General features: G+C 38.3%; 1 non-coding gene and 1 pseudogene across 1 annotated transcript; one reads left to right on the top strand and one right to left on the bottom strand.

Moving 5' to 3' along the window:
* Positions 1 to 47,254: 47,254 nt before the first annotated feature.
* On the bottom strand, positions 47,255 to 47,348 carry LOC147497306 (small nucleolar RNA R71; annotated as a pseudogene).
* Positions 47,349 to 65,953: 18,605 nt separating this feature from the next.
* Positions 65,954 to 66,057, top strand: LOC147497305 (small nucleolar RNA R71). Its single transcript, XR_015197206.1, has one exon. It is a non-coding gene; the product is annotated as a small nucleolar RNA R71 (small nucleolar RNA).
* The last annotated feature ends 6,032 nt before the right edge of the window (positions 66,058 to 72,089 follow it).

Below are 72,089 nucleotides of genomic sequence, written 5' to 3'. Positions count from 1 at the left end.
TTTGGGGAATAAGTGTTTAGTTTTCCATTCTTGATCACTTAAATTCCTATTCTTACCCCACCTCGCTCTCCTTTGAAGAGTAGCTAGATTTCTCCTTCTTTGTTGTTTTGATGTTGTTTTTTATATATTTAGTAGATAGGATGTTACGTTGTTAACATTCCGTAGTTAATTTTGACTTTTGTAGTGAAATGTTGTTTGAATGACAATATTAATATAATGTTGTTATTTTCATTGTCGTAATTAGTTAATGTTGATCCCACCTTCCCAAACTGTTTGGGGGTGGTGTTATCTATTCGGCATGATTTTATATAAACTTCATTCATTCTACACTCCTGAACCCACACTTCACCTAACTTCCATCACTCACCTTTCACTCCCGTTTTACGTCTCATTTTTCAATTTTCAGCAACTCCGAAGCTTTCAATTTCAGCGCTCTGTATATTTTGTTAAATTTTGCTCGAGGCGCCAGCGCCAAGGTGAGCGACCATACTCATCTATCTACTGGACCTAGAAGCGCCCAGCGCTACAAGTTAGAAGCGACCAGCTAAAACAACTGGAATTCTAAAATTTGGGCGACTCTTCGCCCCTATCTGGCAGCGCCAGCGCGGCTTCCGTGGACCAGAAAAAATTTCCAGTTTTCTCACGGGTAGTTTCGGATCATTCATAGCTATTCGGGCGTAATTTTGAGATGACATCTCCTATAATAATACGAGCAGTCTTTCAAAGATTTGTTCCAAAAGCACTACTTATGGTGCTTGGTTTGTGAGTGATCACACCGTAGGCTAGGAACGCTTATGGGTCTTGCTAGCAATTGTTCTTGGATTTGCCATGCCCATCTGAAATACAAGACCCATGATGTTATTGGGTAGATAATATGCATGTCGGGGAGTGGAGGTAAGTTTTAGTTTACGTTGAGTAATGCGCTTATGTCCCCGAGCAATTTCATTACATTAACCCCATAATGGGTGGAACTCTTATAGAGTTCGCGTCGGTTTTTGTATTTCTATATTAGGTATGTTCTAACCTTGTTTTGCAGGATGTTCCACAATTTCGCGTTTCCATGGTATTTTCCTACCCTCTTTATTTAAATGCTTTGAGGACAAAAAGCATGCTTTTGTTTGGGGGCATAGAAACACGTGTAATTAAGACATCTGCTAGGATATAAATATATAATATGCATTTGTTTTCTAGTGAAAATTTTCAAAATTTAAAAATATAAATAAATAAGTTATGCTATACACTTAGGAATATTGGTATTGTTTATTTCTCCATGCTTTTAACAATCTAGAAGTCTCACATAGGCTGTTTGCATCGGAATAATTGTTAGAAACTTAGGTTAATCGTGGGTAATAATCTTTGCATCTATCTATAAATATATTACATGAGTATCTATGATTGTTAGCGATAAGTTTCTGAAATCTAGGCTAGAGTACTTATTCTACAAATCCTGTGAGAATATAGCCTAAAAGCCTTATATGAAGCGAAACATTTGAGAAATGACACAAGGGAGAAGTAAAATCCGGATAGAGAAATCCACCGTCCACTTGCTTGATCACTAAACCATATCCTAAGTGAGAATTTAGGCGCTCTTTGGATCGATATAGCCAAAATTCAAACCTATGAATTATTTTCCGCTAGTCGCCACTCACGAGCCTTTTCATTAGCCCTTCCATAAACCACAATTCCTTTACCTGTTACAAAAAAAAAAAAAAAAAAAAAAAGAATAAATCGACCTACCCAATTTAGAATAAGTCACGAGAATAGAATGAGTGAAGAAAGAAGAAGAAAAAAAAAACACACGTGTAAAAAAAAAAAAATTGTTAGTTGCTTCAAAAATAAAGAAAAGAAGTTTCCATCCAAAGAAAAGAAAAATAGAAATAAAATAAAAACTCCAAAAAAAATAGAATAAAAGGGAGTCAAAAGCCAAAAAGAAAAAAAAAAAAAAAATATGGTGTAGGATGGAAACAAAGTATAGAAAAAGAAAATAACAAGGTTTTCTCTAAGTTACATATCTGAAGACTCTATTATCTCGGACTTGTCCTTTTGAATATCCATTTCCTTCCTTCTTAAACCATCTCCTAATCCCGTAACACCTAATAAAAAGACCTCTAGCTCGATTAGGAATAGGTTAGTGTGATAGTAAGTGGCGGATGTGTTTGATCGACCAGAACTTCCTTGTTGTCATTGAGATTGTAAGGTAAAGTGTGTGCACTTGTTTGAGTAAAGAAACTTGAGTGCAAAAATCAGTGTTGTTTCTTGACTATTATTGTGAGAACCTATTTAAGGGCTATTATTAGTTCTCGAGAAACAAACCCGCTAAACATTTGATAGTACTACTCATTGTATATATGTTTATTGTAGATGATTGATTATTATGCATATATTAACTTAGGGTTTTGACTTGGTTATTCTTATGTAATTGCTAGAGAGATGTATAGATAGTTGAGCATGAATAAAGGAAACAATAGTTTTATTTTCTTAGTGGATTGTAGTATAGATGAAGTTTGTGAGTACCTTCACTGGAAAACTCTCCGCGAGGCTATAACTTCGTCCACTAGGGGGAATTCCTAGTGGTTTAAGGCCTGTTGCATATGGTCAATGCAATCGCGCTCAGTAAAGCGAGAGTAGTTAGAACTCCATTTTTGGTCACTTATTCTAATTTCTCATATTTGCTTGAGGACAAGCAAAATCTTTGTTTTGAAGGGTGGTTTGATAAGAGCCCAAAACTGTAGTTTTAACCCCTTAATAATCATCTTGTTAGACCAATTATGTGAATAATAAGTAAGAGTTAACGATTCACGGCGTTTTATGCATTTCGGGCTTCAAAGTCCATTATGTGCGAGAAATGTACCACTTTAGCGAGATCTGAGGAGCAAAAGTCGTGAGAACTTCGAAAAGCCATCTTTGGACTCAGACCTCGGAATTGGGCATACCTTATGTCAAAACGACCGGCTCGGAAAGAGCTTTGTAATGGTCCAAGCCTTGACCCAATCAGAGGAGCAGAAGTGGACGAAAAGTCTGTGGAAGTCAACTGCAGCTGAAGAGGCCTTTTGAATTTAAAAAGAATTGGGTTTTGGGCACGATTCTCCGCCCAACCCATGGCTCAAGCCCATGCACGAATTTTGGATCTGAATGTATAAGAACAAAAGCTTAGTTCATTGTTAATGGTAGATAGTTAGGTTAGAAAATAAATTAGATTAGTTAGCCTCCATTAAACCTTAATTCTAGATCTAGTTTTCATTAGATTAATTAAGTTTAATTTCATTTCAATTCTTGTTTTAGATTAAACTCTCAAATTATTGTTCTTGATTGATTAGATAATAAAATAGTTATTTTGTCAATTTAGGTTTATAGATCTAAATTCCATTATTGTTTGCTATCATTTCATAGTTATTAATTAGATTTAGATTATTGTTTAGTGAAATCGCATAAAGTTAGAATCTTTTCATTATGTTTAGTTTAGATTCAATGGGAAATGTTAGTTTAATGAATCAAGGCTAAAACCTCCATTAGAGGGTTGATGAAAGCCTTGATGAAAACTTAGTTGTTAGTGTAGAATTGTTTGTAGATTCTATTCCACTCTAGAAAGTCGTGTTTAGCCATGAGAATGGGTGGGCGACTTCACATGCTAGTTAGTACTTTCGGTAGAAATGCCATGAACACTAGGGATTAGACTCGAAACTCTTTGCCGTAAGGCGTAAGAATCGAGATACAAGAATCTATACTAGGTTATTAAGTTGGGTTCGAGGTGGATTCAATTCCCCTCTAATCCTTTATCTAGATTCAAAACAAGCATATTTCCATAGTATTAAGTAGTTAAATTCAACGTAGACTCATTTTAGTTTCATCGTAGGATAACACCGCCCGTAAAGCTCTCATTGACTTAAGAGCGACTAGTTAGACTTAGAAAACAATCCATGCTAGGGGAACTAGGAGTGGAGCGAACTTCACTCCATTTAGTGCAATTCGCATTGAGAGTAGAAGATTTGATAATAGAAACGTAAAAGTATTAAGTTTAGTTTACTTACGTTTTGGATTCGTAGTTCATTTCGTAGGTAAACTACTCATTTTATATACTATCAATGAACGACTTGCAATATGCTGAATGATCAGCTTCCAAATGTGCGTTTTATTACCCTTACATTACTGAATTACAGCCCTTCTTACACTTAATGAAAAAATAACGCATAGCTTTTATTGTATTTTTCAGGTTACAGAGAAATTCAGACCACTTATCATAAAAGCTGCGTCTTATAGCACCAAAAGGAGTCTTAATCACGCTTATTATGAAGACTAGAAGCTGCTATGAAAAAGTGCTGAAAAAGTCAAAGTCAAAGGTCAAAGGTCAAAGACTCATAACCAAAGAGTTAGAAGTCAAAGTCCTCAACTCAGAAGACCAGAGATAGATGTTCTCAACTCAAAAGATGACTTTCTCTAAAACCTATCTTGATCAAGAAGAAAAGGAAAAAGCAAAAGCATAAAGTAAAGGGTAAGGTGTCTCAAATGTAATGGAGAAGGGCAAATCAGTCATTTGCATAAAGTAGGGGTATAATAACTAAAAGTTAGGAAGAGAGAATGCACCTAGACTTAATCTAGTGTCATGTAGGATTTAATTTTTAGTTTTTTTTTCATTTAAGTTATTTACTTTATTGTTCTTCATTTCAATCTTGTTATTTGCTTTTATATTTCAATCAATCAATCTTCTTTTTTGTTGTTATTTGTTCCAATCTTTCATTTCAATCATTTCTTTCAATGTTTGTGTTATTTCAATCATTTACAACTTAAGCTTTCAATGCTCTTCATAACTAGCAAACCAATACAAGTCTTAAACTAAGATTCTACCTTCCTTTCTTCAACTCCCAAACATTCAAACTCTAAACAACTTAGGGTGAACCATATCAAAATCTTTGAGATACTCCAAACTAGACTACTTCAAATGGCGCCGCCGTCATGGATTGAATGAACAAGAATGCTTGGTTAAGCATCTAAGGAGGGAAGCATCACTCTCACCTTTCCATTTTTTATTTTTCTAATTTTCGTTATTTTATTTTGCTGTTTTTCATTACTAACTTACTTTTTTGCTAATCAGGGTTCGGGATCAACATGCTGGAGAGGAGTTGAAGCTATAGCTGAAAACCGACACAACTTCACCAGAACCGGACGGGTAACTGCCCCCTTGCCGACAGGCGACCGCCCAGCCCCCCACACTCATGTCCAGTTTTTTTGGCAGTTCAATTGTTTTGCGATGTTTAGTTGAACTACAGACTCGGATTTTGTAATAGAGTAGTGTAAATCAGTGGAACTTATTTGTAATAGTTAGAGATATAAAGAAAAAAAAAATGGAAAAAATATAGAAAATATGAGTTTTGATTGATTATGTGGATGAACTTGGGTGAACACTTGGTTGAAGTTCTAAACTTACTAAGAGATTAGAGTTTTCATTGCCTTGAGAAGTTCAAGTGTGCGAGGCGAGTCGTGAATCATATGCTCGCACACTTTGAATCAAGTTAGTAATCAACACTCTAACTAAGTTTAGCTCTAGTTAATCTAGATAATCTATCTAAACTAGTTAATTGATAATCTGTAAAACAATAGTTTTACCTACTTGTTTTGACCAAATATGATCAAAACATTAAGTAGTGACGAAAGAGATGAAGAATATAGAAAAGTAGTGAAAAGGTGATGATGATTGAGTGAATGATGAGACTGTACCTTTCGGTTGCCTACGTACCCAAATTATCGATAGGATCAAGTCTCAAGAACGTAGTTCTGTATGAAAAATAGTTTGATATTTATATAGGTAGAGTAGAGACTCCTTGTAGCTCAAGTATTCTTGTAGCTTAATTAATTGTGATTGAATATAACTCTCAACTGATAATTATCTCTTTGATAAGAAACGAATCTAGACATAAATTAACGTACATTAGTGGCAAGCCATGTGGCTAAGGTTCAACCTTAGACACATGAGTTAATGGGCCTGTACATTGATCCATGGTATTGCAAATTGGGCTTTAGCCCTGTCGATTAAACGAATAAAATAGAGACCCCTACTAATGGACGTTTGCCACATAGGTGGGGGTCCAAACACCGCCCCCTCTTTGGCATGCGAACAAAGTTCATATGGCAAAGAAGAGAAGAAAAATCAAGAAAAAATGGAATAAGAAAATAGTGAGCGGAATGTATAACAAAATGTCGTGTGAACGTAAACGATAGGAAAATGGACAGCCGGGAAAAATTCGTGAATTATCAGGAATGAAATAATGTCAAACTAACGTATACGGGACACAATGTAGTTAAATAAAATATGGCTGAAAATGCACAGAAAAAAATAAAAGATGCACAGAAAAAAAATTGCAAAAGAAATTGATTGCCGAAAACTGTACCGAACGCATCACGTAACAATACGAAAGTTAATGCCGGCGACGCGTGCCAGCGGAATATCGATACTAGGATTAGACCGTTGAAATTAAACGTAGGGGCAGTTTAGTAATAATAGTAATAAAAGGAAGTTAAATACTAATTGGACTCAAAGTGTTCGGATTGTGGAGTAGATAAGAATTGAGATTAGAGATGAAGTTGGATTAGAAAAGAATCCCACCAACACAGGAAAACAGCTCGACAAAACCTTATATAAGTGCTGTGCCGCATATCCCAATCCAGGAAAAAACAGTGACTCTCATCAAACAGAACGTGGCCAAGGCTCCCCTGAGGCAAGTATTCGTAAACAAGTATCGTCACTCCGTTGTCGAAACACAAACCCAACAACCTGACGAGAGTTCTGATAAGCACCCAAAAGTGTATTATGAAACCCCATTGAGACATATAAATTTGGTTTATTATGTGTTTAATAATCATAAAATAAATATGTTTTCATACTTTTGCAGGTATTTGCAGTAAACATGGAAATATTGGTTAAACCTGCGATAAAGCACGAGGAACGACGTATATATGAATTCTTCCAAATCTGCACAGAAGTATCAAACTTCCAAAGCTCCTACCTCTTGAACCAGGACTCCAAATGCGACAAGAGAGCTGCTTAGACAATCAGGGCGATGAACTCTACGCATAGGCGGGAAGTTGTAAAATTGCCCAAATACCGGACCGCCACTGGACTGCACATGGACCCACTATACGGGGACACAAGATTGGATGAGTCATCAATCATGGAGCATGTCAAGACAAAAATAACAAATTATTGGTGCAGAGTTGACACCTTGCATATAATAAATTAGATTAGGTGTTAATAGTGAAAAAAAGATAAGGTGTCACTTTGTTTTAATGTGGTGGATAAAAATGAAGTAAATGTGGTTTGATGTTTCACGTGGGAGGAAATGGGATTTCTCTCAAATGGAGAAGAAAATGGACAAGGGTGGGGGACACTCCATTTACTCCCTTGACTTCTTTTCCTTACATGGTATTATTTTAGTTCCTTAGTGAAAATTAGTTTTTAGTTTTTAGTTTGGTAAAAAAGCTTATAATAGTTTTAATGGAAGAAACTTTAGTTTTCTTCTAGAAAATAAAAAGCAAGTGAGTTTAATTGGTTTTTCTTCTTCCTCTTTCTCTCTCTTTTGTTCTTCTAGTTTGTAATTTCTTGTCCCAAGGATCATGAGCTAACTTCCCTTTTGGGGAGTTAATCCAACTCATGTGAGGGAAAATATTTGTTGTTGGCTTGGTAGGTTGTTAGGAAGAACAACTAGACCTACATCCTATCCCAAAATGATAGTTGGTGTAGTGTCTAGTTTGGAATCAAGTAATGAGCTTAGAGATAAGTCATTGCTTGGTTCCACTTGCTAGCATGTATGAGCTCTTTAATGAGCCATGCATGTTAGGGATCAAGTTTTCTTCCATTAGGGCTTGTCTATGAGTCTAGGAAGAATCAATGAACCTTTTCAAATCAATAACTAAATGTTATTTTCACATGAGGAGGATTAGCTCTCCACCTTTTCTTTAGTACAATTGTATTTTGTATTAATTTGCATGATTTCAAATCTTAATGTTTTCCTTAATGTTTGTGTAGGAAAGAAACCTAGCATTAGTAATAGAACCTTACTCATTAGTTCCCTAAGAGTAACAACCAATTTGTAGTTGTCCTAGACTTTAGGTTGGTTCGAATCCTTACTTTAGCTTTACGAAAACGAAGATCGTGAGTAAGGAACTTTGAATTCGCTCTTTCATCAAATTAGAAATTCCAATCTCTAAAGACATAGAAAAGGCCAATATCAAGTTCTGTTGAATATTAGGGTTCTTTTATTCATTCATTCATAGTAATATTTACACTGAGAACACCTACATATATAGTGTAGGATCCTTAGAGTAGATCCTACAATATAGCACTTCCTATAATTACAAGTCTCGAGAATAGGAAAGACTTGCAGCCCAATATCGCAATACTCCCCCTGAAGTTGGTGCATAGATGTCACACATGCCCAACTTGCCCAAAAACTTGAAGAATACTTGACTTGAAACTGCTTTGGTGAGAATATGGGCCAACTAATCCTCTGATCGAATCGTAGGCAATTCCACAATGTTCTCATCCAACTTCTCCTTGATGAAGAATCTATCTACTTCCACATGCTTGGTACGATCATGTTGAACCGGATTATAAGCAATATCACGTGCTGCTTTATTGTCACAATATAATCAAATCGGCTGCTTAGGCGGATAGCCCAAATATCTCAAGATAAGGCTTAGCCATAGAACTTCACAAACTCCAAGTGCCATACCTCTATATTCAAACGCGACTTGAACGCAACAACATTCGATTTTTTTTCTCCATGTAACAAGATTACCACCTACGAAAGTGAAGTAACCTCAAGTAGATCACCTATTGTCGACTGCTCCAGCCCAATCAGCATCAGTATATGCATCCATGATTTGATGATCTCCATGTTTAGTGAACAAGAGTCCCTTTCCAAGAGCAGACTTCAAATATCGCAAAAGTCGCATAACTACATTCATATGTTGCTCACCAGGATTATGCATAAACTGGCTGACAATACTCAATGCATAAGCAAGTTCCAGTCGTGTATGTGCTAAGTACATCAGTCTCCCTACGAGTCTCTGGTATTGTCCTTTATCAACCGGTACCTGATTAGATTCAACACATAACTTCAATCCTTATTCCATTGGTGTATCAGCTGGTTGACATGCCGACATACCAGTTTCCTATAACAAATCTAAGGCATATTTTCTTTGAGACAGGAAGATCTCTTTATCAGATCTCGACACTTCGATCCCAAGAAAATATTTCAAGGAACCGAGGTCTTTCATTTCGAATTTGCTGGACAAGTAATTCTGTAAGGCCTGCCTTTCCTCAGGATCATTCCCTGTAACCACCATGTCATCTACATAGACAATAAGTGCAGTGATCTTACCATGTTGTTTCTTTAGAAATAAAGTGTGGTCTGAATTGCTCTGATAGTAACCGAAGGCTATCATAGATTTCGTGAACCTTCCGAACCAAGCTCTCGGAGATTGTTTCAATCCATACAATGATTTCTTCAATTTGCACACCTTCCGACTATGCATTTCTGCTATCATGCATTCTGGCGGGAGATCCATGTAAACTTCTTCTGATAACTCGCCATGTAGAAAGGCATTTTTCACATCAAACTGTTGCAATGGCCAATCCAAGTTCACATCAAGAGACAATAAGACTCGAACTGTGTTCATTTTAGCTACAGGTGCAAATGTCTCTGTATAATCGATCCCAAGGTCTGAGTGTACCCTTTTGCCACCAGTCTCGCTTTAAAGCGTTCAATTGTACCATCAACTTTGTACTTCACAGTATAAACCCACCGACATCCAACTGGTTTCTTGCCTGGTGGATGGTCAACAAGTTCCCAAGTGTTATTTCTCTGCAAGGATTTCATCTCCTCATTCATAGCGGCTTTCCACCTTGGGTCAGCTAAGGCTTTCTGCACATTGTTAGGAATAGATACAGTAGATAATTGATTTACAAATGACTGGTTTGATTCTGACAAACGATGGGTAGACACATAATGACTCATGGGATATTTAACTTTACTAGAGATTTTGGGTTCATATGTGGATTTAGGGATACCTCTGTTGTGACGTTGTGGTAGTTGTTTTATAGATGGTTCAGGAACATCCTCGGTAAGCGATTGGTTTGGTGTATCAGCTGCATGCGGTGTGAAGGAGTCAGACAGAGATGGATGTTCAACTTCAGTAGCTTGAACCTCATCAGCACTAGTTCCACTATTCAAATCTAATTCATTCACTTCTTCAGAGATGTGAGCCTCATAGTCTAGAGTCTGAACTTCCTTCTAATACTCCCCCTGACGTTCAGGCTCAGAGGAAAAATACATCGAATCTTCATGAAAAACTACATCCAATGTAATAAACATTTTTTGGGTTGGAGGATGATAGCATCGGTACCCCTTTTGACAAGTCGCATATCCTAGAAAGACACATCGCACTGCTCGAGGAGTTAACTTGTTGCGCTGATGTTTATGAAGGTGTACGAAGGCTACACAACCAAAGACTCGAGGTGGTAAGTTTGGGATAGCTGGAGCAACAACAGCTTCAGTTAGAGCTTGGGATGGTGTCTGGAAATCAATAGTGCTGGATGGTACTCGGTTGATCAAATATGCTGCAGAGGTAAAAGCTTCTCCCCAGTAAGATGAGGGCATATGGGCTTCTATCAACGATGCCCGGACAACCTCCAATAGGTGTCAATTTTTTCTCTCCCATTCTGTTGAGGTGTAGTGGAACAACTAGTTTGATGGATAGTTCCGTGGGCTTCCAAATATTGCTGAAACTCAGAACTTAAGTATTCACCTCCATTGTCACTACGGAGAACCTGAACTTGTGCATTGTACTGAGTACAAAACATTTTATGAAATTTTTGAAATAAGAAGTTCACCTCGCTTTTGGACTTCATCAAGCACACCCACGTCATCCTAGTACAGTCGTCAATGAAAGTAACAAACCATCTTGATCCACTCAAGCTAGGCACTTTGGATGGACCCCAAACATCAGAATGTATGACCATAAAAGGAACTGGACTTTAATTCAAAGTTAATGGAAATGAAGCACAATGGCTCTTTGCAAGTTCACAAACATTGCAACGGAAACTAGAAACATCAATTTTTTCAAATAAACTAGGAAATAATTTCTTCAGGTAACCAAAGGAAGCATGACCCAGACGTCGATGCCATAACCAGATGTCAGATTGCTTCTTCTTCCCCTCAGAGCTCTCCACTATTAAGGCTTGACACAACTTGTTTGAACTCGTTAACACCAAGTCTAAGTAATACAACTTCCCTCGCCTAACACTACAACCAATCGTTTGCCTCGTTTGGATGTCCTTAAACACACAAAATTCAGGCCAAAAAATTACAACACAATGTAAGGTAGTGGTTAGTTGGGAAACTGACAAGAGATTATAATCCAAAGATGGAACAACTAAAATAGAATCTAAGTTTAAAGTGTTGGTGAGAGGCAAGGATCCTTCCCCAATAATCGGGGCTGGAGTACCATTGGCAGTGGAAACAAACTTTTGGGAGGATGGTTTAAAAAATGAGACCTGTCTAGAATCAAATGTCATGTGGTCTGTGGCACCGGAATCAATTATCCACGCATTATTAGAAACAGATGCAGACGTATGTAAAACCTTACCACCATTACCTGCAGCTGCTATAAGAGAAGAGGGCTTTCCAGTGACATTCGCTTCCTCTGTCTTTGTTTCAACAATTGCAGCAGTGGAGATCCGCGTGGACTTCGGCTTCCGTGGATCACGGTTATGATCCCACCATTCTGGATACCCCACAAGTTCAAAACATCGACTTTTGGTGTGACCAGTTTGTTCACAATGAGTGCATTTGTAAGTGGACTTGTCGGCACCATTAGGATTGCTCACCTTGGTGCGGTCTTGTTGCTTTTGAGGAGGGCGGTTGCGGGCCACCATGGCTGAAGCTTCAGTATTTTCAGCCTCTCCATTCATTGTTGTGCGTCGAACAGACTCACGGCGATTCAGTGCATAACATTCTTCTAATTCAGGCATAGGCTCCGTCGCCAAAATTTAAATTTCGAATCTGTTCGAACTCACCATCCAATCCGGCAAGGAATATATGCACTCTTAGCCATTCAACCGCCTTTCGATATGCTGCAACATCATCGGGATGCTTCATAACCACCTTATCACGGTGATCCAACTCACGAAAAATTCCAGTTAACTCTCCATAATAAACAGAGAGAGTTTTTCCATTTTGTTTGGCCGTAAAGGCCTTTTGATTCAAGGTATAAACCTGCAATTCATCGCTTCCATCATAGAATGCCTTTGAGAGGGCATCCCATATCTCTCTAGCAGTGGGTAAGCGGATGTATTGCTTCATGATTTCAGGACTTATTGACATCAACAACCATCGCTTGACTTTTTGGTTTTCCGCATACTATTTGCCGTACCCTTCATCTGATTCTGCGGGCTGTGTGGTGTTGCCACGAATATACGAGAGTTTTTCACGTTCTGCGGTATGCATCTCAATGATTTGAGACCATAAATCGTAGTTTGATTCGGTGAGGGTGATTCCTGTATTGAATACTGACCCTTCGGATTGAACAATAATGGATTTGGTGTTTGATGATCCGGTGTCATTCGCTGCCATGACGAATTATATAGGAATTTTGGTGGGTTAGGATGTGCGGTGGTGGTGGTGGGATATTGGTAATCAAACCCTAGCAACACTGATTTGAGAGTGCGGCTAGGAGTTTTAGAACCTCGCTCTTGATACCATGTTGAATATTAGGGTTCTTTTATTCATTCATTCATAGTAATATTTACACTGAGAACACCTACATATATAGTGTAGGATCCTTAGAGTAGATCCTACAATATAGCACTTCCTATAATTACAAGTCTCTAGAATAGGAAAGACTTGCAGCCCAATATCGCAATAAGTTCTGCGTAGAAGTTCAGCAACCAACACGACCTTACTTCAGCATATACAACAACCAGGAGTTATTAGTGTTGAGCGCTGCATGTCCGTACCCTGAAGTCGTAGAAAGCTATAGCACAGCAACGTGTTCATGGTGCAAAACAAAAACAAGAGAGTCGGCCTCGTCAGCAGTATCGCCAACACTGCTGCTTTATAACTCTGTGATCCTTCGTCGCGTCGACCAACAGGTATGTCTCTCTCCATTAATTTTTGTTTAGATACAGACTTGCATTGGTGTGGATAAAACTAGAAAATTGCATGTGGAAGACATGAAACTCTGTGGAGAAAACGCTGTAGAAGATGGCGCCCATATTCGAAACTAAAATCAACAAACACGGTGTTTATTCGCTGTAGTGCTGTCGCCATGAAGCTTTGTGGAGATAAAGTCTTGGGGCGGTGTGTATAGAAAGAGAAAAGTGCATGTGGAGGAAGCTGCGGATGTGAAAAGAAAAAAACGAAAACTCTGTGGTGGCAAGAGATGATGGTGGCGCCAGTATTCAAAAACTGAAATTAACAAACATGATACGGTGCAGCGCCAGCAAAGGAAGGGCACCATATCTACTTTTCTTTAATTTGGCCCGGTGCATTCGGAACTGAAAGTAACAAACATGATACGGTGCAGCACCAGCAAATGAAGGTCACCATACCTGCGTTGCATTAATTTGGCCCGGTTCACCTTTGTGGAATTAGGGAACCCGGTTTTTGACCCTTTTTTTTTTTTTGTAGGTGAGAAACGACCGTATTATACGGGCGAAAGATAATTGAGAAGAAGAAAAAAAAAAACGATGACGATCGTAGACTTGGTGAGGTGGAAAGAAGGTAACAGATACAACGACTACACGAAGCCGCGGCGATGGTCACTTAAAGAACTACATAAAATATTAGTAATGTGAATTTTCGCCGCACAGAGAAACCCGCGGTATTACGAGAAAAATATATTCACAAAGACTCGACGGAGAAAGGTTTCGTGCATATGTCAATTAATGTCGTAGAAGAATTAAAGAAGCTGACAGAAGTTTCGTTGAGAAAAATCGAGTCAATGCCTTAGAAAAAATAATGAAGCTGTCGAAAAGTTTCAACTCGCTCGGAAAAATCGAGTCAATTCCTTAGAAAATTTCTCGTAGAAAGATCAGCACAATGCCTTAGAAAAAATAATGAAGCTGACGAAAATTTTCGCTCGGAAAATTTCTCATAGAAAGATCGGCACAATGCCTTAGAAAAAATAATAAAGCTGACGAAAAATTTTCACTCAGAAAATTTCTCATAGAAAGATCGGTACAATGCCTTAGAACTTAGAAAAAATAATGAAGCTGACGAAAATTTTTGCTCGGAAAATTTCTTATAGAAATATCGGTACAATGCCTTAGAAAAACTAATTAAGCTGACATATAGTTTCGCTTGAAATGGAAAGAGTTGTATGCGTTGTATAAGCAAAAAACTGATAAGGAACCATTGGATTTTCCCAAACCAATGATTATGTGATTGTGTGAACGTAATACCATAGAGCTAAAAATTCTTGTGATGAAAATAAAATATAAAGTATGTGTTAGCAATTGAATATTATTGTGATGTCAGATAACATACCTGCGGAAAACTGACAATGTTGTTGATTTATGTAGTTGAAATGAAATAGAATGAGATGCCCCCATGTAGAGAAAAATGTCCCCAAAGCTAACTTAACTCGGCAAAATTAGATTAAGCGAGTGTAAAAACGTTCAAACTTCGACTGACAAAGCGAAACGCGGTGACTTAGTCGGATATTGTCGTAGTGATAGTAACGAACTAAGCGAGCGTAAAAGCGTTCAAACTTAGACTGACGAAGCTAAACGTGGTAACTTCGACAAATTTTGTCATAGCGATAGTGATAAGAGCCCAAAACTGTAGTTTTAACCCCTTAACCATCATACTTTTAGACCAATTATGTGAGTAATAAGTAAGAGTTAATATTGATTACGTGTTTTTATGCATTTCAGGCTTCAAAGTCCATGATGTGCAGAAATGTGCCACTTTAGCAAGATAAAGGAGCAAAGGTCGGTTGCTAAGGAGTTCCGTGATTAAAGGCCAAGATTCAAGAAGACAAAGCCTTTGTAAAGCCCGGTCAAAAGCTGAAAAGTCGACGCGGGCAGAAACAGGACACAAAGTCAGCAGAACTTCTGAAGGCCGTATCTTTGAACTCAGACCTTGTAATTGGGCCTACCTTATGTCAAAACGACCGGCTCGGAAAGAGCTTTCCAATGGTCTAAGACTTAACCCAATCAGAGGAGCAAAAGTGGACGAAAAGTCTGTTGAAGCCAAATCCAGCTGAAGAGCCCTTCTTGGACTGAAAGAATTGGGTTTTGGGCCCGATTTTCCGGCCCAAAACATGGCTCCAACCCCATGCACAATTTTTGGATCTGAAAGTATAAAAAAGAGCTTGACTCTTTGTTAATGGTAGATAGTTAGACCTAGATTAAAAATTTGATTAGTTAACCTCCATTAATTAGTCTTAGAACTTAGTTTTAGAATTTCAATTAGTTAATTAATTAGTTTTTCATATCTTGTTTTAGATCTAGTTTCATGTTTAATTAATTACTTTAGAACAAAGTAGATTATTAATTTAGTATTTGAATCATTGTTTTATTATTCATTAGATTAATAAAATAGTGTTCTTGGTAATCTAGTTTCATTTTCCATTTACTTATTTAGTTCAATTCTTAGATTCAATTATTTGTCTTTATTAGATTGAAATAATCCTTGCATGATTAGATTTCCAATTGAGTTTAAATAAGCAAAGTTCAAATCTTTATATCATGTCTTGTTCGAATTTGATTGGGAATGATAGCGTGATGATTCTCGGCTAAACCTCCATTAGGGGTTCATGAAGCCTTGATGAAAGCTTAATTCGTGTTAATGTTGAATAGTCGTAATTTCCTTTCCACTCTAGAAATGATTAGTTCACCATGAGAATGGGTGTAATCGTTCACATGCTAGTTATGAATTGGTAGAAATTCCATGTGTAATTAGGGATTAGGAATAACCAGATTGTTCTGCGCAGCAGCTCAATTCGGATTACGACGATTCGTCGTTAGTGAGTTAAGTTGAGTTAAGGTGGAATCAACCCGCCCTAATTCCTTATCATAGAATCGACGTAGTATTCCCATAGTTGTTTAAATAGTCGACTAGTTGCATCTTGTGGGTAGTTGCATCGTAGTCTAGTTATCATTTCGTAAATCTCTCATTAGACTTAGAGTAGATTATATATACGTAGAGAACATTACCATGCGGAAGAACTAGGAGTGGAACGAATCATCTACTCCACTATATCTCAATAGGATTGAGAGTAGAAATCTTTGATAAATTAGGCACGTAATAAGTTTTAGTTTACTTACGTTTTGAGTTTTATCGTTCATTTCGTAGGTAAACTATCATTTTTATGTTTATCAAATGGCGCCGCTGCCATCTTAGTTTCACTTTCGCATTGTTTCCGTAGTATAAGTACTCTTCTTAAAGTCCCATTTCACCCACCTACCCTTGTTCGATTCTAACTGTGGTTGTCTTTTTCAGTATTAAACTTCCTCGAAAAAAAAAAAAAATTGCGCGGGCACTGCTGCTGAAAGGAACGCACTCCACGCTTTTTGTTATCTTGGAAGCCGAGCGACCAGCGCCCAGCGCTTAAAGCGACCAGCTGAAACATCTTGTAACTTCGAAGTTTACATCGAAGCTCGCCTGCCAAAGTGAGCACCACCCACTCGAGCTGAATTTTGCGGATTTCCACGGGTTTGATTCGAACCGTTTTTCAAGTTTTTCGGTGTTCTAACTTGTTATATACACCGAATACGCCGTAAACAAGACGCTATTCATAAAAGCGAAAACAAGGACCTTGAATCGGGTATTCCTTTCTTCCACACCTCGCATCTCCTATTAGAGGTTTATACTAGTATATCAGAATTGTTTGGAGTGTTGACGTGTTTAGCTAAGTTTGGTCTTAGCCTTGTATGAGATTAAGATCTGGTCTCACAAAAACACCGAACGTAATTACACGACAACGTCAACAAACAAGTCTATCTAGTATACCACCCACTACACCTCTAGCTACTATTTCACACACACCACCTGATATAATGTCTGAAGAAGGAGAGACTCTTATCTCTGACTTCTACAAAGCCTTGAGCGATAGCCCCAAATCTTGCATCATTCTAGCGGACCGATTAAATATTTCGAATCCCCAAATATTTTTAATTTGTTACCAAAACCTTATCAAAGACATCGTAGGATTGAACAAGTCCTAACAACATTCCACCATCCTACGATTAGTGCGGAACAAATTAAACCGGGGTATTCCCTTTCACCTTAGGCGATAAAGGCGTCTTAGTTAACTGCCCCTAAAGCGCTAATTACGTGGACTCGTGGGCTAAACTTGTTCGATTGTTTATGGAACATTTTTACCCACCCCTAAAGACGGATGAGATGCTTTCCAAGATTCATTTCTTTCCGACAAAATCCTCATGAATCATTTTCGAGGCTTGGAATTGTTTCACCGATCTCCTTATAGAGTGTCCACATCATAACCTAGCGAAAGACACGTTAGTTCATGCCTTTTTCAAAGGACTTCTACACCACCATAAAGAAGTCCTTGACATAATGAATGGGGGTAGTTTCTTAAGTAAAGGAGCCTCGGAGGCTTATAAATTTTTAGAGGATCAAACTAAGCGAAATAACAACTGGGGGTAATGACGATATCCACACCACGCTCCGCTAGTTCTTCTAATACAGTTAAGGCAACCGGTATGTTTGAAATTAAACACGATCCCAAGCTTAAAACTCTAATCGAATCACTCACTAAAGAGGTAGAGGCCATTTCTGTTCAACAAAAGCCTATCCCCGTCATGAATGTAAATTCAAATCCATGTAGTTTCTGTTGGAGTCCTGAACATCCCGACTCCCACTGTCCTATAGCCTATGAACAGGCTTGTTCCATTAATAGTGAACCTAACGCCCCTTGGAGACAAAATCCCAACTTTGGTTGGAGAAATAACCAACACGTCACACCTCCAGGGTACAATAATCAATATGTTAGGCTAACGCACAGTTTTATCCAACCTCCACCACGACAAGGACAGGGTTAGGGTAATTATAATAATTATAACAACCAAGTGCAACCTCGACAAGGTCAAGCACAAGGTCAAGGTAGTTATAATAATTATAATGCTAATAGAGGTATCGTTCCGGTAAATAATAACTATCAAAATCCGCCCATAAATAATTTACGCGAGATAGTTCCAGTCACACCACCCGTGACTACTACACCCACACAACCGGATCGTCTTGACACCTTCATACAAGTGAGCCAACAACTTTTCCGAACCATGGCTCAATCTAACCAACAACTTCTACAATCCGTTAATAATTTAAGCCAACAGTTGGCCCAAGATAAAGCCCAACCCAAAGGTGTGTTTCCAGGTCACGCAACACCTAATCCTAAAACAACAAACACAACCTTTGAGGTAACCGATAATACTAGTAATGAATATGAAAATGTAGGTGAGCTAAATGCCATCACCACTCTCCGTTATGGTAGAATGGTTGGTAACAAAGTAACTATGCCTATAGTTACCCCACCAGTAGCCCCTACACCTATTATTTTACTAGATACCGAAATAGAAACTGAAGAGCCTACCACTGTAGAGGTACCAGTTACAACACAACCTAAGAAACAGAAAGCCAAGGTTAAACATCAAGTCGAGCCATACGCTAAATATAGAGCGAAACCACAGTTCCCTCAGAAATTAGCCATGCTAACCAGGGATACTAACTTTGAGGAGATTAGGGACGTTTTCAAGAATCTAACTATAAACCTTCCCTTCCTCGAAGCTATTAAAAAGCTACCACACCATGCTAAGTTTCTTAAGGAGTTGTGTACTACTAGGCGTAAGACCAATATACCAAAAGACGCCTTTTTAATAGAACAATTTCCAACTCTATCTGAACATAATGGAATTGTTAAGTACAAGGACCCTAGTCGTCCTACTGTACAATGCACCTTAGGAGATTCTTATACGACGACCGCGTTATTAGACCTGGGGGCTAGTGTTAACTTACTCCCCGTTTTATTTGTATATACAAATAGGTCTAGACGCGAGATGCAACCCACTAAAATGACGCTGCAATTAGTCGATCGGTCTATTAAGTATCCTAAGGGTGTGGTCTAAAATGTGCTGGTAAAAGTTCAGGATTTCTACTATCCGGCTGATTTTGTCATCCTCGATAACACTACACCATAACAGGCTATTTGCAACGGTAAAAAAGCGTTGCTAATAATTTTCGCAACGCTTTTTAAGCGTTACAAATATGGCGTGGGTAAAGTGTTGGAAATATTTGCAACGCTTAAAAAGCGTTGCAAACAGAAATTTCCAACGCTTATTAAGCGTTGCAAATAGAACTTTCCAACGCTTATTAAGCGTTGCAAATAGAACTTTCCAACGCTTATTATAATTATTTCGTACACATATTTAAAACCTTTGCAACGGTTTTTTTATTTCACAAACGCTTTTTAAGCATTGGTAATTTGTTAAAATTTTTACCAACGGTTTGTAACCGTTGCAAAGTTATTAGTTAATTTAAAAAAAAATAATTTAAAATTCGTTTGTAACGGTTATAAACCGCTGCTGATGGGTTGCTAATAAAAAAAAAAATCTCATATTTTGTAGCAAGACCAGCTAAACCTACAATAAACAATGAATACAAGAATACAATAAACAATATATTATAGTTGCCAATTGAAATAACTGAGTCCACAACCATAGATGTTAAAAATTCTTTTCACCACCAATCAGATTTGAAGAGAGTGAGGTCTTTCCTATCCAAAAAAAAAAAAAAAAAAAAAAAAAAAAAAAAGAGTGTGGTAGCAGCACACTTTGCCAACAAACTCTTCTTTTCTTCCATACTTTTCTCCTCTATACTCGCAACAAGTTCCTTAATTTTGCTAATTGCCTGAAATACAAGTAGCAAACTCATGGCTTCTAGAACAATTTCTCATGAACATATCCATCCAATCAAACCAAAAAATCTAAATTCCTTACCAAATTAGAAGCAGCTCGAAAACTACGTATAAGACTTTGAGTGGACACCATCCTCAATGAAAAGTTTGGCCTCCTTTAAAAACTCTTCCGCAAAAAGAACTACTTTAGTGGTTCCATCACCCACCTGTAGACAATAAATCCGGTCATTAAAATTTCAAGTGAATTCCAAATTTATCCCTAAAACCTAACCAATACAATTATTAATGATACCCTCTCAACTTTTTCTGAGACAATGTCCTTGTTAATGGTCATTATCTTCTCTAAAGTATAAGCTGTTAAATGTTGTAGTAATGCAACCATCATAACCCACTCAAAGATAAATATAAACTTTAGCATAAAAATTTCACTCTTTTAGTCAACCAATCACTAAAATTAGTAAATTTGTTTTCTATTGTATACCTCAGATTCTTGAGACTTGGCAATATCGACAAGAATCTTAGCGGCCGAGATGAACAACATCAAGAAGTTTCATAATAGTAGCACCATCATTAGAAATAGTAGCATTGCCCTTGTCATCAGGAATCAATTTATCCATTCCTCAATAAGAAACATATACGCAAACCATATTCCCGTCATGAATGTCAACTCCAACCCATGTAATTTCTGTTTGAATCCTGAGCACCCTGACTCCTATTGTCCTCTCGCCTATGAACAACAACAATTAGAGCAAGATAATGTTTGCTCCATTAATAACTATCCTATTCCTAATGCCCCATGGAGACAACATCCCAACTTTAGTTGGCGAAACAATCAACAAGTTACACCTCCAGGGTTTAATAACCAAAATGTTAGGCAAGCAAACAACTATAATCAAGCTCCAACTAGGCAAAGACAGGGACAAGGTCAAGGAAATTATAATAATTATAACAACCAAGTGCAACCACGACAAGGTGTAGCACAAGGTCAAAGTAATTATAATAGTTATAATACCAATAGAGGTATCGTTCCGGTTAACAATAGTAACTATCAAAACCCACCCATAAATAATCAACGCGGAGATAGTTCCCCGGTCGCACCACCGTGACTACTACACCTACACAACCGGACCGTATCGACACCTTTATACAGGTTACCCAACAACTTTTCCAATCAATGACTCAATCAAATCAACAGATCTTACAATCCATAAATCAGGGCATACAACAATTAGCCCAAGAGAAAGCCCAACCAAAAGGCGTGTTTCCAGGACAACCTATACCAAACCCTAAAGCAACAAACACAGCCTTTGAGGTAAACGGTAATACTAGTACGGAAACGACAATAGTAGGTGACCTGAATGCTGATATATGCTTGGAGAACACTACTTAGAGATTTGAACTCTCTAAGTTTGATGTAAAAGCACTCAAAGTTCCTTACTCACGATCTTCGTTGAGTAGAGTTAGAATAAGGATTCGAACTACCTAAAGTATAGAACAACTACAAATTGGATGTTACAATAAGGGAACTAAGGAGTAAGGTTATAATACTAGGTTTCTTCCTAACAAACATTAAAGCAAAACATTTAAGTTTGAAATCATGCACTTAAACAAAATACGAATTACTAAAAAGAAAGGTGGAGAGTTAATCCTCCTCATGTGAAACTATCATTAGTTGTTTATTTGAAAAAGGTTTTGATTCTTCCTAGACTCATAGACAAGTCCCTAATGGAAAAATTAATAGAATTGATCCCTAGCATGCATGGCTCACTTAAGAGCTCATACATGCTAGTAAGTGAAACCAAACAATGACTTATCTCTAAGCTCATTGTTTGATTTCTAACTAGACACTACACCAACTATCATTTTGGGATAGGATGTAGTGTTAGTTGTTCATCCTAAAAACCTACCAAACTCACAACCAATGTTTTTCCCTCACATGAGTTGGATTAACTCCCCAAAAGGGAAGTTAGCTCATGATCCTTGGGACAAGGACTTATGAACTAATAAAAACTCCAAAGAGAAAGAGAGAGAGAGAGAAGAATTAACAACAACCAAACTCACTTCTATTATATCTCTAGAAGAACAAGTGTTCCTCCATTAAAACTATTACAAGCTTTTTGCAAAATAAAAACTAAAAAAACTCCCTTCTCATTTTCACTAAGGAACTAAAATAATGCCATGTGAGGAAAATAAGTCAAGGGAGTAAATGGAGTATCCCCCACCTTTGTCTAATTTCTTCTCCATTTGAGAGAAATCTCATTTCCTCCCACGTGAATTATCAAACCACATTGATTCATTTTTATCTACCACATTAAAACAAAGTGACACCTTGCCTTTTTCTCACTATTAACACCTAATCTAATTTATTACATGCAAGGTGTCAACTTTGCACCAATAATTTGTTATCTTTGTCTTGACATGCTCCATGATTGATGACTCATCAATCTTGTGGCCCAAGATAGTGGGTCCATGTGCATCGATGGCGATCCGGTATTTTGGGCGGTTTACAACTTCCCGCCTATCGCGTAGAGTTCATCGCATGCGATTGTGCGAGCAGCTCTCTTGTCGCATTAGTCCTGGTTCGAGAGGTAGGAGCTTTGGAAGTATGATGCTTCTAATGGATTTGAGAAAATTCATATATCGCCGTTCCTTCCTCGCTTTATTGCGGGGTTTAACCAATATTTCCATGTTTATTGCAAATACCGCAAAAGTATGAAAACATATTTATTTCATGATTATTAAACACATAATGAACCAAATTTATATGTCTCAATGGGGTTTCATAATACACTTTTGGATGCTTATCACACTACCCCAAACAAAGACTTTGCTTGTCCTCGAAGCAAAGAAGAGACACTAAAATAGATAAGTGGCCAAAAATGTGTAGTCCTAAACTAATTCTCGTTTAGCAGAGTGCGATTGCATTGACCATATGCAACAAGGCCTTAAAACCACTAGGAATTCCCTAGTGGGACGAGTTATAACCTCGTGAGAGTTTTCGAAAAAGATACTCACAAACTTCATTTATACTACAACGACTTCGATGGCGAAACTTGTTTCCTAAATTAATCTCGGATATCCATACATCTCCTTAGCAGGGGAACGAGGATTTATTTCTTTGAAACTCAAGTTAATATGTATTTAATAATTAAAACATCTACATATGATTATTCATGCAGTGAACTTTTCATTGAAATATACTAGCGGGGTTGTTTCGGATCCTTGGAGAGCATACCTAAATGGGTTCTCACGGTATGTGTTGAAACACATATTCACTCAAAATTTTTCCACTCGGGTTTTGTTAACTCCGATTAATGCGGTGGGCACACGTTTCCTTATCTCAATGACGGTCGAGGAGGAGCCGATGTCGATCAATCACGTCTACTACTTATTATCACACCACCCTACTCCTAATTGAGCTAGAGGTCTTTATTAGGTATTGTGGGGCTTAGGTGATAGTGTACAAGAAAAAATGGAAATGGATAATCAAAATTTACGTATGAAAGAATAGGGTCTTCATATATTTATACTAGAGAAATCCTTTTTCCTTTCCTTCTTCTAACTGAGTTTTTCCAACCTTGTTCTTAAGCCTCTGGATACTAAGAATATTTTTTTTTTTTTTTTTTTTTTTTTAAGGCTTAAGAACATGATTCTATTTTCCTCTTACGAAGCAAGTAACTGACTTAAATTTGGGACAAGTCTTTCTCTTTATTCTTTCCACATTTCATCCTATTTCTCATACTCATCACTTAGGTAGGTTCTTTTATTTGGTTTAATAGATGGGTAAGGAATTTTTGTGGTGAAAGTGAAAGGTTTGATGAAAGGTTCGATTAGGAGTGACTAGCGGTAATATTTGTAACAGTAAGAATTTTTAGCTATGTCGATCCAAAGAAGGCCTAAATTCTCGCCTTAGGGGTTGGGTGGTGATCAAGTAAGTAGATGCGTAATTTCCTCTAATCGGAAAAACTACTCCTCTGTGTCATCACACACAAATCACTCATATCAAGGCTTTTGGTTAGATTCTCACAGGGTTTATAGTTTAAGTAACTAACCGTTGTTTCCAGAAACTTACTGCTATGTACAATCAATGATACTCAGTACATGAATATTCATGAAAAGATGTATAAAACTATTAGCGTGCATTATTATCTAAAATTTCTTAAAAACAAATCCTAATTCGGATACTAATGTGAGATTTCTAGACAATTTTCATCATTGAAAAGGAAACAAGACTTTGTCACTAAGTACAATTATTAATATGAAAATAAAAACTATATATAGGCTACAAGATGCCTAATTCTTGCTATAGGTTTAAAGCACCCCCAAACAGAGAATGATGCTTAGTCCTCGAAGGATCAATAATTAAAGAGAAAAGTACACGAGGCGAACCGTGAGCAAAATTAGGGCTAGATTGCTTTGGAGAGGGTTGGAGATCATAATATATTATTGAAAAGAACAAGAAAATGTTCAATAGCACACTAAACATAGCACCGCGATATAATAAACCCACGGCATATGAAACATGAAAAACAATAGCACACCAAACAAAAGGTTTAGCTAGATATATGTACAATGGCAAACTCAAGTTTACCATCCAGCAGAGGCGTGAAGTGCGGCGTCCTCTTTAAGGAAATGCATTTCCTTAGCATCACATGCCAATAGATAATATCGCCAAATTTCTGCCCATTCTTTGTCTCCGGATTCTCTCAAATTGGTCTTCATCTTTTTAGTCCTTTGGGTAACATCGAACATGCCTCGGTGTCGGCGGGGACGCTTCCATTAATGAAACCCTCAATGAGCGAATGATTCTGTTTCTTTGGGCACATGGAATCCACCTTGACCCATCATGAAAAGTAGCTGCAAACCGTGGGAAATGTGTCTTCATGATTCGCAAGCCCCGGTGGTAAAAGTATATACTTATCCCGAAAAGTCGCGAGCTCGTTTGGTGGAGACAACACAACCTAAAATGTTAAATAATGCATGACCACTGAGCTAGTGCACTTGAATACAACATGGCGACCTTATTGGCGGAGAAAAATGCCAATCTCCCATAATGTTTAGAGTACAAATAACATGGCGGTCCCCATGTTCATGGTCATGCTTGCTAATGGAATGGTGATGTTAGCCATGGCACATGGCCATCTCCTTCTTGTTTGATCTCAAGACCATCACCATAAGAGTCGCCAAACGCTTGCCAGCCGAAAGGAACGGTAAGAATTATGAAAGATGTACTGCCAAGATGCAGCGGGTTAAGTGATATGGAAGGTCCAAAGTTAGAGCAAAGTTGTTGTTCGAAAAGATATGAGGTGTGTCACCAACTTCGGATTGTGAATCCGTCTAAAGTAGAAACCATGCGCATGGTTGAATCTTTGGTGTGTCATCCATATTAGCATAAAAGTATGCAGCCAAACTAGGAGAATAAGTTTGGTCGGGTTGAAGAATTAGGGAGGACCACCCAATGTTTGTGATGTAATCATGGAAGAGATGGCCATAGGCATTGGAATCCATCATAGGCTGAAAGGATTGCTTTCGGGGAATGATTTTGGGAGGGACCATGGATGATGAAGATGCTGTGATTGATGAAGATGCCATAGTGGATGAAGTAATAAACTAGGTGCGACAACCGGATGGAAAAATGAGTATGTAAGAAAATAGACCCCTCTGTAGCACATGTTAAAATTATATTAGTCACAATGGAAATGATGACAATCCTACTAAGCATTTCATACAAAATAAAACAAAAAGATAAGATAAAATACATAAGATGACGGAAAAACGTAATAACATATATGATTATATACTTATTGACTTAGTAATATCATGGATTCTGATATTGATCTAGGAGATGCATATTTTGCACGGCATTTAGGGTCTTCTATTTGTTGGCCGAAATTGCATCTGAATGTCCCCTTTATGTGAGAGAGAGCTGATTTGATTTTCCATTAGGAGCCGCGATTTTGCAAGGATTGAGAATGAGTTTCCAAGATCTCTTCCTTCAACATCATGAGTTGCTTGGACGATCTTGGAAATCTGAAAAGTTGTGATGATGATATTACCGACGTGTAGTTCCCTCCCTCAAACCCTCGATGAAGGAGTTTAATGCCGTCCATAGGATTAATAATATTCACCATGGCATTTTCATCAAATAAATGGTCAGAATTTGAGCTTGGGGTGTTCTGCTCATCTATCAGAGTATTAGGGGTCCAAAAACCAACAGAGTAGTCTGTTTGAAAGACCTTTATATATGCTCTTTGAAGGGGTGTCTCTGGAGAAATTACTGGATAACCCCAACGCATCATAATCTGCGTAACCAAAGTGGGTAGAGCTGCTGACCTTCTTGTTTTCTTGGTGATTACATTCCAGGGTGTTGGATCATACAAAAGTCATCTCTCTTGAGTTTGCAAAATCCAAAGTAGGTGAAGCTGAGGCTTTGTGACTTCAGATTGGTGTGATGTACCTAACACATTATGTCCCAACCAGTGGAGCACAACACGTTGATTCTGTTTCAAAGAGCGTTGAAGAACAATGTGATGTGTATTTTCGACGTCGCCATGAGATCACGGTAGCTCGTAAAAAGTTTTTGCGGAATCAAATGATGACTCTTGAAAAAGGGACCCGGTTATTTATTGGGATTTGAAGTATGTCGGAGATCATGTCCTTATTCAATTCCAAACGTTGTCCATAGGCATTGAAGTAGAATCTTCCATCTTCATAACCGCTAAATTGGTAGAACATCAAAACCAATTCTCGGGAATAACTAGCTGATGAATGATATAGAAGAGGCCCCGGCCGCGGCCGATTTGATGTCAAAATAAGGAGAAAACCGGCCCTCTTCGAAAGATTTCAGGTAGTCTTTCTCTGCCGTTATTTTTCTTGGTTGAGCCATTATTGAGGGAAGGATAGTGAAAATTGTATGAATAAGAATGGCTTAAAAAAAAGAGATTTATAGCCAATCTGGAGTCCAAGTGTAGTTAATGACCCATGTGATTATGAACAGCATCATAGGGGATCCACAGTAAGTCTTTGTCATGTCAGATATCCAAATATAATTAATGAGATTGTTGAATGTTTAGAAAATACGGAGGAAAGTTTCACAGGGTAGTTAAACTTACACGTAATTTCAGAATTGATGATCATAACTCAGTAATAGAATACAGATAGAATAATCGAGTCGCATCAGTGACAAGTGTTATGTGTACCTTGTAGCGTGCGTGATTTTCTCTGAACACCATGTGTATCCATTAATGATTTTGTTGAATTTTTGGATGGCCTTTCGTTGTTATGGTTTGCTTATTTATTTACTTATTATTATTATTATTATATATATATATATATATATATATATATATATATATATATATATTTTATTTATTTTTTTTATTGTTTTATTTTTTATAATTTTTATAATTTATTATTATTATTATATTATTATTATTATATATATATATATATATATATATATATATATATATATATATATATATATATATATATATATATATATATATATATATATATATTAGAACGAAAAGACAACTAATAGACACAACTAATTAAAACTTCTCCATTTAACACAACCCATACAAATGTGTGAGAATATTTAACACACCATACTAATATAAAAATGAAAATCAAAAAAAAAAAACGTTACATAGATCTAGTTATGCTGCATCGTGTTATGCATGAGTGACAAGAGAATGATGATAAACACTGTCATCACAATTAATGTGATAGCCCATTCAAGCGTTTGCTCCTTTTCCCATCGCTCTAGTTTATTCATTATTGTCAAGAAATTGAAAATTTGTGAAGAAGAAGTTGTGAAGATTGAGAGAAGGGAATGAGTGAAAGAGGAAAGGAGAGTTGTATTTATAACTTGATTTCGACCGTTAGACATCGACCGTTTGGATCGGTCCGTTGGGTTCGACCGTTGGGCTTGTGAGAGTAGGCCCAATGAATCAAGGAGCAAACTCATATTTTTGAAAGTACTATATTAAGATAACATAAATAATTTCTCATTTAAACCGTGCGGAGATACAAAATTATGAAAAATCAACCGATATATAATAATTTAGCACTAAAAATAAAAATGCAATGCATTAGGAAATAAATGACATAGTCATTTTTAAACCAAAGAAAATAAACACTCTTGGGAATCCTCGGGTTAGCGGAAAGATGAACCCGGGTTTCTACGCCTTGACCACGGCGAACTTCAGCCGAGTTATTTGAATCGGGGAATGTGGCCTATAGATGCGCGCAACCGATCTTGGAATTGCTTGCTGATTAGCCATCATCATTCTCTGGAATTGGCCTTGGCGATTTCTCATTTCTTCTTGGGAATTCATTATGGGAAGTAATCATCTCTTCTGGGCGAAGAAACATCCTGCGATACTAGAATTCATGTTCCTCAAGGCATCCATAGGAGTATTTATTCTGCGCGATGGTATCTTCGTTAAAACAAACTGGTGGTGAAGGCGGAGGAGGAGGTACGCGTTATCATGCTCAATGTCATCTCTAGCTACTGGGTCCCAATGGTCCAAAACACAAGTCTCAAAAATTCCAAAATTCTCGAAAGCCCTTGTTTCAATGAAAGGCGAAGCGACTAGAACCCTTAAGCATAAAAGGCGAAAGTAACAAGTACAAAGAGGAGTCGACCTATTTGACGATTCGTAAGAATATGGCCCGGGAAGTGGACCATACAGAAAGTGTGCTTCCTCTCCGTAGGATCCACAAAGCAAGCAAGAAAGTCTTGTTCACGTCGGGCGTCTTTGAAGTTCCAATGACGTTGTCGCCAACCATCGAAAGTGGCGGCTAATTGGTTACGTCCCGGCGAATCTTTGGTACACACGATTCGAGCGGTGTTGTACTCCCCCTCGGCGTGTCAAACATCAAATCCCTCGTGGTCGGATACTCGACAATAATGGTCGGGACTGCCTCGAGTTAATCGGAATGCATGCGGTATTCGAAATCAACTCCGGCGTGAGTTCACGTTCCATCCCATCCGCCCGTAATCCAAAATTAAGTCACCCCGAAACCTCCATTGTTATAAAATTTCAACACCAAATCTTGAATATTGAGCTGATTCGATGCAAAAGATATTCCCACTCTCTACTTTCAATTTCCTCATCGAAAAATGGGTGAAACATCCCGAATTATATAGATTTTTTGAAATTTCTCTCGACTGTAATTAGCCTTCGTGCTGCCATAAAAGGTTTAAATTGAATTTTGATAGTGCAAATAGTAAGAGGAGGTGGAGGAGGTGCTGTCGAGGAAGGGGGGTGGAGTTTGCCTTATCGAAAAGATACCTCCCTCCCGAGAACCTCCAATTTGTTTTAACAAGGAATGAATAGGCGATGGAAAAATTGCAAATCGGTTTATAAAGGTTAGGCACTAACTTATTTATACATGAATTTTCAAAAATCACTAGTTTTGAACACTATATAATCTCAAGCAATCTAAGATCATTTTAGTACTGAGAAACCCGTAAGAGTTGTTGAGCTGGCGTGGGTTAAATGGGTAGATTACCGCGTGGGGTGTTTTGAGGTGGATTGGTGCGAGAGATGAGAGGGCAAAGAAATACATGAAGAGATATATAGTGGAGGCCGAGATAGTTAGCGGGAATAGTTGGGATTAAAAATACGAAGAGATAGCAAGAGGAAGCGAGATACTTGGGATTAGAGCGGCCGGTTGTTATAAATGAGTTAGTGATATTCCTAAAGCTGAAATGTAAGCGGGGAGTTCGATTTTTTTGGACTTATTTTTGGGATTTGTTTTCTTTAATTTATTCGAGATATTTTGGTATAATAGCTATTATATCATTTTAGTCTCGGTGATATTTTGGTATACTCAGTTATTATATCATTTTAGTGTTGAGATATTTGGTTTAATATCAATTATATCAGTTCAATGTGAGATAAATTAAAATTTCCTATTATATAAGTTCTAGAATGGTGGCGATAAAATGAAATTTCCTATTATATCCGCTCCACAATGGTGAGATAAATGAAATTTCCTATTATATCAATTATCCACCAATGGTAAAATCCATATATTTTATCTCGGTTAAGTAAGAGGCGAGATAACGATTTATACTCGAAAGTTAGTACCTAAATTATAGGACATAATATCTCATTTACGGGACATATTATCTCTTATCGCCAGAACGGGGATAAAGGCGAATTTTAGAACCTAAATAAAAACCTTTTTTAGTAATGAAAGAGCACCAGCACCAAGGAGCATTCTACCAAAAGAAACCGCATGGGGAACCGAGAGAAGAATGACCCGATCCGTTAGATGCATCGATGACAAAAAAAGGGAGAAAATGTAAGACTCCCTTTGTTCAATCCGCCATAATGGGCAAGCGTATCTCCTTTTGATCTCGAATAATGAGAAAGCCTTACCCCGTGGTTACCAAAGAACCGGTTTAGTGTCTTCAATGGCAAGTCGGTTCGCCGGGATCACGTGTTTCGATATTGAAAGTAACCATAGGACAATATAAAGGTATGACCACGGCATGTGTCAAAGTTCAAAGCTTCCTATCCGGATCTACGCTTTACGCTTGGTACAATGGTGTTACCCGAAAGCGGTAGATTAGGTCCTCAAAGAAATGTTGGACAACCTTCATAGAAAGGTCTCATGCAACAAGCAAAGCCAGTGTTCGATGGTAATGTTGTTCAACATCAAGAAAAAGGACAGAAGAATCGAGGTCCTACATGCAATGATTCATGGAGATTTAATCCGTGATAGTCACGTGGATGAACAGACCGCATATAATAGCTTTCAAATAAGTGGTTGGATGAAAAAACGCCTTTATTCGGATCCTTTCTGGGAAGCCCACCCTTTTTAGAGGAGAGCCTCTATTGGTCGAGACTCATGCAAGAAGAGGGATGCCCGGCAGGATATCGAAGCAAAAAAAGCTAGTTGGACGAGCCCTCTTGTAAAGTAAAAGGAACTCTTTTTAAAACCGGGCGGAGGATCGTTATCGCATACCAAAGGGCTGAATCCCCATCTAGGGACGGATGCCCGTGAGGACGCATCAAAATGTAACCAAAAGAGGTGACGGAAAACCACGTAAGAAACCACGCAGGAAGGAGTCAAGAAGCTCTTCCCCGATGGAAAAAAACTTTGCCCCATGAACAAAATGCCAAATGAGGTTACGGACTAGTTCAAGAATTAGAGTTACCTCTAAATAGCTAGCTCCCGCTTAAACCCGCCCCCTGCACCGGCACCAAAATGACCTAATCGCAAGTTCCATAAAAAGTAAGGTCATAACACCGAGCCCGGCAGGAGTCCGAAAAATGAACTACATGATCCGACAAAGGGGGTATTCGGGCGCTTTGTACCACACGAATAGGCTAATGCAAAGACACTCTAGCGAGATCAAGACGCCGGGCCAGGATTCCCCAGAATCGGATTTCTTAATGACCACCTCCAAATAAATATGATTTCCAAAAGGTAAACAAACGGCTGTAGATCACTAAAAATGGTTGTCGCGATATCGACGCGACGCCAAGCAAATGAGGATAAGAATATATCAGCCGCTTGCAAAATTACACGATTCACCCTCCTTGAAGATGATATGTACAAGAAATCTTTTTGGGACCTCATTTCAGATGTCTCTCCCCAAACCTCGCCGAACATCTTGAGAGGTTCATAAGTTTTTAAAGCGTAACATTGGGAGCTCTCAAGATCGCGAATATGGTTTTGTTTTAATCATTAGCTCAAGATCATTAGGCTCTAATGTTCATAGTGGAAACCATGTCAGCGTAATGATAGTTCTCAATCCCAAGCGAGGATACTTTGGGCTTTACATGCAAAAGGATCTTTTCGCCCACAAATGTGAAAAAGGTCAAAGATATCGCTTATCCATACTTTCGGTATCGTAGAGCTACACCCATCACAGCTTATACCATTTGCACTGATGGGGATCGGACATTGTGAGATCTTTTACCACCCAATTCTAATGTCGATTCTTTACCGGTTGCAACAAATTACTTCACCAAGTGGATACCGAGTTTTTGTCTTCATTCCTCGAACCGACGCCGAAGTTCATTTGGAACAACATTGTCCAAGGTTCGCATACCCTAAGGTTATCATCTCGTGATAATGGGGTAATAGTTCAATCGAGAAATGGTGGTAAACTTCGTGAGGAGTTTCACATTACCAATATGTTCTCAACTTATAATCCATCCCGTTAACGGGTAGCTGGTCCTAAGCCCTCTATCAGGCCACCATTTTGGATAACATGGCCAGAAATTGGATGACACAAAAGATTATGGGTCGAGAACAACTTAAGGTCCCATGGGCATACCAACCACAATTCCAGACGATCAACTAGTGAGTCCCCATCTTTCAATCGACATACGAATCGGTGGCTCATACCTCCTAAACCGTAGCTCCCACTGGTTAGGACGCCGTGGGTACACGGACAACGAGGAGTTGTATGGAAATGGACCCTCCTAGATGAAAAATGAGAAGGTGTTGTGACTTCGGGCTTTAGTCGCTAACCAGCAGATTACTCGAATAGATCATATACCAAGAGAGTCCAGATCGATCTTTCAAATTTGGAGTTCTTACGTCAGGCGAGATCCCGAGCTCTAACGGCAAGCAGGCCCTAACTTGGAAGGACCATACATCATCATCAAGGTTGGGTCGAAATGGTTTTACTACTCACGCGACCGTTGAAGGGGACGTTCTTGTCAAACCATGGAACGCATAACACCTTCGCGTACTATCGTAGAAATTGTTATTCTATACTTCTTTATACATTGTTCACTCCTGCAAGTCCTCATTAAAGTTCTCGATTGCCATCGAATTTATTCCTTGCATCACTTCTTTATTTATGATCCACAATGGACTAAGCCTTTAGGGAATTACTTTCACCAATATTTGTTCAAAATATGTATGCCAATTGCTTTAGAACTAGTGATCTTGTGTATGGGAAAGCTGAATTATATGCCAAATCCTTTCTCATTCCCATGAAATTGAACTATGCGATGTTCTTTTTCAAACTCGATTATCTTCAATAGGTTAAGCCTTTAGGGAATCGACCACACTAAATGTTCAATAAACTATACGCTAGTTTGACTTAGAACAAGAGATAGTGTTCTTGAAAGCCCGAACTGTATGCCACTTCCTAGAGCTCTCAAAACATCAAACATAGGGGTTCTTTGGGAAGATTTGGGTTGGATCTATATCTTAGCACGCAATTATTGGCACGGAACTATATCGGCATGATAGCACCGGGAAGACTCCCCATTGCTGTTTCGGCGATAACCTATTCATTTTATAAATAAATAGGACTGTCGTTATTAAACGATGTCGCTCTCCGTAGCGATAGAACAAAAAAAATTGAATATAACTCTACTTACGAATAAAATGATAAACTTCTAAACGAACGTAAAACTATTTCTTTATCACGAAGACAATTCTTATCAAAGATTTCTACTCGATACTATTGAAATAAATTTGGAATAGAAGATTAAGTTCCACTCTGGATTCATTAGCATTCAATATTTTCTAATATTACGAATCTATCCAAAGTCTAATGAGAGTAATGGTGGGATTATACTACGATGTGAATTCTAAGAACAAGATCACTAACTCAAACTCTTCTACAATGCTATGAAATACTAAGGTTTGAATCTAGATAAAGAATTAGGGGATTGAATCCACCTTGAATCCAACTTAATAAACTAGCATAGATTGTTGTAATCCAATTTTTACGTTCTTACGGTAAGAATTAGTCGTTCTAATCCCTAATCAATCATGGCAACCTCTACCAAATAATGACTAGCATGTGAGAAAGTCCAACCCATTCTTATGGCGAATCAATGACCTTCTAGAGTGGAATAGCCTTGATTCATCAAACCCCTCTAATGGAGGTTTAGCCTTGATTCATCAAACTATCATTTCCATATGAAATTGAATAAAACATAATATAAAGATTATAACTTTACTATATCAATCTACTCAAGAATTCAATTTGAAAGTAAACAACTAAGAAATGAATAACAAACAAGAATTGAAATTAGATCTAAGCAATTTTAAATAGCAAAATCGAAATTATCAAGAACTAACTATTTTATTTATCTAATGAATGATAAACAATGATTCAAATAACTAATCTAAAATAATGTATGAAAAAATTAATTAATTAACTAATGAAAATTCTCAAACTAGATCTAGAACTATTCTCTAATGCTACCTTCTATCCTAAGCTAATTGATCCTTAAGAGCTAAGTCTTGTGTGTGGAAATGGAGGAGACCAGATCCACATTTTCATGCATGGGCTGAGGGTCCATGTTTTGGTCGAAAAATCGAGCCCAAAGCCCAATTTCTTCATCCATGGGGCGTTTCAAGTGGCTTTGACTTCAAAAAGGCTTTTAGTCCACTTTTTGCTCCTCTGATTGGGTCAAGGTTTAGACCATTGGAAAGCTCTTTTTGAGGAGACGGTCGTTTTTACATAAGGTGCGCCCATTTCGAGGCATGAGTCCAAAGATACCGTCTTGAAAGTTCTCACGACTTTTTGTGTGTTGTTTTTGCCTCAAGGTTGATTCGACTTTTCAGCTGACCCGGGCTTTACAAAGGCTTTTTCTTCTTGAATCTTGGCCTTTAATCACAGAACTTCTTAGCAACCAACCCTTGCTCCTTTATATGGCCAAAGTGGCACATTTCTGCAAATAATTGACTTCAATGACTAAAATATATAAAAACATGTAATTAGCATTAACTCTTATTTATTACTCGCATAATGGTCTAAAAGTATTATTGTTAAGGGGTTAAAACTACAGTTCTGAGCTCTTATCAAACCACCCCCAAACAGCATTTTGCTTGTCCTCAAGCAAATATGAAAAATTAGCATAAGTGACCAAAAATTGAGTTCTAACTAATCTCGTTTAGCGTCGCGATTACATTGACCATATGCAACAAGGCCTTAAACCACTAGGAATTCCCTAGTGGACGAGCTATAACCTTGTGAGAGTTTTTCAGTGAAAGTACTCACAAACTTCAATTATACTACAATGACTCAGAAATAAAACTATTGTTTCCTTATCTCTGTCTCAATTATCTATACATCTCACTAGCAATGAATACATAATAATCAAGTCGAAACCTAAGCTAATATATGAATAATAATCAATCATCTACGAATAAACATATATACAATGAATAATACTATGAGATGTACTAGCAGGTCGGTTTCTGAAAACTTGGAATAACGTCCTTAAGTAGGTCCTCACATAAATGTCATGACAAAAACCACTCTGATTTTTCGGCTCCAAGTTTATCTCCAATGTCGCGGTGGGCACACTTTACCTTACAATCTCAATGACACACAAGGAAGTCGGAGTCGATCAAACACATCCGCCACTTACTATCACACTAACATATTCCTAATTGAAATGGAGGTCTTTATTAGGTGTTCAAGGGATTAGGAGATGGTTTAAGAAAGAAGGAAATGGATATTCAAAAGGACAAGTCCTGAGATAATAGAGTCTTCATATTATGTAACTAGTGAAACCCTTGTTCTTTACTTTTGCTTCTACACTTTGTTTCCATCTTTAGCCATATTTTTCTTTTTCTTTGGCTTTTGACTCCTTCGATTCTATTTTTGGAGTTCTAATTCTTTATTTTCTTTTATTTATTTATTTGGATGGAAACTTCCTTTTTTTATCTGAAGCAACTACCAAATTCTTAATTTGAAAGGTCTTTCTCTTTTCTATTCTTCATTTCTATTCTCAGACTTATTCAAAGAATTGGGTTGGTTGATTTTTTTTTTTTTTTTGTTTTTTTTTTTAATTTTGTTTTTTTGTAACAGTAAATGATTTGTGGTTATGAAAGGCTAAAGAAAGGCTCGAGAGGGCTTACTAGCGTAAAAATAATTCATAGGTTTTAATTTAAGCTATATCGATCCAAAGAGGCCTAAATTCTCGCTTTAGGATATGGTATAGTGATCAAGCAAGTGGACGTGTGATTTTTCTATCCTAATTTTACTTCTCCTTGTGTCATTTCTCAAATGTTTCACTCATATAAGGCTTTAGGCTATATGCTCACAGGATTTGTAGGATAAGTACTCTAGCCTAGATTTCAGAAACTTACTGCCAACAATCATAGATACTCATGTAACATATTTATAGATAGATGCAAGGATTATTACCTACATATTAACCTAAGTTTCTAAAAACTATTCTAATGCAAAAGCTACGTGAGATTTCTAGATTATCAGGGGCCTAGAGAAGGAAAACAATACTAATATTTCTAAGTGTACAACATAAAATTTTTATTAATATTTTTAAAATTTTGGATTCTTTTTAATTAGAAAACAAGTGCATCGTGTATATATCTATATCCTAATATATGCCTTAATTACATGTGTTTCTATGCACCCCAAAACAAGAAGCATGCTTTGTCCTAAAAAGTATTGAAATAAATAGGGTGAGAAATACCATGGAAACACGGAAATTCTAGAACATCTGCAAAAACAAGATTAAAACATACTAATATAGAAAATAAAAACTAACACAACTCTATAAAGAGTTCCACCAAGTTATGGGGTTAATAAGAAATAAATTGCTTGGAAAATAAGTAGACAATAACTGAAACTAAAAACTAACCTCGAACTCCCGTTAAATCCTCATCCTCATTTCCTCTCCAAAGAGAGGAGGTTCCTTCGCATCCCCGCTATGCCATGATAACTTGCCAAGCCCGGCCGTGGGTATTGTGTCGTCAACTTGTGCTAACATGTCTAGTGTTACTATGCCTAATGGGGTGTAACTAGCAACCAAATGAGGTTCCACCCGCCATCCCTAAGCAGTCATTACTCGAAATGAGCAAACCACCCCAATTGGTGGGTCTCATGACTTCAACCCTTTTCCAATCCGCGGAACTTGGGTACAAAATTCAGGTAGACAACTGAGCATGATCGCGGCAAACCAAAACAGGCATAAGAAGATACTTATGCCGCGATGCTTTGAAGCTCTTTAAGACTAGCCACTAATACTTTCGGGAATGTCATATCGACGATGTCCCTCGCCTAAAGCAAGGAAAACGCCACCAAATGGTACTATTTTGCAGAGGTAAACCGCTAATCCCCTAAAATATTCATCGGGGATGAATAACATAGTGGTGCTTTCATTTAGGGACAAGCTACCAAGGGCTATGTTGTAATGCCCTTGGTCCATTATACAAAATACCCCTCCCCCATAATACTCATAGAAATATGTATAGTCATAGAGGTATGTATTAGCGGTCATATATCCCCACATGTGAATAGGATCAGGTATTGGTATTCTCGAAACTAACGCTACCACATACTTATTGAATTCTAGTGGTGTGTCATCAACCGATGGATTTAGAATTCTTGTTCTCTATCCCGGTTATAATAGAACTTAACATTATTGTAAAATAATTCAGTAAGCTTAAGTGAATACGAGTCGTCTTCACTTACTAGAAGATGACTCCATCCAAACTACATGATCCTTTTGCGGAACCAATGTCCATAAGTCTAAGCCCCCAACAAGTGTTTGAAAGATCTGCTCGATATTACTATAGAGAAGTCATCACAAAACTACTCTCTAGAACAGCTGCAACGACCCTTGAAAACCCACAAAAAATTGTAATTTTTCTTGCCCACGGGGTTCAGGGCGCGGGGTGCGCTCAACCTATGCCTGGGTAGGGGCAGGGGCGCCTTGGTGATTTTCGAGTTTCAGGCACTTGGGCCCGTGTCATCAATTTTTGCTCAGGATGGCGGCGTCGCGTTGTGATGAAAAAATGGAGTTCTAGTGTTTTGGGCGCAGATCATGCTCAGCTCTGGGCTTGGTAGGGTGTGGGTCGCGCTCTGATGAAATTCTGGCTAACAGTGCCTAGAAGCAGCGGTAAGCCACATCAAGCCGAGGCCCGAAATGAAGTTGCTAAAATGGAGAAGACAAATGGGAAACGTGGGAGTGAAAGGTGACAGATAAAAGTGAGGTTTAGTGTGGGTTCTGAAAGTAGAATGAATGAAGTATTTATAGATTTTAAGTTGCTAAACCAAATCGGAAGTTGCCAAAAAGCTTTAAGGCAATTGCCCGGAAACAAAAAAAAAAATTTTCAAAACCGAGAACGAAAACAACCCATATTCTTGATTCTAAAACAACCCTAATATTTTTAGATTGAATTTAGAATAGTAACTTCTAAATTCTTTTTAGATTTCATTCAACCACAACATCTAATCATAGGTATACCCATATCGAAAAATTATCAACCCTCACTCCAAAACAAATTCTAAACTGGAGGATCATATAACAAATCATGCTAGAGTAAATAATACCTCCCCCAAACAATTCGGGAAGATGGGATTAACGATAAAAACAATGCATAATTTGAATATAACCATATTATATTAAAACTGAAATTTAAACAACATTTAACAACCGAATTCAAATTTAACTATTGAATTTAAAAAACTTAATATCTGAACAAATAAAAAAAATAAAAACAACTAAATAAAATCGAAACAACATATTTTTAGAAAACCTAGCTACGTGATGAAGATGGACCCTGAGATGGAGATTGGGCCTGGGATGAAGATGGGGCCTGGGATGAAGATGGGGCCTGAGATGAAGAAAGGCCCGAGCCATCCGGCCCTTTGACGATGATGCTCATGCCTCTCAAACTCATCTGAAACGAAAACCTCCAGGGGCAAAAGCGCCATAGAATCTCTACTTGAACAAAAGCCAGTGCTTCCATTGCTGCCTTCATTTATGACTTCAACTCTTTATATTGCGCATCGTGACGCTGAAAGAGTGTTCCCATGTTATACAAGAGATCATCCTGACCCTTTTTGAGGTTTTCAAAACTCGTCTGAAGGATATTTTGTTTCGTTTGAATTTTAATTTGCCTATCTCGTATATCTTCACAAATAGCCTAAATGCAACGCACGCCAGTATGCAACACTGTCATGCGTTCTGAATCAGACGTACACTTCTTTAAGGCATCTTCATCCAAACATGTCATGTCCTCCCTTTCCTCATCCGAATCAATCATCCTATCCTCCGACACCATCCAAGTCTTTCGGATGCACTCCGTATAAATAGTTTCATTTGAATGCAATTTCAACATAGTCCGCTCAGTTCTTGGTTTCCTCCCCCCCCCAAGACAACATTATTTTCGTAATTAAAGTAGGAAATGGTGCAATACTCCTCCCAACTCCTCTAATCATATTTATCAAAAACTTCGAGAATACAGAATTCATACCTCTTCTCTTGCAATATCCGGATAACGTCGCGGACATGTCAAACCGATGTCGCCACTTTCTCCTTCCCAATAACATTCTTACCAATCCAATCGAAGTTACAGCCCGTTGGTTGGTTCCGAGATGACCGTCGAGCACAATGAGAATTGGATTGTATTGACCCTCCATGAGAGTGTCGCTCATCAATGCAGGAACTACAAGATATTGGGATTTCTGCACGGTGGCATCGAGGTGGTGTTCAGCGTAATGCTTAGAATCTCAAACAACTTCTCTCTCGATAATTCTCTCCTAGTCCCAAATACGCTCATGAATTTTTTTGACCATCCAACTCTCTTCTTATAAAATTGTTCCACTAAATCGTAGTGGTAAAAATCATTTGTCGAAAGTACGACAACCTATTCCAATTCCTCCTAATCATCTCATCAACAGAAAAGCAGTGAAGCGGTCGGCCGTAAAAGCTTGTTCCGTAGAATTGTTTGTCTTAGAGCCATTGAAAGTGTTGAACAGATTTGAGGGTTTGTATATGGTGTAGGAAACAATGTGAAACAATCCTACTTAAAAAAAACGATGGTGGTGGGGACAAAATTGTTATGCGGCCAGTTCAAATATTTTGTGGTTTTTTTTTAATTTTTGTTGGTTGTAAATGTTGGGGATGGTGGTGGGAATGAATTTTTGGCGCCGGGTTAAGTTTGGTTTTTTTTTTTTTTTTTTTTATTTGGTTAGGGTTTAAAGCTTGTTAATGGAGGTGGTAGGAGATGGAATCACTAACCGCTGGTTTGAAGGAAAGGGACGCATGTCGTGGCACGCGTGCTTAAAGAGTTTTGGCCTAAGCCCAATTTGATTTTTCGATTTTTGTCGAAGTTTTTGCACAACTTCAAACTAAAATTTCCGCTTCGTTACCGGTCCGATTTTTGCGAATGAGCTATGGAAAAGATCAGGAGAGAATTTCCAATCCAATGATCCATAAAAATACTCTATTCCAACTATGGATGACATATAAGAAGATAGAAAACACCTCAAAGTGCGTGCATGACATAAGTTATACGAATGAATGAAATCTAATTTCATAGAGACTGTCAACCCGAGTTGGAATACGATTAAACGGTCTAAGCAATACAAATGGAAAGTTGAACAATCCAGTATTGAAAATGAACACCCCACCCCCAAACAAATTTTTGGCAACGAAGTTTAGAAATTTTGTTTTAACGTGGGTCTTTTAAAGTCAGATTCCCGAGACTTGCTAGATTACCATTTTTATGGTTTTGATATTTTTTTCTTTTTATGAATAAAATTTAAAATAAGAAAAACGAAAAGCAATAAGGACATGACTCAGAAATCGAGAAAACATGCAAGAGTGGAAAACGTGAATTATGTTAAATATGGACTTAGGATCCGGTACTTACAGCCACACACTCCATAGGGAGGGCCCGATTACCTAAGTGGTGCACTTACCAATATATGGAATTGTAAGGAAGTACACCAACAAAAAAAATGAGCCGTTTATAGTCAGATACTCGAGAGTTTAACAAATAACTGGATATATATATATATATGGGAGGGCCCGATTACCTAAGTGGTGCACTTACCAATATATGGAATTGTAAGGAAGTACACCAACAAAAAAAATGAGCCGTTTATAGTCGATACTTTAGAGTTTAACAAATAATCGATATATATATATATATATATATATATATATATATATATATATATATATATATATATATATATATATATATATATATCCGCAGTTTTCCATATATCAACAACCCTAAAAGAGTTGTGGGTCTTCCCATAAATAAATAACATGGAATGCACCCCAAACAGAATCAAACACCAAGATTTCCTACTGGCGCAACCCTAGTGAAATGGAAAACGGTCCGATAGATCTAGAACGTAACACGTAAGCACCTTCTTTTTTCATCTTTGAGCGAGAGGGTGTCCAAGTGAATGATCATGAAAAAATGGATGTTTATGGAAGATATGGTGGATATGGATGAATTTCGGACATAAGGAATGGAAGAAATGAGAATGTGGGTTTGGCACAAAAAACTCATTCATGGTGTAGGTGGAACCTGTCTCAATTCTGAAAATGAAGGTGTCGAGTGCCTTTCCTTGGGAATTATTTCTGTATTAAGAGAATTTAGAAAATCATTAAGTACAGAAGAAACGAAAGGGTCAAACGCGAAACTCCGTGTTCCGTTGAAAAGGTGGAAGGTGGGGAAAATTGGTGATGGAAGATGAATGAGTATTAGCTAGAGCTCTCGTGGTTTAGATCATTAGAAGCCTTTAGATATGCCGACATTCCTCAATAGGTGGGTCAAAAGAATCACCGGGATAGAGGGTGAAAAATTCATCTTCCGTCCATAAGGCGTCAACGGAAAAATGGATGTTGGCGGGGGTGGGACTCCGCGAGGTGGCAAGGAAGAGTTGTAAAGAGTTTAAGGAAATCTTCTTCAATTTCCTCTACGCCCAAGGAGTATTTGTCGAAGTTGGAACTTCCAAAGGAAAAGAATTTGTGCATCCGGTCATCCGAACGTGGTTTTGAAATAATCATGAGCTAAGCTCTCGATCATGCTAACCTCTCCTTCGATATTAAGTATCGCAACTGTTTGATCATTTTAAAAATGTTTACCTCAACGGAAAGATGGCCAAAAGGACAAAGACATCGAACCATCACGGCAGTTTATAAAAAGCGTTGGCGGTTGCCAAGAAAGGGTGCCCTAAAATGATCGTAATGAATCGTTATCGAAGTTCTATATCGAGGATAATAAAATCCACATGATAGTAGAAATCCTAAACCTTAACAAGCACGTTTTCCACTACACCCTTAGGATACTTGATAGACTTATCGACTAATTGCAACGCCATTGTTGTAGGCTGCATTTCTATAGACCTATTTGTTTATATGAATAATAAGGGAGTAAGTTAACACTTTTCTCGAGGTCTAATAAAGCAATGGTCGTGTGAGTATCCTCTAAAGGTGCATTGTACAATGGGGCTACCCGAGGTCCTTGTACTTAACAATTCCATTGTGTTCCGTTAAAGTTGGAAATTGTTTAGTTAAAAAGTCGTCTTTAGGAATCTTTGTCTTACGCCTAGTAGTGCACAACTCTTTAAAAAACTTAGCACGATGAGGTAACTTTTTAATCGCTTCAAGAAAATGTAAGTTTATCGTTAGATTTTTAAAAACTTCCCTAATCTCGTCAAAATTTGTATCCTTGTTTAACATAACTAATTTCTGAGGAAACGATGGTTTCTCTCTATATTTAGCATATGGATCAACAAGATGGTTAACCTTGCTTTTCTATTTCTTAGGCTGCGGTTTAACTAGTACCTCTACAGGGGTAGGATCTTCAGTTTCTGTTTTGGTATCTAGTGTAATATCTGGTGTAGGGACTACTGGTGGGGTACCTATAGACATAGTTACTTTGTTATCCACCACTCTGCGGAATCGGAGAGTGGTGATGGAATTTATCTCACCCACGTTTGCATTTTTGTTACTAGTATTATCGCTTTACCTCAAAGGCTGTGTTTGGTGTTTTAGGATTAGGTATTGCTTATCCCGAAACACACCTTTGGGTTGTACTTTCTCTTGAGCTAACTGCTTTAAGGAAAGTTGGATGGCTTATAAAATCTGTTGTTGAGATTGCATAAAGGTATCAAAACGATCCGGTTGTGGAGTAGTATTTACCACTGGTTGAATGACAAGAACTATGTCATGTGATTATTAATGGGTGGATCTTGGTAGTTATTATTTACTGGAACGATACCTCTATTAGTATTATAATTATTATAATTACCCTAACCTTGTCCTTGTCGTGGTTGAGCTTGGTTGTTATAATTATAATTACCCTGACCTTGTCTTTGCCTTGGTGGACCTTGGTTGTAATTGTTTGTTGGCCTAATATTTGGGTTAAACAACCTTGGAGGTTGTTGATTATTTTGCCAACCGAAGTTGGGGTTTTGTCGCCAAGCTGCGCTAGGTTCGCTATTAATGGAACAAACATTATCTTGTTGTGATTGTTGTTGTTCATAGGCGAGAGGACAATAGGAGTCTGGATGCTCAGGACTCAAAAAAAAAATTACATGGATTATAGTTGCCATTCATGATGGGGATAGGCGTTTATTGAACAGAAATAGCCTCTACCTTTTTAGTGAGAGATTCAATTAAATTTTTAAGTTCCGGATTAGGTTTCATCTCAAACATACCGGCAGCCTTAACTGTTGTAGAAGAACTAGCAGAACCGCAGATATCCTCACTACCCCCCAGTTATTATTACGCTCTGTTTGATCTTTTAAAAATTTATAAGTCTCTGAGGCTCCCTTACTTTGGAAACTACCCCCATTCATTATGTCAAGGACTTCTTTATGGTGGTGTAGAAGTCTTTTGAAAAAGGCACGAACTAATGTGTCTTTTGCTAGGTTATGGTGTGAACACTCTATAAGAAGATCGGTGAAACGATTCCAAGCCTCCTCGAATGATTCATGAGGATTCAAAAAAGAAATGAATCTTGGAAAATATTTTATCGGTCTTCAGTGGTGGGTAAAAATGTTCCATAAACAGTTGAACAAGTTTAGCCCACGAGTCCACAAAATTAGGCTCTTGGGCAGTTAAACAAGACGCACACTTATCGGCCGGCTAAAGTGAAAGGAAATACCCTTAGTTTAATTTGTTCAAAGACCAACCGTAGGATGGTGGAATGTAGTAAGGACTTGGTCAATCCTACGATGTCTTTGATAAGGCTTTTCGTGGTCTAACCCATGAAAACGGGTAACAAATTAAATATTTTTGGGGATTCAAAAATCTCCCACTCGATTCCGATAGAACGATGCCGTTTAGGGCTATCGCTCAAGGCTTTGTAAAAAGTCGAGAGAGGAGACTCTCTTTCTTCACCCATTATTTCCAGTGGTGTGTGTGGTATATTAGCTAGAGGTGTAATGAGTGGTATACTAGAAAGGCGTGTTTGTTGACGTTGCTGGTTGATTACGTTAGGCGTTTTTCTTCAGCCTGTCCTTAATCTCATGCAAGGCTAAGCCAATCTTAATGAAACATAACAACACTCCAAACAATCCTGATATGCTAGTATGAACCTCTAACAGGAGATACGAGGTGTGGAAGAAAAGAGTACATGAATGCCTCCTTGCTTTGCTTATGAATAACGTATTGTTTACGCATGCTCAGTGTGTATAACAAGTTAGAACACTAAGAACTTTGAAAGAAATGGAAGTTTGAAACAAACACCGTGGAAATCGGGCAGTTTCAGAGATGGCGCAGTCGCTCAAAAAATAGCCTAGGTTGGCGCAGTTGCAATCAGGTCAAGCTAGAGTTCCGCGTTTGGGCTGGTCGCCTTCGAACTTAGCCATGGTAGGGCACGGGTTTCTTTTCGGGGAAAAACTTCGAGGTCTAGGCGCTTTAGCGGGGGCACTCGTGTTTTGCCTTGGCAAGGCGGCCGAGGTCACGCTTCGACCAAAAGTTGAGTTCCAGCGTTTGGTGGGTGGTGCTCCAACTTAACTTGCGATAAGAGCCCAAACTGTAGTTTTAACCCTGCAGAATATCATACTTTTTAGACCAATTATGTGAGTAATAATTAAGAGTTAACACCGATTCGTGTTTTATGCATTTCAGGCTTCAAAGTCCATTATGTGCAGAAATGTGCCACTTTAGCGAGATAAAGAAGCAAAGGTCGGTTGCTAAGGAGTTCTGTGATTAAAGGCAAAGATTCAAGAAGATAAAGCCTTCCTAAAGCCCGGTCAAAAGCTGAAAAGTCGACGCGGGCAGAAACAACACACAAGTCAGCAGAACTTCCAAAGACCGTATCTTTGGACTCAGACCTCAGAATGGGGCCTACCTTATGTCAAAACGACCGGCTCGGAAAGATATTTCCAATGGTCCAAGCCTTGACCCAATCAGAGGAGCAGAAGTGGACGAAAATTCTGTTGAAGCCAACTGCAGCTGAAGAGGCCTTTTTGGACTGAAAGAATTGGGTTTTGGGCCTGATTCTCTGGCCCAAAACATGGCTCCAAGCCCATGTATGATTTTTGGATCTGAATGTATAAAAACCAAAGCTTCACTCTTGGTTAATGGTAGATAGTTAGGTTAGAAAAATAAAGGTAGCTTAGAATAGAAAGTAACCATTAGAATAGCTTCTAGATCAAGATTTAATTGTTTTAATTAAGTTTAGTTTCAAATCCAATTCTTGTTTTAGATTAAACTCTTAAATCATTGATCTTCATTGATTAGATAAATAAATTAGTAGATTCTTATTCAATTCGTTTTCTGTCATTACAATTATAGATCTAGTTTAAATTCTTGTTGATATCATGTCTTAATTATTAATTAGATTTTAATTATTGTTTAAATTAGATTAGTAAATTTCAATTCTTAATAGTATGTTTAGTTTTAATTTAATCGAAATGATTAAGTAGAATGATTCTCGGCTAAACCTCCATTAGAGGGGGTTGAAAAGCTTTGATGAAAGCTTGATTTGTGTTAGTGTAGGACAGTCGTAATTTCTATTCCACTCTAGAAACGATTAGTTCTCCATGAGAATGGGTTTAATCATTCACATGCTAGTTATGAATTGGTAGAAATGCCATGTATAATTAGGGATTAGGAAGAACCAATTGTTCTAAATAGCGAGTTCAATTCGATTCACGACGATTCATTCGTTAGTAAGTTAAGTTGAGTTAAGGTGGAATCAATTCCCCACTAATTCCTTATCATAGAATCGACGTAGTATTCCCATAGTTGTTCTAATAATTAGACTAGTTGCATCTTGTGGGTAGTTGCATTGTAGTCTAGTTGCCACTTCAAAATCTCTCATTAGACTTTAAAGTTAAGAATACTTATCATTAGAGAACACAAAGATCTTTAAAGGACTAGGAGTGGAACGAATCACTCTACTCCACTATATCTCATAGGATTGAGAGTAGAAATCTTTGATAAAATATAGACACATAATCTAGTTTTAGTTTACTTTACGTTTTGAGTTTCATCGCTCATTTCAGAGGTAAACATATCAATTTCATCGTTTATCAAATGGCGCCATCTTTAGTTTTTACTTTCGCATTGTTTTCGAAGTGTTAATTTTTTCTTAAAGTCCCATTTCACCCACCCACCCTTGTTTGATTCATACTTGTGGTTGTCCGTTTTAGCATTGAAAACTTCCAAAAAAATTGCCTCGAACGGAGCGACTCGCTTCAAATGGAGCGCACTTGCCCAAGTTATCGAAAGTTTGCGACCAGCAAAAAGATCAGTAACGAAGCGACCCGCCCCCATGTGGAGCGCGACCCGCCCTAAAACACTGTAATTTCATGATTACACGGAGCGCGACCGCGCCCTAACCTAGATTTTTCCGGATTTCTACAGTTTTGATTCGAACTTTGATTTTCAAGTTTTTCAGTGTTCTAACTTGTTATATACACTAAACATCGCGTAAACAAGATGTTATTCATAAGCGAAGCAAGGACGCAATTAGGTATTCCTTCCTTCCACACCTCGCTTCTCTTGTTAGAGGTTTATACTAGTATATCAGAATAGTTTGGAGTGTTGATGTGTTTAGCTAAAATTGGTCTTAGCCTTGTATGAGATTAAGGTCTGGCCGAACAAAAACACCGAACTTAATTACACAACAACGTCAACAAACAAGTCTATCTAGTATACCACCCACTACACCTCTAGCTACTATTTCACACACACCACCTGACATAATGCCCGACGAAGGAGAGACTCCTCTCTCGGACTTTTATAAAGCCTTGAGCGATAGCCCCAAATCTGCATCGTTCTAGTAGACCCTGTGGGGGATTTCCGAATCCCCCCAAATATTTTTAATTTGTTACCTGTTTTTCATGGATTAGACCATGAAAAACCTTATCAACATCGCGTAGATTGAACAAGTCCTAACAACATTCCACCATCCCTACGGTTGGTGCGGAACAAATTAAACTAAGGGTATTTCCTTTCACCTTAGCCGATAAAGGCTTGGCGTTAACCCAAGGCGCTAATTCTCATGGACTCATGGGCTAAACTTGTTCAGCTGTTATTGGAACATTTTTACCCACCCCTAAAGACGGATGAGATGCTTTCCAAGATTCATTTCTTTCGACAAAATCCTCATGAATAATTTTCAGAGGCTTGGAATCGTTTCACCGATTTCCTTATAGAGTGTCCACATCATAACTTAGCGAAAGACACGTTAGTTCGTGCCTTTTTCAAAGGACTTCTACACCACCATAAAGAAGTCCTAGACATAACGAATGGGGGTAGTTTCTTAAGCAAAGGAGCCTCGGAGGCTTATAAATTTTTAGAGGATCAAACTAAGCGAAATAACAACTGGGGGGGTAGTGACGATATCCACCGCTCCATTTGATAAACGATAAAATTGATATGTTTACCTACGAAATGAACGATGAAACTCAAAACGTAAGTAAACTAAAACTAGATTATGTGTCTATATTTTATCAAAGATTTCTACTCTCAATCCTATGAGATATAGTGGAGTAGAAAGTGATTCGTTCCACTCCTAGTCCTTCTTCATCTTTGTGTTCTCTACGATAAGTATTCTTAACTCTAAAGTCTAATGAGAGATTTACTGAAGGGCAACTAGACTACGATGCAACTACCCACAAGATGCAACTAGTAGACTATTAGAACAACTATGGGAATACTACGTCGATTCTATGATAAGGAATTAGGGGGAATTGATTCCACCTTAACTCAACTTAACTTGCTAATCCACGAATCGTCAGAATCGAATTGAATCGCTACTTGAAACAATTGGTTCTTCCTAATCCCTAATTATACATGGCCTTTCTACAAATTCATAACTAGCATGTAAACGATTAAACCCATTCTCATGGAGAACTAATCGTTTCTAGAGTGGAATAGAAATTACGACTATCCTATGCTAACACAAATCAAGCTTTCATCAAGGCTTCTCAACCCTCCTCTAATAGAGGTTTAGCCGAGAATCATTACGCAATCATTTCCGATTAAATTAAAACTAAACATACTATAAAGAATTGAAATTTACTAATCTAATTTAAACAATAATTAAAATCTAATTAATAATTAAGACATGATACCAACAAGAATTTAAACTAGATCTATAATTGTAATGACAGGAAAACAAATTGAATAAGAATCTACTAATTTATTTATCTAATCAATGAAAATCAATGATTTAAGAGTTTAATCTTAAACAAGAATTGGATTGGAAACTAAACTTAATTAAAAACAATTAAATCTAGATCTAGAAGCTATTCTAATGGCTACTTTCTATTCTAAGTCAGCCTTTATTTTTCTAACCTAACTATCTACCATTAACCAAGAGTGAAGCTTTGGTTTTATACATTCAGATCCAAAAATCGTGCATGGGCTTGGAGCCATGTTTTGGGCCGAGAATCGTGCCCAAAACCCAATTTTTTCAAATTCAAAAGGCCTCTTCAGCTGCAGTTGACTTCAACAGACTTTTCGTCCACTTTTGCTCCTCTGATTGGGTCAAGCCTTCAACCATTGGAAAGCTCTTTCCGAACTGGTTGTTTTGACATAAGGTAGGCCCAATTCCGAGGTCCGAGTCCAAAGATACGCCTTCGAAATTCTGTCGACTTTGTGTGTCAATAAGCGCAAGGCGTCGACTTTTCAGCTTTTGACCGGGCTTTAGAAAGGCTTTGTCTTCTTCAATCTTGGCCCTTAATTACAGAACTCCTTAGCAACCGACCTTTGCTTCTTTATCTCACTAAAGTGGCACATTTCTGCACATAATGGACTTTGAAGCCTGAAATACATAAAAACACGTAATCAGTGTTAACTCTTAATTATTACTCACATAATTGGTCTAAAAGTATGACTGTTACAGGGTTAAAACTACAATTTTGGGCTCTTATCAAACCACCCCCAAACAGCATTTTGCTTGTCCTCAAGCAAATATGAGAAATTAGAATAAGTGAGCAAAAATGGAGTTCTAACTACTCTCGTTTCGCTGAGTGCGATTGCATTGACCATATGCAACAAGGCCTTAAACCACTAGGAATTCCCTAGTGGACGAGTTATAGCCTCATGAGAGTTTTCCAGTGAAGGTACTCACAAACTTCATCTATACTACAACGACTAAGAAATAAAACTATTGTTTCCTTACTCATGCTCTAAATTAACTATTCCTCTCACTAGCAATGCATATAGAGTAATCAAGTCGAAACCTAAGCTAATATATGCATAATAATCAATCATCTACAATAAACATATATACAATGAGTAATACTATGAAATGCCTAGCGTGTTCAAGTTTTGAAACTCGGGATAAGCGCCCTTAAGTAGGTACTCACAATAATAGTCAAGATACAACACTTTGATTTTCCACTCAAGTTTATTTACTCCGAAGTCAGCAAGTGGGCACACTTTACCTTACAATCTTCAATGACAACAAGGAAGCCGGAGTCGAACAAACACATCTGCCACTTACTATCACACTAACCTATTCCTAATTGAGCTAGAGGTCTTTATTAGGTATTGCGGGGATTAGGAGATGGTTTAAGAAGGAAGGAAATGGATATTCAAAAAAGGACAAGTCTGAGATAATAGAGTCTTCAGATTATGTAACTAGAGAAAACCTTGTTATTTACTTTTGCTTCTACACTTTGTTTCCATCCTTAGCTATATATATATATTTTTTTTTTCCTTTTTCTTTTCTTTGGCTTTTGACTCCCTTTTATTCTATTTTTGGAGTTTTTATTTTATTTCTATTTTTATTTTTCATTTCTTTGGATGGAAACTTCTTTTATTTATTTTCTGAAGCCATTAACTAACTTTATTTACACAAGTTTTTCTCTTCTTCTTTGGAGCTTAGAATTATCAAAATCCACTCCACCCAATTTAGTATTCCCATAGTTGTTCTAATAGTCGACTAGTTGCATCTTGTGGGTAGTTGTATCGTAGTCTAGTTGCCACTTCAGAAATCTCTCATTAGACTTTAGAGTTAAGAATACTTATAATGTAGAGAACACAAAGATGGAAGGACTAGGAGTGGAACGAATCACTCTACTCCACTATATCTCATAGGATTGAGAGTAGAAATCTTTGATAAAATATAGGCACATAATATAGTTTTAGTTTACTTACGTTTTGAGTTTCATCGTTCATTTCGTAGGTAAATAATCATTTTTATCGTTTATCAAATGGCGCCGCTACCATCTTAGTTTCACTTTCGCATTGTTTTCGTAGTGTAAGTACTTTTCTTAAAGTCCCATTTCACCCACCCACCCTTGTTTGATTCATACTGTGGTTGTCCGTTTCAGCATTGAAAACTTCCTAAAAAATTTGCATCGGAGCGACTTCAAGCTTGGAGTGGAGTGCACCTCGCGCCTGTTATCGGAAGCCGAAATGCCCCGCCAAAAGACTAACACCGAAGCGCCGCCCCCATGAGGGAGCGACCTCTAAAACACTGTAATTTCATGATTACACGGAGCGAATCGCGTGCCTCTAAGCTAGATTTTTCCGATTTCTACGTTTTGATTCAACTTTGATTTTTCAAGTTTTTCAGTGTTCTAACTTGTTATATACACCGAACATGCGTAAACAAGACGCTTATTCATAAGCCGAAGCAAGGACGCAATCGTATTCCTTTCTTCCACACCTCGCCTTCCCTGTTAGAGGTTTATACTAGTATATCGTAATAGTTTGGAGTGTTGATGTGTTTAGCTAAAATTGGTCTTAGCCTTGTATGAGATTAAGGTCCGGCCAACAAAACACGAAACGTAATTACACAACAACGCCAACAAACAAGTCTATCTAGTATACCACCTACTACACCTCTAGCTACTATTTCACACACACCACCGACATAATGCCCGACGGAGAGAGACCTCTCCTCTCGACTTTTATAAAGCCTTGAGCGATAGCCCCAAATCTTGCATCGTTCTAGCAGACCACGTGGGATTTCCAATCCCCCAAATATTTTAATTTGTTACCTGCTTTTCATGGATTAGACCATGAAAAACCTTATCGGCATTACGCGTAGGATTGAACAAGTCCTAACAACATTCCACCATCCTACGGTTGGTGCGGAACAAATTAAACCGAGGGTATTTCCTTTCACCTTAAATTTATAAGGCGACGCCTTGGTTAACTGCCCAAGTGCCTAATTCTCATGGACTCGTGGGCTAAACTTGTTCAAATTGTTTATGGAACATTTTACCCACCCCTAAAGACGGATGAGATGCTTTCCAAGATTCATTTCTTTTCGACAAAATCCTCATGAATCATTTTCGAGAGGCTTGGAATCGCTTCACCGATCTCCTTATAGAGTGTCTACATCATAACTTAGCGAAAGACACGTTAGTTCGTGCCTTTTTCAAAGGACTTCTACACCACCATAAAGAAGTCCTAGACATAATGAATGGGGTACTTTTCTTAAGCAAAGGAGCCCGAGGCTTATAAATTTTTAGAGGATCAAACTAAGCGAAATAACAACTGGGGGTAGTGACGATATCCACCGCTCCGCTTAGTTCTTCTAATACAGTTAAGGCACGGTATGTTTGGAATTAAACATGATCCCGAAATGAAAACTCTAATCGAATCACTCACTAAATAGGTAGAGGCCATTTCTGCTTCAACAAAAGCCTATCCCCGCCATAAAACGTAAATTCAAATCCATGTAGTTTCGTTTGAGCCCCGAGCATCCCGACTTCATATCTTATAGCCTATGAACAGGCTTGTTCCATTAATAGTGAACCTAACTTTTGGAGACAAAATCCCAACTTCGGTTGGAGAAATAACCAACACGCCACACCTCCGTGGTACAATAATCAATATGTTAGGCCAACGCACGCTTTTAACCAAGCTCCACCACGACAAGGACAGGTCGGGTAATTTTAATAATTATAACAACCAAGTGCAACCTCGACAAGGTCAAGCACAAGGTCAAGGTAGTTATAATAATTATAATGCTAATAGAGGTATCGCTCCTAAATAATAATTATCAAAATCCACCCATAAATAATTCACGGAAATAGTTCCAAATCACACCACCCGCTACTACTACACCCACACAACCGGATCGCCTTGACACCTTCATACAAGTGAGCCAAAAACTTTTCCAAACCATGGCTCAATCTAACCAACAACTTCTACAATTGTTAATAATTTAACCCAATAGTTGGCTCAAGATAAAGCCCAACCCAAAGGTGTGTTTCCAGTGTCACGAAATACCTAATCCTAAAACAACAAATACAGCCTTTGAGGTAACCGATAATAATAGTAATGAATATGAAAATGTAGGTGAGCTAAAGGCCATCACCACTGCGCTCGGGCAGAGTGGTTGATAACAAAGTAACTATGCCTATAGTTAGTTACCACCAAGAGTCCCTACACCGCTATTTTACTAGATACCTCAAATAGAAACCAAGAGCCTATCACCGTAGAGGTACCCGCCATAACACAACCTAAGAAACAGAAAGCCACGGTTAAACATCCAGGTGATACCATTCCTAAATATAGACCGAAACCACCATTTTTCCACAGAAATTAGCCGTGTTAACTAGGGATACTAATTATGAGGAGATTAGGGACGCTTTTCAAGAATCTAACTATAAACCTTCCCTTCCTCGGCTATTAAAAAGCTACCACACCATGCTAAGTTTCTTAAGGAGTTGTGTACTACTAGCGTAGGGACTAATATACCAAAAGATGCCTTTTAACATAACAATTCCCAACTCTATCCTGAACATAATGGAATTGTTAAGTACCGTGACCCCCGGTCGCCCCACCGCATAATGCACCTTAGGAGATTCTTATACGACTACCGTTATTATTAGACACGGGGCTAGTGTTAACTTACTCGCTTTTATTTGTATAGACAAATAGGTCTAGACGAGATGCAACCCACTAAAATGACGTTGCAATTAGCCGATCGGTCTATTAAGTATCCTAAGGGTGTCGCCGAAAATGTTCGTAAAAGTTCGGGATTTTTACTATCCGGCTGATTTTGTCATCCTCGATACGTAGTCGTTAACCACTGTCCCATCATCTTAGGGCGCCCTTTCCTCGGCAACTTCCAATGCATTCATTAATTGTCGCGATGGTTCAATGTCCATGTCTTTTGGCCATCTTGTCGTTGAAGTCAATGTTTTTAAAACAAAGACACACGCACCCGATTCGTCTATGGATGGAGAGGTTAGCATGATCGAGAGCTTTGCTCGAGATTATTTCAACAACACTTTCCCTGATAATCATATGCCCCAATTTCTTTCCTTTGGAAGTTCATACTCCAACATTTCCATCCCTACACTAGTAGATACACATATTACGGATGAGGATGAGATAGATGACTTTCTCAAAGATGTAGAGGACTATCATAGTAACGAGGATATGACCAATCTAGATGAGCAATTCGATAAGTTTCTTAGAGCAGGTGATGATTAACCCTATCAAGAACTACTTTCCACAACATCCACCTCGACTTCCCTCCTTCCACCCTTTCAAAGGAATCTCGAGTTTGCACTCGATCCTTTTGTTTCTTCTGTGCTTCATAATTTTTTAAATCCACTTAGTAAACAAATACTTCAGAAGACAAAAGCATTTGACACCTTCATTTTTAGACTTGAAACAGTCCCTACACACACCATGAATGAGTTTTGTGTTAAACCCACATCCTCATTGTTTACATGCTTTCCTTCTACATTTTATCCATATCCACCATATTCTCCACAACCATTCACTTTTCCACACTTATTCACTAGAACACCCTCTCGTTCAAAAATGAAAAAGAAGGCGCATGCTAGGTTACGTTATAGGGTTATCCGACTTCGCTTTCATTTCACTAGGTTGCGTCATAGGAAATCTTGGTGCTTGATTGTGTTTGGATATGTTTTCTGTGATATTTATTTATGGAATGATCCACAACTATTTCGGTTGTTGATATATGATAAACTGCATGTTCATACATATCTCTAGATAAAGTCTCGAGTATCTGATGATAAACGACTTAACTTTTGTGTTTGGTGCATTTCCTTTCATTTCCATATATTGGTGAGTGCACCATTAAGGTAACCGGGCCCTCCCTACGGAGTGTGTGGCTGTAAGTACCGGATCTTAAGTCCACGTTTAACATAATTCACGTTTTCCACTCTTGCATGTTTTCTCGGAATTTTGAGTCATGTTTCTCTATGGGGTGAATTATGTCTTTCTTGTTTATTGTTTTTCATTATAAAAGTAAAAAATATATAAATATATATTAATGAATAAACATAGTAATCTAGGAAGTCTCGGGAATCTGACTTTAAAAGACCCACTGCTAAAAACAAATTTTCTAAGCTTCGTTGTAAAAAAAATTTGTTTGGGGGTGGGGTGTTCGTGTTTCCGTCCTAGAATGTTTATGTCCCATTATAGTTGCTTAGGCCGTTAAATTGTATTTCGATCCGGGTTGACATAATCATGAATTTAGAGTTCAGTCCTTCGCATAACGTACGTCATGCATGCACTTCGAGGCGTTTTCCACTATCTTATATGTCATCCATGGTCGGAATAGAGTGTTTTATAGATCATTGGATTGGAAATTCTCTCCTGATCATTTCCATATCTTATTCGCAAAAATCGGACCGGTAACGAAGCGGCAATTGTGATTTGAAGTTTCGTGAAAAATCGAAAAATTCAAAATTTCGAATTGGGCTTGGGCCCAACCCGCGCCCACCGACAGCGCACCCGCGCCCTTACCTTTGCCCAACAGTCGCGTTCATCTTCTCCAAACCGCCATTAACGCCCACCAAAGCTCTGAAAACCTAAAAAAAAATATATATAAAAAGAAAACCAAATTAACCCACGCCCACAGTTCTAATCTAAAAGCTTTCCACCACCACCTCAACCAAATTAAATAACCAAAAACCACCGAAAATTTCAAATTTTGAACTGCCGCGCCACCACCACAGGTTGTTTCAGTCCGTCGATTCAAATTCCAACACCACATCCCATTTAAACCCCCACTACATTCCAAACACTAAAATGGCTCAACAACATCGAATTTTGCCGGAGCAAGCATTTACTGGCGACCACTTCGCACCGTTTTACGGTGACGAAATGATCAGTAGAGACTGGAATAGCTTTTGGTACTCGACTGAAGCCTTTTACCACGAAGACTTAGTCCGACGGTTTTACAACACGAAGGAGGTGGAGGGGACTAGAATTTTTGTTATGGTGGCAAAGAGGAGGAAGGAAGTAACTACTGGGTTGTTGGCTGAGATTCTAGGCATTTCGCCTAGAATCCATCTGGATGTCACTTTGCAGGAGTCCCAATATAATGGGGTAGAGCCGTTGATGCACATGACAGTTACTGAAGGGAACTGCAATGCGAGATCGCATTGTGTTCGCCAGGCCTCCCTAAGAACCAACCAGTTGGCTGCAGCTCAGTGGATTGGTCGGAATGTCCTAGGGAAGGAGAAGGTCACGACATCGGTCCGAATCTGCCTCCACATTTTATGGATACTCCAGAGCAGAAATACGAAGTTCTCAGATTGGAGTTTTTGCTTAGCATGATTAGGGGAGTAGGGAAGTCCGTTGCACCTCTCCCTATGTTGATAACCAAGATCATCTTTGAAGTTGAGGCGGCTCGCGTCGATAGGTCATACATCACCCTACACCGAAGTCCTCGCATCTATAAGGAGTGTGTCCAACGAGTTTGGAGGTTGCCTGAGGATAGGGTAGAGGATGAGGAGGATGGTGGAAATGAGAATGCCGAGGAGGATGGGGGAAATGAGAATGCCTCGGAGGATGAGGAGGACTTGACTTATTTTGATGCGGATACCCTGGAGAGGTGTTGGTGATAAACGTAAAAAGATTACTTTTACTAATGAATAAAGCGATGAAACTCTAAACGCAAGTAAAACTAAACTTGATCTTATGGGTCTATGTTTATCAAAGATTCTACTCTCAATCCTATGAGATATAGTGGAGTAGAGTGATTCCTTCCACTCCTAGTCCTTCCGCATGCTGTGTTCTCACGTATAAGTACTCTCTACTTTAAAGTCTAATGAGAGATTTACGAAAAAGGCAACTAGACTACGATGCAACTACCCACGAAATGCAACTAGTCGACGATGGGAATAACTAAGGGAATGCTACGTTGATTCGATGATAAGGAGTTAGAGGGGAATTGATTCCACCTTAACTCGACTTAATCCTACTAACTACAAATCGTCGTAATCCGAATTGAACTGCTTCGCAGAACAATTGGTTCTTCCTAATCCCTAATTACACATGGCATTTCTACCAATTAATAACTAGCATGTGAACGATTAAACCCATTCTCATGGTGAACTAAACGCTTTCTAGAGGGAAAGGAAATTACGACGAATCTACGTTAATCGAATCAAGCTTTCATCAAGGCTTCTCAACCCCCTCTAATGGAGGTTTAGCCGAGAATCATTACGCAATCATTTCCGATTAAATTTAAACTAAACATGATATAAAGAATTGAAATTTACTTAATTAAACAATAATGAAATCTAATTTAATGACTAAAATGCAATAAGGACAGGAATTAAAATTGGATCTAGAAATGGAAATGACAAAAATCGAAGTTGATAGAAATACTACTTTATTGACCTAATCAAAATGAAGAACAAGATTCCAAGGTTTAATCTAATACAATAATTGGATTTGAAACTACACTTAATCAAAAAATAATTAAATAAAACTAGATCTAGAAGCTATTTTAATGGCTACTTTCTATTCTAAGCTACTTTTATTTTCTAACCTAAAAATCTACTATCCTCTACTAAAAAATCTACCCTTAACAAAGAATTAAGCTTTTTTTTTATACTTTCTGATCCAAAAATCGTGCATGGGCTTGGAGCCATGTTTTGGGCCAGAGAATCAGGCCCAAAACCCAATTCTTTCAGTCCAGAAAGGCCTCTCCAGCTGCAGTTGGCTGCAACAGACTTTCCGTCAACTTTTTCTCCTCTGATTGGGTCAAGGCTTAAACCATTGGAAAGCTCTTTCCGAGCCGGTCGTTTTGACATAAGGTAGGCCCCATTCCGAGGTCTGAGTCCAAAGATATGTCCTTCGGAAGTTCTCACTTTGTGTCTTTGTTTTACGCCCAAGGCCGACTTTTCAGCTTTTGACCGGGCTTTTAGAAAGGCTTTGTCTTCTCGAAACTTGGACTTTAATCACGGAACTCCTTAGTAACCGACCTTTGCTCTTTTATCTCGCTAAAGTGGCACATTTCTGCACATAATGGACTTTGAAGCCTGAAATGCATAAAAACACGTAATCAGTGTTAACTCTTAATTATTACTCACATAATTAACATAAGTGACCAAAAATGGAGTTCTATCTACTTCTCGTTTCGCCGAGTGCGATTGCATTGACCATATGCAACAAGGCCTTAAACCACTAGGAATTCCCTAGTGGACGAGTTATAAATACTCGTGAGAGTTTTCCAGTGAAGGTACTCACAAACTTCATCTATACTACAACGACTAAGAAATAAAACTATTGTTTCCTTATTCATGCTCCAAACTATCTATGCATCTCACTAGCTATAAACAAGAATAACCAAGTAAAAAACCTAAGCTAATATATGCATAATAATCAATCATCTATAACAAATATATATACAATGAGTAATACTATGAAATGCAATAGCAGTCCGTTTTACAAACTTGGAATAAATTTTTTAAGTAGGTTCTCACAATAATAGTCAAGATACAACACTCTGATTTTTCCACTCAAGTTTAAGCTACTCTAATGCTTAGTGGGCACACTTTACCTTACAATCTCAATGACAACAAGGAAGCCGAGTCGATCAAACACATCTGCCACTTACTATCACACTAACCTATTCCTAATTGAGCTAGAGGTTTTTATTAGGTGTTACGGGGATTAGTAGATGGTTTAAGAAGGAAGGAAATGGATATTCAAAAAGGACAAGTCTGAGATAATAGAGTCTTCATATTATGTAACTAGAGAAAACCTTGTTATTTACTTTTACTTCTACACTTTGTTTCCATCCTTAGCCATATTTTTCTTTTTCTTTTCTCTTTTTTTTTCTTTGGCTTTTGACTCCCTTTTATTCTATTTTTGGAGTTTTTATTTTATTTCTATTCTTATTTTTCTTTTCCTTGGATGGAAACTTCTTTTCTTTATTTTCTGAAGCAATTAACTAACTTTTGTTTACACATGTTTTTCTCTTCTTCTTTCTTTCTCATTCTATTCTCAGACTTATTCTAAATTGGGTGGGTTGAATTTTTTTATTTTGTTTTGTTTTTGTAACAGGGTAAAGGATTTGTGGTTTATGGAAGGCTAAAGAAAGGCTCAGAGAGGCGACTAGCGAAAAATAATTCATAGGTTTGAATTTCTGGCTATATCGATCCAGAGAGGGCCTAAATTCTCACTTAGGATATGGCATAGTGATCAAGCAAGTGGACGTGTGATATCTCTATCCGGATTTTACTTCTCCCTTGTGTTATTTCTCAAATGTTTTGCTCATATAAGGCTTTTTAGCTATATTCTCACAGATTTGTAGAATAAGTACTCTAGCCTAGATTTCAGAAACTTATCGCTAACAATCATAGATACTCATGTAATATATTTATAGATAGATGCAAAGATTATTACCTATATATTAACCTAAGTTTCTAAGAATTATTCTTCGATGCAACAAATGACTACGTTGAGACTTCTAGATTGTTAAGAGCATGGAGAAAGAAACAATACCAATATTCCTAAGTGTATAACATAACTTATTTATTTATATTTTTGAATTTTTGAAATTTTAACTAGAAAACAAATGCATATTAAACATATCTATATCCTATCAGATGCCTTAATTACACGCGTGTTTCTATGCCCCCAAACAAAAGCATGCTTTGTCCTCAAAGCAATTAAATAAAGAGGGTAGGAAAAATACCATTGAAGCGCTGAAAATTCGTGAACATCCAGAAAACAAGGTTAGAACGCGTACTAATATAGGAAATAAAACTCCGACACAACTCTATCACGAAGTTCTACCCATTATGGGGTTAACAAGAATGAAATTGCTTGGGACATAAGCGCACACTAACTAGAATGAAAACTTACCTTATCTCCCCGCGATTACTCATCATCTTACTCATCCTCTTCTTCCATAAAGAAGTGAGGTTCCTTTATGCCCCGCCATGCCATGATAATTTGCCGGGCTTCCCGCCATTTATCATCTATGATTGCTAACCTAGTAAGAGCCACTTGGTCCGACGGGGTGTAGGGTGCAACCTCGATGAGGTTGTATCCGCCACCCTTGCCAAGTCATTACGGAAAGATCGAATGATACTATTGGTGGGTCGGACGGTAATCGACCGTAATCCAATCCGTGGAAGCGTGTACAAAAATAGGAAAGAAACATAGCATAATACGGGAAACTAGAACGGGCATAAGGAGGTACTTATGCCTCATGCTATGGGTTCGAGCTAAACTAGACATCAAGGTTCGGGGAAGGTTATGACACATACGTCCCGTGGCTAGAGCAAGGAAGACGCTGCAAGTGGCATCATTCACGTAAGAAAAAACGCCATTCCCCTAAAATGTTTAGCATGATCCAAAACATAACAGTTCCTATGTTCATGGACAAAGCTACCAAAGGCGACGTTATATTCCCTTGGTCCTCGATAATGAAAAATGCCCGCCATACGACTCATGCAAAACTTCGTAAAGTGTAGACATACATATTGTCTACCCAATAGCACCATGGGTCTTGTATTTCAGCCGGGCATAGCAAGTCCAAGAACAAATGCTAGCAAGAACCCGGTAATTTCCATTGGTTCATTATCAATGTTGATGGAGAACACTTGTTCTCCATCCGGTCTTTCAAAGAAAATGCAGTTATCGTGAAAAATAAGATGCTAGAGTCGGAGAATAAAGTGCATCGATCTTACCATAAGCGGCTCCCACCAACGAATGTGATCGCTTTGCCAAAACCAAGCACCATAAGTAGTGCTTTGGAACAAATCTTCGAAGACTGTTCCGTATCAATGTTGGAGATGTCATCTCAAAATTACGCTTTGGAATAGCTGCGAATGATCCGGATACTACGCTAAAAAAAACTGGAAATTTCCCCGGTCCACGAAAGCCGCATGAAAAGCGCTTAATAGGGCGCCGGTCGCGCTCAAGAAATTGAAATTTCCAGTGTTTGAGAACGGTCGCCAAATTCGGCTTGAAGCGGCCTTCGACAAAAAAACTCAGAAAAATATACGAGCCGAAAGTGCCTCCTGTAGAGGGCTGAAAAGTCGCCGGAGTTGCGTAAACTCGAAAATGAGCGACGGGAATCGGGGGAGAAAGGTGAGTGATGGAGTTTAGGTGTAGTGTGAGTTGTGAGGATAGATTGTATCAAGTTTATATAGGTTTAAAGTTGCTAAAATGGATTGGGAAGTTGCCCAAAAAATTAATTACGGCAGTTCCTGAAATCCTAAAATTTCCAAACTGAAAACGGAAACAACTCATTTCCTTGATTCTAATTCAAACCCAAGATCTTTTAGGTTGATTTTATGATAGATCAGTACCTATATTTAATCTAGATTTCATCCTACCATGATACTTATTCATATATATGCCTAAACAGCCATATTTTCACCTTGACTCCATAATAAATTCTAACACGGGGGTTATATAAAAATCATCTTTGAATAGATAAAACCACCCCGAAACAAGTTGGGAAGGTGGGGTCAATATTAAACAACCACGCATAATGAAAATAATCCATTATATTAAAAATAATTCATGCGGAGTACATTTCACTACAAAATTCAACTTACGGAAAGAAACTTACATAAAAATAAATGACAGTAATGAAACTATAAATAAAACATAAAACATCAAACTATACTATCCCTAGCTACTTCGGAACTGGTGGCGGAGGGCACATGGTCCGGAGACTGCTCCTGAGCTCCTGATGGACCAGCACCATTCGTCTTTCGGCGACGGCGCTCGAGTCTCGAGGGTGTATCCTCAGAAGGAGAGTCCCCGTGAGGTGGGAATCGTGTCGATCTCGTCCCCGTAACCGGCACCGAAGCTTCTAGCTCGGCCTCATCTGTTCCCACCTCGCCCTCCTCTCTGGGTACGGAGCTCGGTTATGATGAATCGCTGTTGCTGCCGAAGTCCGGAGGTCTTCACAGATAGTGTTGAGCGAACGCGATGCCTCGATGGATCACAGCCATGCGTTCGCATCGACCAAAGACCTCTCCAAGGCATCCGCGTCAAAACACGCCAAGTCCTCCTCATCCTCCGAGGCATCCCGATTTCCCCACCTGCTCTTCATTATCAGCTCCACCATCCTCTTCTTCTTCTTTCTATCCTCAGCCAATCTCCAAACCCGTTGGACACACTCCTTATAGATCACGAGGGTTACGGAGGAGGGTGATGTATGTCCGATCGATGCCTGAAATGCTCTCAACTTCAAGATGATCTTTGTTATCCAACACAGGGGAGAGGGCAACAGACTTCCCTACTCCCCTAATCATGCTCAAGAAAACTCTAAGATGCAGAACTCATACTTCCGCTCCCGGAGAGTATCCATAAGATGTGGAGGCAGTTCAGCCGATGTCGCCGACCTTCCCTTCCCCTCGATGTTCCGACCCGATCCACCGAAAATGTAGCCGCACCGGGTTGGTCCTAAGGGAAGCCTGTCGAACACAATGCGATCTTGCATTGTAGTCCACTCCAATAACTGTCTCGTGCATCAATGGCTCTACTCCATTATGTTTGGACTCCTGCAGGGTGACATCCAGATGGATTCTAGGCGGAATGCCTAGAATCTCAGCCAACAAACCAGTCGTCACTTTTTTCCTCCTCTTCGCCACAACAACAAAAATCCTCGTCCCTTCCAACTCCCTCGTATCGTAGAACCGTCGGACTAAATCCTCGTGGTAATAGGCTTCAGTCGAGTACCACAAGCTATTCCAGCCTCTTGATCGATCATCTCACACCGTGAGAACGGTAGCGAAGTGGTCGGGCGATAAAAAGCTTGCTCCAAAGAAAATTCGGCGTTGTTGAGCCATTGAAAGTTTGGAATATAGTGGGGGTTTAAATGTGATGTGGTGGTGGGATTTTAATAGACCGGTTGAAGCAAACAAAGTGGTGGTGGTGGAGGTGGTGGGCAGCACCAAAAAATTTGTTATTTTGGTGGATTTTTGGTGATGTAATTTGGTGGTAGTGGTGGTCGGTGGTGTTTGGAGTCGATTTGGGTTGGGTTTTGATTTTGGGCGGGGTAATTTTCGTTTTCTTTTTATTTTGATTTTGTTTTTTTAGGTTTTTGGAGCTTGGGCGTTAATGGCGGATGGAGAAGAAGATGCGACTGTTGGTTAAGGTAAGGGCGCGGGTTGGGCCCAAGCCCAAAATCGAAATTTGTGATTTTTTTTCTAATTTTTCGCGAAACTTCAAATCAAAATTGCCGCTTCGTTACCGGTCCGATTTTTGCGAATGAGATATGGAAATGATCAGGAGAGAATTTCCAATCCAATGATCCATAAAACACTCTATTCTGACCGTGGATGACATATAAGATAGTGGAAAATGCCTCGAAGTGCGTGCATAACGTCGTTATCGCGAACAATTGAACTCTAAATTCATGGATTATGTCAACCCGAATCGTAATACAATAAAAACGGCCTAAGCAACTCTAATGGGACATAAATATTTAGTACAGAAACATTTAACACCCCACCCCAAACAAATTTTTTACAACGGCTTAGAAAATTTGTTTTTAGCAGCTGGTCTTTTAAAGTCGATTCACGAGACTTCCTAGGTTACTATGCTTATTCTATATATATATATATATATATATATATATATATATATATATATATATATATATATATATATATTTTATTTTTTTTTTTTTTTTTTTTTTTTTTTTTAATTTTAAAAGTAAAAACAATAAACAATAAAGACATAATTCACCCCATAGAGAAACATGACTAAAAAAATCCGAGAAAACATGCAAGAGTGGAAAACGTGAATTATGTTTAAACATGAACTTAGGATCCGGTACTTACAGCCACACACTCCATAGGGAGGGCCCGGTTACCTTAATGGTGCACTCACCAATATATGGAAATGAAAGAAAATGCACCAACCACAAAAGTTGAGTCGTTTATAGTCAGATACTCGAGACTTTATCTAGACGTATGTATGAACATGCAGTTTATCATATATCAACCACCGAAATAATTGTGGATCATTCCATAAATAAATATCACAGAAAACATATCCAAACACAATCAAGCACCAAGATTTCCTATGACTCAACCTAGTGAAATGAAAGCGAAGTCGGATAACCCTATTATGTAACCTATCATGCACCTTATTTTTCATTTTTGAATGAGTGGGTGTTCTAGTAAATAAGTGTGGAAAAGTGAATGGTTGTGGAGAATATGGTGGATATGGATAAGTTGTAGAAAGACGACACAAAACAATGAGGATGTGGTTTTAGCACAAAACTCATTCATTGGTGTGTAGGGGACTGCCTCAATTCTGAAAATGAAGGTGCCAAATGGTTTGTCCTTCTGTAGTATTTGTTTACTAGGTGGATTTAAAAAATTATGAAGCACAGAAGAAACAACAGGATTGAGTGCAAACTCGAGATTCCTTTGAAAGGGTGGAAGTAGGGGAATCGAGGTGGAAGTTGTGAAAAGTAGTTCTTGATAGGGTGATTCATCACCTTCTCGAAGAAACTCATCGAATTGCTCATCTAGATTGGTCATATCCTCGTTACTATGATAGTCCTCTACATCTTTGATAAAGTCATCTATCTCATCCTCATCCGTAATATGTGTATCGACTAGTGTAGGGATGGAAATGTTGGAGTCTGAACTTCCAAAGGAAAGAAATTTGGGCATATGATTATCAGGGAACGTGTTGTTGAAATAATCTCGAGCAACGCTCTCGATCATGCTTACCTCTCCATCCATTGACGAATAGGGTAACTGTGTCTTTGTTTTAAAAATATTGACTTCAACAGCAAGATGGCCAAAAGACATGGACATTGAACCATCACGGCAATTAATGAGCGCATTGGCAGTTGCCAGAAAAGGACGCCCTAAGATGATCGGGACAGAGTCGTTAACGACCACTTCGTGGTCGAGGATGACAAAATCGGCCGGATAGTAAAAAAATCCTGAATTTTTACCGGAACATTTTCGGCGACACCCTTTAGGATACTTAATAGACCGATCAGCTAATTGCAACGTCATTTTAGTGGGTTGCATCTCGTCTAGACCTATTTGTCTATACAAATAAAACGGGAGTAAGTTGACACTAGCCCCCAAGTTTAATAACGCGGTCGTCGTATAGGAATCTCCTAAGGTGCATTGTATGCGGTAGGGATCGACCGGGGGTCCTTGTACTTAACAATTCCATTATGTTCGGATAGAGTTGGGAATTGTTCGTTAAAAGGCGCTTTTGGTATATTGGTCTTACGCCTAGTAGTACACAATTCCTTAAGAAACTTAGCATGGTGTGGTAGCTTTTTTATAGCTTCGAGGAAGGGAAGGTTTATAGTTAGATTCTTGAAAACATCCCTAATCTCCTCGTAATTTGTATCCCTAGTTAACATGGCTAATTTTTGTGGAAACGGTGGTTTCTGTCTATGTTTAGCAATGGTATTACCTGGATGTTTAACCGTGGCTTCCTGTTTCTTAGGTTGTGTTGTAACTGGTACCTCTACAGTGGTAGGCTCTTCAGTTTCTATTTCGGTATCTAGTAATATAGCAGGTGTAAGGGCTACTGGTGGGGTAACTATAGGCATAGTTACTTTGTTATCAACCACTCTACCAGAACGGAGAATGGTGATGGCATTTAGCTCACCTACATTTTCATACTCATTACTAGTATTATCGGTTACCTCAAAGGCTGTATTTGTTGTTTTAGGATTAGGTATTTCGTTACCTGGAAAAACACCTTTGGGTTGGGCTTTATCTTGAGCCAACTGTTTGGTTAAATTATTAACGGATTGTAGAAGCTGTTGGTTAGATTGAGCCATGGTTTGGAAAAGTTTTTGGCTCACTTGTATGAAGGTGTCAAGACGATCCGGTTGTGTGGGTGTAGTAGTCACGGGTGGTGTGACTGGAACTATTTCACATGAATTATTTATGGGTGGAATTTGATAGTTATTATTTACCGGAACGATACCTCTATTAGCATTATAATTATTATAATTACCTTGACTTTGTGATTGACCTTGTCGAGGTTGCACTTGGTTGTTATAATTATTAAAATTCCCCTGACCCTGTCCTTGTCGTAGTGGGGCTTGGTTAAAGCTGTGCGTAGGCCTAACATATTGATTATTGTACCCTTGAGGTGTGACGTTTTGGTTATTTCTCCAACCGAAGTTGGGATTTTGTCTCCAAGGGGCGTTAGGTTCACTATTAATGGAACAAGCATGTTCATAGGCTATAGGACAGTGGGAGTCGGGATGCTCAGGGCTCCAACAGAAACTACATGGATTTGAATTTACATTCATGACGGGGATAGGATTTTGTTGAACCGAAATGGCCTCTACCTTTTTAGTGAGTGATTCGATTAGAGTTTTTAGCTCAGGATCGTGTTTAATTTCAAACATACCGGCGGCCTTAACTGTATTAGAAGAACTAGCGGAGCGGTGGATATCGTCACTACCCCCCCAGTTGTTATTTCGCTTAGTTTGGTCCTCTAAAAATTTATAAGCCTCCGAGGCTCCTTTGCTTAAGAAACTACCCCCATTCATTATGTCAAGGACTTCTTTATGGTGGTGTAGAAGTCCTTTCAAAAAGGAACGAACTAACGTGTCTTTCGCTAAGTTATGATGTGGACACTCTATAAGGAGATCGGTGAAACGATTCCAAGCCTCTGAAAATGATTCATGAGGATTTTGTCGAAAGAAATAAATCTTGGAAAGCATCTCATCCGTCTTTAGGGGTGGGTAAAAATGTTCCATAAATAGCTAAACAAGTTTAGCCCACGAGTCCACAGAATTAGACGTTTGGGAAGTTAACCAAGACGCCGCCTTATCGGCTAAGGTGAAAGGGAATACCCTTAATTTAATTTGTTCCGTACCAACCGTAGGATGGTGGAATATTGTTAGGACTTGTTCAATCCTACGCATGTGCTGATAAGGTTTTTCATGGTCTAATCCATGAAAAACGGGTAACAAATTAAAAATATTTGGAGGGATTTGGAAATCCCCCACTGGGTCTGCTAGAACGATGCAAGATTTGGGGCTATCGCCAAGGCTTTGTAGAAGTCGAGAGAGAGTCTCTTTTCTTCCGCCATTATATCGGTGGTGTGTGCTGAAAATAGTAGCTAGAGGTGTAGTGGGTGGTATACTAGATAGACTTGATTGTTGATGTTGTTGTGTATTTACGTTTGGTGTTTTGTTCGCCGCACCTTAACCTCATACAAGGCTAAGACCAACTTAGCTAAACACGCCAACACTCCAAACAATTCGATATACTAGTATAAACCTCTAACAGGAGATGCGAGGTGCGGAAGAAAGAAATACCTGATTGCGTCCTTGCTTCGCTTATGAATAGCGTCTTGTTTACGCTTGTTCAGTGTATATAACATGTTAGAACACTGAAAAATATGAAAGATCAAAGTTCGAATCAAAACTGTCGAAATCCGAAAAAAATTTGCTAAGGGCGCGGGTCGCGCTCAGTGTATCTTAGAATTCCAGAGTTTAAGGGCGGGTCGTGCTCCACATGGGGGTGGGTCGCGCTCGTGGTCCAGTGAATTAAGGCGGGTCGCGCTCAAGGAAGGCGCGCGTGCGTGCTCAGTGTAATTTCTGACCCGGAATTTTTCAACTCTGAAATGGACAACCACAGTATGAATCAAACAAGGGTGGGTGGGTGAAATGGGACTTTAAGAACAGTACTAACACTACGAAAACAATACGAAAGTGAAACTAAGATGGCAGCGGCGCCATTTGATAAACGTAAAAAGATTACTTTTAGTAATGAATAAAGCGATGAAACTCTAAACGCAAGTAAAACTAAACTTGATCTTATGGGTCTATGTTTATCAAAGATTCTACTCTCAATCCTATGAGATATAGTGGAGTAGAGTGATTCGTTCCACTCCTAGTCCTTCCGCATGCTGTGTTCTCACGTGTAAGTGCTCTCTACTTTAAAGTCTAATGAGAGATTTACGAAAAAGGCAACTAGACTACGATGCAACTACCCACGAAATGCAACTAGTCGACGATGTGAATAACTAAGGGAATGCTACGTTAATTCGATGATAAGGAGTTAGAGGGGAATTGATTCCACCTTAACTCGACTTAATCCTATTAACTACAAATCGTCGTAATCCGAATTGAATCGCCCGAGAACAATTGGTTCTTCCTAATCCCTAATTACACATGGCATTTCTACCAATTAATAACTAGCATGTGAACGATTAAACCCATTCTCATGGTGAACTAAACGTTTCTAGAGTGGAAAGAAAATTACGGCCGAATCTACGTTAATCGAATCAAGCTTTCATCAAGGCTTCTCAACCCCCTCTAATGGAGGTTTAGCCGAGAATCATTACGCAATCATTTCCGATTAAATTTAAACTAAACATGATATAAAGAATTGAAATTTACTTAATTAAACAATAATGAAATCTAATTTAATGACTAAAATGCAATAAGGACAGGAATTGAAATTGGATCTAGAAATGGAAATGACAAAAATCGAAGTTGATAGAAATACTACTTTATTGACCTAATCAAAATGAAGAACAAGATTCCAAGGTTTAATCTAATACAATAATTGGATTTGAAACTACACTTAATGAAAAATCAATTAAATAAAACTAGATCTAGAAGCTATTTTAATGGCTACTTTCTATTCTAAGCTATCTTTATTTTCTAACCTAAAAATCTACTATCCTCTACTAAAAAATATACCCTGAACAAAGAATTAAGCTTTTGTTTTTATAGTTTCAGATCCAAAAATCGTGCATGGGCTTGGAGCCATGTTTTGGGCCAGAGAATCAGGCCCAAAACCCAATTCTTTCAGTCCAGAAAGGCCTCTTCAGCTGCAGTTGGCTTCAACAGACTTTCTGTCCACTTCTGCTCCTCTGATTGGGTCAAGGCTTAGACCATTGGGAAGCTCTTTCCGAACCGGTCGTTTTGACATAAGGTAGGCCCCATTCCGAGGTCTGAGTCCAAAGATATGTCCTTCGGAAGTTCTCACGACTTTGTGTCTTTGTTTTACGCCCAGCGTCGACTTTTCAGCTTTTGACCGGGCTTTTAGAAAGGCTTTGTCTTCTTGAAACTTGGCCTTTAATCACGGAACTCCTTAGTAATCGACCTTTGCTCTTTTATCTCGCTAAAGTGGCACATTTCTGCACATAATGGACTTTGAAGCCTGAAATGCATAAAAACAAGTAATCAGTGTTAACTCTTAATTATTACTCACATAATTGGTCTAAAAGTATGACTGTTAAAGGGTTAAAACTATAGTTTTGGGCTCTTATCAGTTGGTCAGATGCAGAACGCATGGCCGTAATTCATTGTGGCATGCGTTCACTCAACACTATCTGCGAATACCTCCGGACTCGACAAGCTACTATCCATCATAACTTCGAGATCCGATCCCAGCGGGAGGACGACCGGTGGGAACAGATGAGGGCCGAGCTAGAAGCTCAGCGCCAGTTCGGGCGGACATGCTTGCACGATTCCCACCTCACGGGGATTCTCCTTCTGAGGACACACCATCGAGGCACGAGCGTCGTCGCTGAAAGACGAATGGTGCTGGCCTATCGGGAGCTCAGGAGCCATCTCCGGACTGTGTGCCCTCCGCTACCAGTACCGGAGTGGTTATGGATAGTATCGTTTGATGTTTCTATTTTTATTTGTAGTTTCATTATTGTTATTTATTTTAATGTAAGTTTAATTCCGTAATTTGAATTTTGTAGTGAAATGTACTTCGAATGAAAATTTTAATATAATGAGGTTATTTTCATTGTGCGTGGTTGTTTAATATTGATCCTACCTTCCCAAATTGTTTGGGGGTGGTGTTATCTATTCCAAAGATTTTTTTATATGACCTCGTCTTAGAATTTATTCATGAGTCAAGGTGAAATTATGGCCGTTTAGGCATATCTATGAATAAGTATCATGGTAGGATGAAATATCGATTAAATAGGTAGATTCTATCATAAATTCAACCTAAAAGATACTAGGTTTGTTTTAGAATCAAGAAAATGACTTGTTTCCGTTTTCGGGTTTGGAAATCTTGGTATTTCTAGAAACTGCCGTAAAAACCTTTTGGCAACTTCCCGATCCGTTTTAGCAACTTAAAACCTATATAAACTTCATACATTCTACACTCACAACTCACACTACACCTAACCTCCATCACTCACCTTTCACTCCCACGATTCCAATGTTTCGTCTCGATTTCCTAGTTTCAAAGACCTCCGAAGCGCCAAGGCTTTCAAGAGGAGCGCACTTCAAGCTTCTGCAATTTTTCAGATTTTTTGTCGAGGCGCTTTTCGGCGCCAAGGTGAGTCGCGACCAGACTCAAACACTGGAATTCAAAATCTTCAGAGGCGCCAGCATTCAAGAGCGCTCTTCATACCGACTTTCGTGGACAAGAAAAATTCCAGTTTTTCTGCGGGGTGTTCCCGGATCATTCACAGCTATTTCAGAGCATAATTTTGAGATGACATCTCCTACATTGATACCGGAACAGTCTTTCGAAGATTTGTTCCAAAGCACTACTTACGGTGCTTGGTTTCGCAACGATCACATATGGAGGCTGGGAACCGCTTATGGTAAGACCTGATGCACTTTATTCTCCAACACTGGCATCTTATTTTTACGATAACTACATTTTCTTTGAAATACCAGATGGAGAACAAGTGTTCTCCATCAACATTGATAATGAACCAATGGAAATTACCAGGTCCTTGCTAGCATTTGTTCTTGGACTTGCTATGCCCGCTGAAATACAAGACCCATGGTGTTATTGGGTAGATAATATGTATGTCTACACTTATGAGTTTTTGCATGAGTCGTATGGCGCAGGCATTTTCTGTATCGAGGACCAAGGGGAATATAACGTCGCCTTTTGGTAGCCTGTCCATGAACATAGGAACTGTTATGTTTTCGATCATGCTAAACATTTTAGGGGAATGACGTTTTTCTTCTGTGAATGATGCCACTTGCAGCGTCTTCCTTGCTTTAGCCACGGGATGTATGTGTCATGACCTTCCCCGAACCTTGATGTCTAGTTTAGCTCGATCCCATAGCATGAGGCATAAGTTCCTTCTTATGCCTGTTCTAATTTCCCGTATTATGATATATTTCTTTCCTGTTTTTTGTACACGTTTCACGGATTGGATTACGGTCGACACAGTAAGACCCACAAATAGTATTATTCAATCTTTCCGTGCAATGACTTGGCAATGGTGGAGGATACAACCTCATCAGGTTGCACCCTACACCCCGTCAAACCAAGTGACTCTTAATAGGTTAGCAATAATAGATGATAAATGGCGGGAAGCCTGGCAAATTATCATGGCATGGCAGGACGCGAAGGAACCTCACTTCTTTATAGAACAAGAGGATGAGGAAGATGATGAGTAATGCGGGAGATAAGGTAAGTTTTCATTCTAGTTAGTGTCTGCTTATGTCCCAAGAAATTTCATTCTTGTTAACCCCATAATGGGTAGAACTTCATTATAGAGTTAAGTCCAGCTTTTATTTCCTATATTAGTACGTTCTAACTTTGTTTTGCAGATGTTCCTGAATTTCACACGTTTCAATGGTATTTTTCCTACCCTCTTTATTTACAATACTTTGAGGACAAAGCATGCTTCTTGTTTGGGGGGTGGGGCATAGAAACACGTGTAATTAATTCATCTATTAGGATATAGATATGTATAATATGCATTTGTTTTCTAGTTAAAATTTCAAAAATTCAAAAATATAAATAAATAAGTTCATGCTATACACTTAGGAATAGTGGTATTGTTTTCCTTCTCTATGCTCTTAATAATCTAGAAGTCTCATGTAGCTTTTGCATTAGAATAATTTTTAGAAACTTAGGTTAATATGTAGGTAATAATCTTTGCATCTATCTATAAATATATTATATGAGTATCTATGATTGTTAGCGATGAAGTTTAAACTCTAGGCTAGAGTACTTATTCTACAAATCTTGTGAGAATATAGCCTAAAGCCTTTTATGAAGCTTAAAACATTTGAGAAATGACACAAGGGAGAAGTAAAATCCAGATAGAGAAATCACACGCCCCACTTGCTTGATCACTATGCCATATCCTAAGCGAGAATTTAGGCCCTCTTTGGATCGATATAGCCAGAAATTCAAACCTATGAATTATTTTCCGCTAGTCGCCCCTCTAAGCCTTTCTTTAGCCTTTCATAAACCACAAATCCTTTACCCTGTTACAAAACAAAACAAAATAAAAAATTCAACCTACCCAATTTAGATAAGTTTGAAAATAGAATGAGGAAGAAAGAAGAAGAGAAAAACTTGTGTAAACAAAGTTAGTTAATGGCTTCAGAAAATAAAGAAAAGAAGTTTCCATCCAAATAAAAGAAAAATAAAAATAGAAATAAAATAAAAACTCCAAAAATAGAATAAAAGGGAGTCAAAAGCCAAAGAAAAGAAAAAGGAAAAAAATATATATATGGCTAAGGATGGAAACAAAGTGTAGAAGCAAAAGTAAATAACAAGGTTTTCTCTAGTTACATAATCTGAAGACTCTATTATCTCTGACTTGTCCTTTTTTGAATATCCATTTCCTTCCTTCTTAAACCATCTCCTAATCCCCGCAACACCTAATAAAGACCTCTAGCTCAATTAGGAATAGGTTAGTGTGATAGTAAGTGGCAGATATGTTTGATCGACTCCGACTTCCTTGTTGTCATTGAGATTGTAAGGTAAAGTGTGCCCACTGCACACTGGAGTAGCA

This window comes from Coptis chinensis, chromosome 5 (assembly GCF_015680905.1).
Source record: "Coptis chinensis isolate HL-2020 chromosome 5, ASM1568090v1, whole genome shotgun sequence".
Taxonomy (NCBI): Eukaryota; Viridiplantae; Streptophyta; class Magnoliopsida; order Ranunculales; family Ranunculaceae; genus Coptis; species Coptis chinensis.
Note: the sequence above shows the minus strand (reverse complement) of the source record. Positions and strands in the feature narration are given on the sequence as shown.